The sequence below is a fragment of the Rhinoderma darwinii genome, chromosome 2 (assembly GCF_050947455.1).
Source record: "Rhinoderma darwinii isolate aRhiDar2 chromosome 2, aRhiDar2.hap1, whole genome shotgun sequence".
NCBI classification, from domain to species: domain Eukaryota; kingdom Metazoa; phylum Chordata; class Amphibia; order Anura; family Rhinodermatidae; genus Rhinoderma; species Rhinoderma darwinii.
In genome coordinates, this window is record NC_134688.1 from 125,509,333 (window position 1) to 125,581,421 (window position 72,089).

Below are 72,089 nucleotides of genomic sequence, written 5' to 3' on the forward strand. Positions count from 1 at the left end.
CATCACTTACAGGGCTCTTTGTTCTTCTTTACGCTAAAGATAGACAGCTCTTAATGACATTGACTGTATGTTTGGGGTCGTTGTACTGCTGCAGAATAAATTTGGAGCCAATCAGATGCCTCCCTGATAGTATTGCATGATGAATAAGTATCGGCCTTTATTTCCCAGCATTGAGGACACCATTAATATTGATTTGATTTCAATTTCTCTTCATTTCATTCACTTTGTATTTTGTTAATTGATAAAAACAACCTATTAACACTTTTTGAAAGCATCCTCACTTTGTAGCATTAAACTTTTGCACAGTACTGTATATCACCTAAATAATTATTTATATTGTAAAAACTCTGTGAAGCGTGTTGATTTTATATTATTATCCATGTATTCTTTGTGTACAATCTTGCAAAAGAATGCTTTGTCTTCCATTACATACTGCATTGTAGTCATTCTAGCCCAGCCCCTTCTGCACACAATTTAATTTATTGCATTTGCTGATCTAAATAAAAAAGTCTTAATATTGCCTGCCTGACTCATTTCCCCTTGCTCTGCTTGGCAGTGTGAGCAAGTCTAGCCTGAGCATTGCTGTTTCCCTCCTATGTGAGGGCTGTAGTCTGGATTCCAGATGATGTATGAACAGTCATGTTTGGTATGCAGCTGTTCTAGTCACTTGTCCTGAAGTGAATTCTTGCAGGATTCTTGTAATATTTTTGACATGTCTTAATGGAACCAGCTTTGGCCTAATTTATTGTGAAGGATGAATGAGTTTGCTTTTCCTGTGCTTTACGTCTTATCTTTCTGCAGAGCGTATGAAAATTGATCCTGTACATCACTTTGGGTTCAGTAGAGTCTAAGATTTATTTCTTAACATTTTTTGAATCTTAGTCAGAAGTAAAGTCTTTGTATAAACTGCTGACTGAATTTTACAGAACATTGATGACCTTTCTTGACTTGTGCTTAGTAAACCTGAAACTATTTGGGCATTGAAATAGGCCTAGAGATAAACACGCCCTGGCTTTATTTCCTGACTCTTAGGTCGGATTTACACAAGTGTGTTCTGTCCGTGATATACGGTCCGTATTTCGGCCGCATTTCCCGGACCGAACACGCTGCAGGGAGCCGGGCTTCTTGCATCATAGTTATTTATGACACTATGTGTCCCTGCCTCCCCACGGAACTACTGTCCGGTACTGAAAACATGATTACAGTACAGGATAGTTTTCCCGCAGCGAGGCAGTGACACCTAGCGTCATAGATAACTATGATGCAAGAAGCCCGGCTCCCTGCAGCGTGTTCGGTCCGGGAAATGCGGTCGACATACGGACCGTATATCACGGACCGAACACGCTCGTGTGAATCTGGCCTTATTGTGTTTAGTTTTGATTTTACCTTAAGGTATTTTCTCTAAACTGCACTAGCCATGATGTAGTAAAATTCTGCAAGCAATGGCAAATCAATCGTCGTTATTAAAAGACCCATTTTTTAGATCCATATACTTAATATTGAGATTATATGAATGTTATTGAAACATGATATATAACTTTTTTCAAAATGGAAACATTCTTTAACAGTCACATTAAAATTGAAAAAACCAACCCGAAAGTGTCACTTTTTTTATTGTAGACATTTAATTTATGTCTCATGTAAATAACGTTTCTGCTTAATTTGGGCCCCATTAATGCATATTATATTAACCCCTTAATGATGTTGCTGATTTTGGCCTTGAATACCAGTAACATTTCTGCCCCTCTGGATTTGGTTGGGCATAACATTGTAAATTTTTCCTCAATGGCGCTGTATGAGGATTTGTTTTTTGCAGGTCATGTTGTAGATTTTTTTTTTTTTTTTTAGCAAACATTCAATGTATTTTGTGAGGATAATGTGCATTAAAAAATAATGTAGTCCTGTGTTAGCCAGAAACAATTATGCAATGTTAAATACTTTTGTGTCAAAAAAGACAAAAGTATTGTAAGTATGATCATTTTTCTGGTTAGCCAATAAAGGTATGTATGCAATCTTTCAGATTTAGAGGTCCTAATACTGAAGGGTCAGAAAGAAAAATTTGGGCGTTCAAGCTGATCATAACATTCCAGTCATTTAAACAAGGCCTCAATCTAACACCTGGTTTTATGAGCCATTACATGGACACACGTCACTTCTCCCATCAGACTGACTCCAGATCTCTTAAGGGCGCATTCAGACGAGCGTGTTCCTCGTCCATGTGCTGTGCGTTGAAATAACTCACAGCACACAGACCCATTCATTTCAATGAGGCTACTCACACATGTGTGAGTTTTCACGCAGCGAGTGTCCATTGCATGTTGCGTGTAACTCACTGCATGTTCTATATTGGTGCGTTTTTGCGCACCTAGTCGTCCATTAAAGTGTATGGGTGCGTGAAAACCACGGACAGCACACGGACGACATTTGTGTCCTGTCCATGCTTCACGCATCAGTTACAAATAAATGCAGAGAAATATTAAATAAAAAAATAAAAATAAGTACTTTCACGGATGTGAAAAACGCATACCACACGCAAAGCACACTGATGGCCAATAGACAACGCACACTTATGGCAAACGGACATGAAATGTATGGAAAAACGCTGCGTTTTTTACGCCCTAAAATCAGACACGCTCGTCTGAATGTAGCCTTACACCTAAGTCATCCCCCCTATAACCTCAGTTGTATTGCCCCGGCTTATCTTAATGATGTATCACGTCATGTAATAATTGTCTTTGCATAACATCTTAGGGTATGTTCACACGCAGTGAGCAAAAACGACTCATAATACGGAGCTGTTTTCAAGAGAAAACAGCTCCTGATTTTCAGACGTTTTTTGTGCCACTCGCGATTTTCGCTGCGTTCTTTGCTGCGTTTTTACGGCCGTTTTTGGTGCTTTTTTCTATAGAGTCTATGGAAAACGGCTCCAAAAACGTCCCAAGAAGTGTCCTGCAGTTCTATTTCGCGGCCGTTTTTTTACGCGTAAAAAAACGCAGTGAAAAAACGCTCCGTCGGAACAGAACGCCGTTTTCCCATTGAAATGGGCAGATGTTTGGAGGCGTTCTGCTTCCGCTTTTTCGGCCGTTTTTCAGGCCGGGATCTTATTGCTCGTCATTTCTGGTGGCCCACGCTACCCAAGGACATTATGGACTTTGTTTCCTCCTGTTCTGTATGTGCAGCCAACAAGGCCGCTCACTCCAGACCTGCTGGTCTGCCTCAGCCATTGCCTTCGCCCAATGCTCCCTGGCAGCATATAGCTATGGACTTTATTACGGACCTGCCTCTCTCTGCCGGATGCTGGCCAAGCTGTTCATCCAACACATCTTCCGCCTGCACGGCTTGCCGCAGGATATTGTGTCTGATCGAGGGGTTCAGTTTACCTCGAAGTTCTGGAGAGCCCTCTGCGGACTCCTCGGTGTGAAGTTGGACTTTTCCTCAGCCTACCATCCTTAGTCCAATGGTCAGGTCGAGAGGATCAATCAGATCTTGGAGAACTACCTACGCCACTTCATCTCCAAGCAGCATGATGACTGGGTGCAGTTGCTCCCATGGGCTGAATTTTCCTACAATAATCACACCAGCAAGTCTACAAGGAATACACCATTCTTCATTGTCTACGGCCAGCACCCACAAACTCCTATCCTGATGCCCGATACTTCAAAGGAGCTAGCGGCTGACTCCGCTTTTAGAGACTTCCTGCAGATCTGGCAGCAGACTCGATCCTCCACCCTAATGGCAGTTGACCGCATGAAATGAAAGGCAGACACAAGGAGAAGAGAACCTCCTCAGTTTCTTCCTGGCACGAGGGTCTGGCTGTCTTCCAGGAAAATCCCACTAAGGGTGTGATCATGCAAACTTGCTCCCAGGTTCCTCTGACCCTTGGAGATCCTACAGCAGATCAACCCTGTCGCCTACAAACTTTGGCTGCCTCCTACCCTCAAGATCCCAAACTCCTTCCACGTCTCCCTCCTGAAGCTGGTGGTTCTGAACAGCTATACCCAAACGCCTAGCCCTGTGGTTGCCTCCAGCGGTCCTTCAGACACCTTTGGGGTTAAGGAGATCTTGGACACCAAAAAAGTGAGAGGAAAGACTTTTTATTTGGTGGATTGGAGAGGTTTGGTCCTGAAGAGAGATCTTGGGAGCCAGAGGAGAACCTCAATGCTCCTACTCTACTGAAGAAGTTTCTCTTTCGCTCTGGTCCCAAGAAGAGGGGGCGTAAGATGGGGGATACTGTAATGTCCGTGGCTGTGGGCCATCAGCTTCAATCCCCCCTGACAGCCGCAGCCACGAGTCGGCAAGTGCTGGCCCCAGCCTCCTCCTCAGGAGACACCAGCTCTCTCGTCCACTCACCTCAGCTGGATCCCGTAGGGTGCGCGCGCTCGTGCCCGCTCTTAAAGGGGCAGCACGCGCACCGGACTTTTGATGAACTTTGAACCAATGAGTACCCTGGACTATGAGAGGGGTCCAGCCCCCTTCTTCTATGCCTGAGCGTTGTTGATGTTTCCCAAGTTTGTCTATGTGATGGCCTCCTAGTGTGTTCCTTGCATTCCATACTATCCTGGTCGTGTTCTGTGCTGTGCCAAAGTCGTGTCGTGCTGTATCCCACGTCTGACCTGCTTCACCTTACCTGACGGCTACCTGCTGCGTAGTCTCAGCCGAGCCTGCCTTACTGCTGTCCGAGCTGCCACAGGTACCCATATGAACTATAGACATTGACCTGCTCCCTGTTGGCCAGCTGCCTTGCCGCCAAGGCGGTACGGCCCAGTGGGTCCACAGACCCTTTGTGACACCCCTTCACCTCTCCACATCTGTGGACTTATTACATATATATAACTGGCGTTACAACAAACCTATCCAAGTTCTATTTCCCCTTGACCTCCTTACCCTGCACCAGACTGGGGAGCAGTATTTGAAGTGGCCACCTTGGAGGGGTAGTTACACCTGCCAGCCCATTACTGTGACAAGTGTCAGCTGATCCTCACTCCTACTTACTGCAGGTATATATATATATATCTATATATATATATATATATATATATCCAAATCCACAAGAAGAGGCAGCCCTCCGGTAGTATAGAAAAATACAAAATGTATTCACCCAACATACAGGCAACGTTTCACCTTCCCCATGAAGGCATTTTCAGGCTTGAAATTATTTGGCAAAAACATTAAAACTAACTTCTACTGCACTGGGAGAAGCTGTTCCTACTCCGGGTATGTTCGCACGCTTAGCAAAGTACGTCTGAAAATCCGGAGCTGTTTTCAAGCGAAAACAGCTAATGATTTTCAGAAGTTTTTGTAACAACTTGCGTTTTTCGCGGCGTATTTTACGCCCGTTATTGGAGCTGTTTTTCAATGGAGTCAATGAAAAACGCCTCCAAAAACGTCCCAAGAAGTGGCCTGCACTTCTTTTTCGAGGGCTTCTTTTTACGCGCCGTATTTTGACAGCGACGCGTAAAATTAAACCTCGTGGGAACAGAACACCGTAAATCCCATTGCAAGGAATGGGCAGATGTTTGGAGGCGTAATGGAGCCGTTTTTTCAGGCGTAATTCGAGGCGTATACGGCCCGAATTACATCTGAAACCACTGCGTGTGAACATACCCTCACAAGCACATGTCATGAATTTGGCATTGGCAAATCCGGTGTGGAGTTTTCAGAAAATCCGGTACAGAAATTCGCAGCCAACACTCAGATTTCTGCCATGCTCCTCAGTGCAGAATCTGCATCAATCAGAAACATGCTGCAGATTTTAAAATTCCCAGCATGTTAATTATTGCATCCATATATTTTCCTGAGTTTGTGAATGGAGTATAAAATACCCTATTCACATGCATTGTCGGGGGATTGTGAACGGAATCTGCACCTAAATCCTGGTAAATTCCTGAACGTGTGAACATGGCCTCGCCAACAGTATTGTACATTTCCTCCAGCTCACACAGCTCGGGATAATCAGTAGGAGGGTTAATAGTTGCAAATTATATATTCTGTAGCTTGAGGCAAACACTAAAATACATCCAAATAACACAGAGAGATTGTCATTCTTTAACTATTGCACCAACCCCAGTCTAGCTACGACGCCTGATCCACCAGTACAGTATACTGCAGCCGAAAGAAAATTTAAATGGATACCTTTAGGGTATGTTCACACGAGGGCGTCCGTAACGGATGAAATTACGGGGATGTTTCATCCTGAAAACATCCCCGTAATTTCAGCCGTAACGGCATGTGCAGGCGCTTGAACGCCGCGTCCATTACGGACGTATTTGGCGCTGCTATTCATTGGAGTCAATGAATAACGGCTCCAATTACGGCCAAAGAAGTGACAGGTCACTTCTTTGACGCGGGCGTCTATTTACGCGCCGTCATTTGACAGCGGCGCGTAAATTACGTCTCGTGTGAACAGACAAACGTCTGCCCATTGCTTTCAATGGGCAGATGTTTGTCAGCGCTATTGAGGCGCTATTTTCGGACGTAATTCGGGGCAAAAACGCCCGAATTACGTCCATAATTAGTGCGTGTGAACATAAGGGCACCGTGGACGTGCACATCATTTATAGGAGCCCCAAAAAGGATTTCAGGCATCCAAAATGACAGAATTATCTAAATAAGGTGAACAAATAAATGCACCCAAAAAGCATAGTCCTCACGTGCTGACTGGTTGGGTAGTAAGGGAGCATGCACTACCTGTAAATGGCATGTCTGAAGTGCCGATCTGATTATACAGTATGTTTGTTCTTTGCTATTCAATATTATTCAAGGCAAATAATGCTTCTTCCCGTGAGGCCTTTCTGAACAGATGGGCTGAGACGGCTAATAGGTAGGTGGTATGCATTATTGGCATACTCAGTCAGCACTTTGAGGGGCTAATCACTTGTATAGTGGCATTTGTTGATTTAATCTGGTCTAAACCATCCAGAAATGTCTTCAGCATGTTTACATTACATACCAACTTAGATATTACAGATCACAGACACTCAGAGGTCACTATGAGATCAGGGCATGTTATGAAATAGTTAAATGTTTCCATTATCTGTACATGGTAGTCTTGCCTCATACAAACCTCTGTAGTCTAGAATGTAACACTGTGTAATGTAACTGGTGAAATAAAATATGATGTGAGAAATCAGGGCTGCATAATTTCTGACTAACTACAGGGTAGTCTTGGCAACCAGATGGAATAAGAACTTAACCCTCTCCTAGTGCTATAGCCACAAAGGGCCAGAATTAAAGTGTACCTCCACTTCTGATGTCCCGCCTGACCTGACATTGGGCGTGGAGATATGCTCCTGCACGCAGGGCTATACAATTGCTGTGGCAACCGCACGACGCCCTTTGAGTATAGTGCACAGGTCCAATTCTAATTAATAGGACCCATCAATGGGCGTTTTGGGCAACCGCGACAAAACGGCATTGTGTATGTTTTGTAAAGGACCTGGAGACATAAAGATCACATGAATTTATGTCTGCAGTTCTTGTTACTGATTAGTGATCTGCTGGTTACATGACCGCAGCACCTAGAACAGCAGCAAGAGAGAAGACCGTGAGGTGAGGTGAGCTGCGAGGTAAGTATAAGGGGATCATGGATTTGTTTAAGACGTCTGGTGTCTGTGTTTAGGGGGTCTGCATTTAGGTGGTCTGGTCTGGGGTCTGTATTTAGGTGGTGGGGTCTGTATTTAGGGGGTCTGGTGTCTGTATTAATTTAAGGGGTCTGGGAGTCTGTATTTAGGGGTCAGGTCTGGGGTCTGTAATTAGGGGGCCTGGTCTGGGGTCTATATTTAGGGGGTCTGTATTAGTTTAGTGGGTCTGGTCTGGCGTCTGTATTCAGGGGATCTGATCTGGGGTCTGTATTTAGGCGGTCTGGGGTCTGTATTTAGGGTGTCTGTATTAGTTTAAGGGGTCTGGGGTTTGTATGTTTAGGGGGTCTGGGGTCTGTATGTTTAGGGGGTATGGTGTCTGTATTTAGGGGGGGTCTGGGGTCTGTATATTTAGGGGGTCTGGTCTGGGGTCTGTTTATTTAGGGGGGTCTGGGGTCTGTATATTTAGGGGGTCTGGTCTGGGGTCTGTATTAGTTTATGGGGTCTGTATTTAGGGGGTTTGGGTTCTGCATTAGTTTAGAGAGTCAAGTATGTGGTCTGTATTAGTTCTGTAAACCTAGCTGGCTGCTGCATTCAAGACAGATTTCAGAGGATTCAGTTTGGTTAAAAGAGATTTATTAAGAGAGAGGGAACAGAGAGAGAGAAGAAAGATTAAGATTATGGCATGAATTCATGTTTTAGCTGTGTTATAGTAAGGCAAGATTGAATGCGATTTATAGTTTTCAAATCAAACCGGCATGACTTAGTGAGTGATATAATATAGGGGTTAAATGATAGATTTGAGTCTAATGGTGGCAATTAACATTCAAAAAATACATCATCCAAACAGAAGAGATATGAGCAGCACAGTAGAACAAAACCTCCAGGGTAACCAGGTGGAGGCCTCCAGGGATCCGACTTGTAAATCCCCAAATGTAGGCAAAAAACAGGAAAAGAGGCAGCACTCCAAGAGTCGTATCAAAAAGGATAAATTTATTCACCCATCAGTGCAAAAGGATGCAACGTTTCAGCTGCTCAATGCTTTTTGATATGACTTGCTGCCTCTCCTTGTTTTTTGCCAAAAAAGACATCAGGTGTAGTATTAGCAGAAGAGAGGGACAAGGAATGCAATTTTGGAAAGGACATGTTTCAGGTAAAGGGTACCATAGATATAACAGGTTAGACAGTTGACAGATACTCATAAGTGTTAATATTAGGGTATGTTCACACGTAAACACCCTGAAATACGCCTGGACAAATGGAAGCTGAACGCCTACAAACATCTGCCTATTGAAATCAATGGGAAAAACAGCATTTGGTTCATACGGGGCATCTTTTTACGCTGCTATTTTAAAACACAGCACCTAAAAGACGCTCCGTAAAAAGAAGTAGCATGTCACTTCTTGAGGTGTTTTTTGGAGCTGATTTTCCATTCAACACTATGAAAAATGCCTCAAAAAATGCCTCAAAAGAAGCTTCAAAAGAAGCTTCAGGCCCGATTCACACAAGCATGTTCGGTCCGTGATATACGAACCGTATGTCGGCAGTATTTCCCGGACCGAACACACTTCAGGGAGCTGGGCTCCTAGCATCATAGTTATCTATGATGCTAGGAGCCCCTGCCTCGCTGCTGGAAAACTGTCCGGCACTGAAAACATGATTACAATACGGGACAGTTTTCCCGCAGCGAGGGAGGGACTCCTAGATAACTATGATGCTGGGAACCTGGCTCCCTGAGGTGTGTTCAGTGCTCATGTGAATCCGGCCTCAAATTAAAAGAAGCTTAATTTTTAGCTTCAAAAACAGCTGAAAATCAGAGGGTGTTTTCCCTTGAAAACAGCTCGGTATTTTACAGCCGTTTTTCACTTTGTGTGTAAACATATCCTTAGGCTATGTTCACATGCTAAAGAAAAAATGGCTGTAAAATACCGAGCTGTTTTCAAGGGAAAATACCCTCTGATTTTCAGCCGTTTTTAAGGCATCAAACATTTTTTTATGCGTTTTATGGAGCCATTTTTGGAGCTGTTTTCTATTGACGCAATGAAAAACGACTCCAAAAACATCTCAAGAAATTACATGCACTTCTTTTTACTGGGCTTTTTTTACTCGCCGTTTTTTCAAACAGCCGCATAAAAAAACGTCCCATCTGAACGAAACGCTGTTTTTCCCATTGAAATCAATGAGCAGATGTTTAGAGGCGTTCAGCTTCCGTTTTTTTCATGCATTTTTTGGGGCGTTTACACCCGAAAAATGCCTGAAAACACTGCGTGTGAACATACCCTCAGTGTAAATCTGGAGATTGAGAGTGATTTAGCTGGATGTGGTGTGCTATTAGGTATCACAGGGCCGCACCTGCCATGAGGCGAGGTGAGGCAGCGGCGCCACCGAGCTAAAAACGGGGGGCGGCATAATGTGGCAAGGCCAAGGGGGATGCGTGGGGAGGGCAGGGGAGAGTACTTTACCTAGCAGATGTGCATTACAATAGGCGCACGTCTGCTAGTACACTCTCCCTATCTGACGCTGCACGCGCCGCGAGAGAGGTGCATAGAGAAACTGGAGGTCTGCGAGAGGAGCGGCCGAACGCTCTCTCCTGAAGAAAAGAAGAGCAGCTGGTAAGTAATGAGGTGAGGACAGGAGGCTGAGTCGTTGTTAAAGACTAGAGCGGCAGAGTGCCGATTACTGCGCTCAACCTCCTGCCTCACTAATTTAAAAGTGATGGGCCGCTACCATACTGAAAAGGGGGGGGCATCTGACTGACTGCATTGTGCAGCCTTAGAGGTGTGCGACATGGTGCTGCAGCCTCCCACCATGTAGGGGGCGCAACTGTGCAGGCCGTACTTTGGACTCTATATTCTCTGCTCCTTGTTACACACACACAGAGGATGCAAGTGCAGAGCCGAGGCGGAAGCTACGCCCACAGCCCGACCTGCAAGAAACCTGTGCAGCTGGAGAGATGGTAAGTTTGTGTGTGTGTGTGTGTGTGTGTGTGTGTGTGTATATATATACATATATATATATATATATATATATATGGGTCTGTATATGTATACATGCCTTGTGTCTGTCTGTGTATGTGTGTGTGTATATATGTGTCTGTATATGCATACATGTTTTGTGTGTGTGTATATATGTGTCTATATGTATACACTACCGTTCAAAAGTTTGGGGTCACCCAGACAATTTCGTGTTTTCCATGAAAACTCACACTTATATTTATCAAATGAGTTGCAAAATGACTAGAAAATCTAGTCAAGACATTGGCAAGGTTAGAAATAATGATTTTTATTTCAAATAATAATTTTCTCCTTCAAACTTTGCTTTCGTCAAAGAATGCTCCATTGCAGCATTGCAGACATTTGGCATTCTAGCTGTTAATTTGCTGAGGTAATCGGGAGAAATTTCACCCCGTGCTTCCAGAAGCCCCTCCCACAAGTTGGATTGGCTTGATGGGCACTTCTTGCGTACCATACGGTCAAGCTGCTCCACATCAGCTCTATGGGGTTGAGATCTGGTGACTGCGCTGGCCACTCCATTACAGATAGAATACCAGCTGCCTGCTTCTTCCCTAAATAGTTCTTGCATAATTTGGAGGTGTGCTTTGGGTCATTGTCCTGTTGTAGGATGAAATTGGCTCCAATCAAGCGCTGTCCACAGGGTATGGCATGGCGTTGCAAAATGGAGTGATAGCCTTCCTTATTCAAAATCCCTTTTACCTTGTACAAATCTCCCACTTTACCAGCACCAAAGCAACCCCAGACCATCACATTACCTCCACCATGCTTGACAGATGGCGTCAGGCACTCTTCCAGCATCTTTTCAGTTGTTCTGCGTCTCACAAATGTTCTTCTGTGTGATCCAAACACCTCAAACTTCAATTCGTCTGTCCATAACACTTTTTTCCAATCTTCCTCTGTCCAATGTCTGTGTGCTTTTGCGCATATTAATCTTTTCCTTTTATTAGCCAGTCTGAGATATGGCATTTTCTTTGCCACTCTGCCCTGAAGGCCAGCATCCCGGAGTCGCCTCTTCACTGTAGACATTGACACTGGCGTTTTGCGGGTACTATTCAATGAAGCTGCCAGTTGAGCACCTGTGAGGCGTCTATTTCTCAAACTAGAGACTCTAATGTACTTGTCTTGTTGCTCAGTTGTGCAGCGGGGCCTCCCACTTCTCTTTCTACTCTGGTTAGAGCCTGTGTGTGCTGTCCACTGAAGGGAGTAGTACACACCGTTGTAGGAAATCTTGAGTTTCTTGGCCATTTCTCGCATGGAATAGCCTTCATTTCTAAGAACAAGAATAGACTGTCGAGTTTCACATGAAAGCTCTCTTTTTCTAGTCATTTTGAGAGTTTAATCGAACCCACAAATGTAATGCTCCAGATTCTCAACTAGCTCAAAGGAAGGTCAGTTTTATAGCTCCTCTAAACAGCAAAACTGTTTACAGCGGTGCTAACATAATTGCACAAGGGTTTTCAAGTGTTTTCTAATCATCCATTAGCCTTCTAACACAGTTAGCAAACACAATGTACCATTAGAACACTGGAGTGATGGTTGCTGGAAATGGGCCTCTATACACCTATGTAGATATTGTATTAAAAACCAGACATTTGCAGCTAGAATAGTCATTTAGCACATTAACAATGTATACAGTGTATTTCTGATTAATTTAATGTCTGTATATGTATACATGCTTTGTGTCTGTCTGTGTGTGTGTATGTATATGTGTCTGTATATGTATGCATGCCGTGTGTGTGTGTGTGTGTGTGTGTGTGTGTATATGTATACATGCTTTGTATGTGTGTGTATATGTGTGCAATAGATCCAGAGATAGGAGCAGCACTTGTGTCGATAGCCAGAAACGGTTGGTGCTAGCTTCAAATATCAAGGAGTGACGTGCTCGTCATACATATATCCAAGAAAAGAGACTGGAAGCAGCACTCAGCAAAAAATGTGAATTTATTCACCCAACACAGCAATGTGTCTGCATATGTATACATGCTTTGTGTGTGTATATGTGTGTCTGTATATGTATACATGCTTTGTGTATGTGTGTGTGTGTGTGTATATATGTGTCCGTATACGTATACATGCTTTGTGTCTGTATGTGTGTGTGTATATATGTGTCTGTATATGTATACATGCTTTATGTTTGTGTGTGTGTGTATTTATGTGTCTGTATACTGTATGTATACATGCTTTATGTTTGTGTGTATGTGTGTGTGTCTTCACATGGCCGTTTTCAGAGCAATGATATTCTATGGGTGCATTCACACGGCCGTTTTTTTAACGGCCCGTGAATAATGGCCGTCAAGAAATAGGACTTGTCCTATTTTTGGGCCATTTTAACGGCCTGACGGCCCCCATAGAAGTCAATGGATTCGTTTTTAACGGCTGTCAATACATGTAACAACCGTTAAAAACTGATCTGTTACATGGGGATTGGCAAGGGAACTACTAGTTTGAAGACGCCTCGATGACGTCATCGCCCCGTCGCGCTGCCTTGCCAGATCCCGTGCAGATGAGTGACCACTCCTGAAGAAGACAAGAGACGGCGCTGCACCCGTGAGTATGTGGCATCATGTACAGGGAGGCTGCTGTGGCATCTATAAGGAGGCTGGTGTGGCACCTACAGGGAGGCTGGTGTGGCATCTACAGGGAGGCTTGTGTGGCATCTACAGGGAGGCTGGTGTGGCATCTACAAGGAGGCAGGTGTGGCATGATCTGCAGGGAGGCAGGTGTGGCATGATCTGCAGGGAGGCTGGTGTGGCATCTACAGGGAGGCTGGTGTGGCATCTACAGGGAGGCTGGTGTGGCATCTACAGGGAGGCTGGTGTGGCACGATCTACAGGGAGGCTGGTGTGGCATGATCTACAGGGAGGCTGGTGTGGCACGATCTAGAGGGAGGCTGGTGTTGCACGATCTACAGGGAGGCAGGTGTGGCATGATCTGCAGGGAGGCTGGTGTGGCATGATCTGCAGGGAGGCGTGTGGCATCATCTACAGGGAGGCGTGTGGCATCATCTACAGGGAGGCGTGTGTCATCATCTACAGGGAGGCGTGTGGCATCATATACAGGGAGGTGTGTGTGGCATCATCTACAGGGAGGCAGGTGTGGCATCATATACAGGGAGGCAGGTGTGGCATCATATACAGGGAGGCTGTGTGGCATCATCTACAGGGAGGCGTGTGGCATCATATACAGGGAGGTATGTGGCATCATATACAGGGAGGTGTGTGGCATCATCTACAAGGAGGCTGTAAATAGTGTCTAGGTGAACATGTGACCTTCCTTTGGGTGTTTTCAGGGGGCTGGGACAAAAAAAGCCTGACCAATGAAATTCATCAGTTTTTTTAATGCCCATGAAAAACTGATGCAAAATGGATGTCAAACGGCCATTAAAAACGGACAGATGGACTGGAAATGGATGAAAATTTAGAGACACAATGATGCAAAATGGGCATGAAAAACTGACAGTTGATCAGTTTTTAATGGACATTTTTTTTCACTGTCGTGTGAATAAGGCCTTACACTTTAAAAGAAAGGTGTTATCATTTTTATTAGAGGCGTCCCTGCGTTAGCTTTTTCTGGTGCACAGGACCTCCCAGATGGGCCAGAATTATCTATTAATATTTTTGGCGCATCTCTAGGTCCTGTGCGCCACAATAGAAATTACAGTACATTGACGTCTAGTTTCTATTGCGGCACAGGAGAGAAGACTCCTGTGGGTGAGTATAAGTTTTTTTATTTTTCTTATTGCAAATTTATGTTTTGCAGGGTCTGCTGGACCATTTTGATTACATCGATGATTTACACTTCATTTTTTTTTTTTTTAAATAAAATGGTCAAAGAGGTTTGTGTGGGGGCGTTTTTATTTCAATAAAAAAAAAATTATTTTGTGTCTGTTTTTTTAATACTTTATTACTACCTTAGTAATGGCAGTTGTCTGATTGTTGACATCCACTACTTAGTGTTTGCCAGTAAAAAGGCCCGCACTAACCACCCATTATTACATTAGGAACCACCGCCACCAGGGGTGACGGGAAGAGCCGGGTGCAATCCAGTACCTTACCATCTGTAGTGATGAATGGGCACTGGGGCGGCTGCAGGCTGGTATTATTAGGCTGGGAAGGGACAGAAACCTTGGCCCTTCCAATCCTGGTAATGCTAGGCTGCTGCTGTTATGTTGTATCTGGCTGGTTATGAAATATTAGGGGGAACCCACATAGGGTTTTTTTCAACTATTTTTTTTATTTATTTTTTAAACTACGTGGGGTCCCCCCATGTTTCATAACCAGCGAGATACAACATAGCAGCAGCATTACCAGGGTGGGAAAACAAAAAAACTTGGTCCTTTTAGGTTTTTGTCCCTCCCAGCCTTATAATACCAGCCTGCAGTCGCTCCAGCACCCGACCATCACTACAGATGGTCGGGTACTGGGTGGTACCCGGCTCTTCCCGGCACACCTGGTAGCGGTGGGTAACGGGGTAATAATGGGGGGTTACTGGCTAACGCTAAGCCCTGCCTTACTATGGACGCCGTCAAGCAGACAGCGGCCATTACAAAGGCAGTAATATAATTTAAAAAAAACAAAGACATAAGAAAAAATTTTTTTATTGAAATAAAAACTCCCCCACACAACCCTCTTTCACCATTTTATTTTAACTGGTTTCCGATCGCTAGCTGTGTTTTTACGGCCAGCAATCAGGGTCCTTAACCCCTTAAGGACGCAGCCTAGTTTTGGCCTTAAAGAGGCTCTGTCACCAGATTTTGCAACCCCTATCTGCTATTGCAGCAGATAGGCGCTGCAATGTAGATTACAGTAACGTTTTTATTTTTAAAAAACGAGCATTTTTGGCCAAGTTATGACCATTTATGTAGTTATGCAAATGAGGCTTGCAAAAGTCCAAGTGGGTGTGTTTAAAAGTAAAAGTCCAAGTGGGCGTGTATCATGTGCGTACATCGGGGCATTTTTAATACTTTTACTAGCTGGGCGTTCTGATGAGAAGTATCATCCACTTCTCTTCAGAACGCCCAGCTTCTGGCAGTGCAGACACAGTGTGTTCTCGAGAGATCACGCTGTGACGTCACTCACAGGTCCTGCATCGTGTCAGACGAGCGAGGACACCGGCACCAGAGGCTACAGTTGATTCTGCAGCAGCATCAGCGTTTGCAGGTAAGTCGATGTAGCTACTTACCTGCAAACGCTGATGCTGCTGCAGAATCAACTGTAGCCTCTGGTGCCGGTGTCCTCGCTCGTCTGACACGATGCAGGACCTGTGAGTGACGTCACAGCGTGATCTCTCGAGAACACACTGTGTCTGCGCTGCCAGAAGCTGGGCGTTCTGAAGAGAAGTGGATGATACTTCTCATCAGAACGCCCAGCTAGTAAAAGTATTAAAAACACCCCGATGTACGCACATAATACACGCCCACTTGGACTTTTACTTTTAAACACACCCACTTGGACTTTTGCAAGCCTCATTTGCATAACTACAAAAATGGTCATAACTTGGCCAAAAATGCTCGTTTTTTAAAAATAAAAACGTTACTGTAATCTACATTGCAGCGCCTATCTGCTGCAATAGCAGATAGGGGTTGCAAAATCTGGTGACAGAGCCTCTTTAAGGCTCAGAGCCCATTTTTCAAATCTGACATATTTCCCTTTATGTGGTAATAAGTCGGAATGCTTAAACCTATCCAAGCGATTCTGAGATTGTTTTCTCGTGACACATTGGGCTTCATGTTCGTGGTAAAATTTGGTCGATATATTCAGTGTTTATTGGTGAAAAATTGCAAAATTTCGAGAAAATTTTGAAAAAATTGCATTTTTCAGAATTGAAATGCATCTGCTTGTAAAACAGACGGTTATACCACCCAAAATAGTTACTAGTTCACATTTCCCATATGTCTACTTTAGATTGGCATCATTTTTTGAACATTCTTTTATTTTTCTTGGACGTTACAAGGCTTAGAACATAAACGGCAATTTCTCATATTTTTAAGAAAATTTCAAAAGCCTTTTTTTTAAGGTACCTCTTCAGTTCTGAAATGGCTTTGAGGGGCCTATGTATTAGAAACCCTGATAAAACACCCCATTTTAAAAACTAGACCCCTCAAAGTATTCAAAACAGCATTTAGAAAGTTTTTTAACCCTTCAGGCATTTCACAGGAATTAAAGCAAAGTGGAGGTGACATTTGCAAATTTCATTTTTCTTGCTGAATTTCAATTTTATTCAATTTTTTTTCTGTAACACAGAAGGTTTTACCAGAGAAACACTACTAAATATGTATTGTCCAGATTCTGTAGTTTTTAGAAATGTCCCACATGTGGCTCTACTGCGCTCGTGGAATAAAACACAAGCCCTAGAAGCAAGGAAGCACCTAGTGCATTTTGAGGCCTCTTTTTTTATTAGAATATATTTTAGGCAGCATGCCAGGTTTGAAAAGGTGTTGAGGTGCAAAACAGTAGGAATCCCCCAATAGTGACCCCATTTTGGAAACTACACCCCTCAAGGAATTCATTTATGGTTGTTGTTACCTTTTTGACCGCACAGTTTTTTCACAGCACGTATTTGAATTGGGCTGTGAAATTAAAAAAATGAAATTTTTTCCAATAAAATGTCATTTGTGATCAAAATTTCTTATTTTCACAGGGAACAAAATACCCTATTTTGTTGCCCAATTTGTCCTTAGTGCGGCAATACCCCATTTGTGGTGATAAACTGCCGTTTGGGCCCATGGGAGGGCTCAGAAGGAAAGGAGCGCTATGTGTTTGTTGGAGTCCAGATTAGCTGGATTGGTTTTCGGGTGCCATGTCGCATTTGCAGAGCCCCAGAGGTATCAAAGCAATGGAAACCCACCATAAGTGACCCTATTTTGGAAACTACACCCCTCAAGGAATTCAAATATGGTTGTTGTTACAATTTTGACCGCACAGTTTTTTCACAGCACTTATTTGAATAAGGCCTCATTTACACGAGCGTGTGCGGGTTTGCGCGCGCAAAAAACACAGCGTTTTGCGTGCGCAAAAGGCACTTGACAGCTCCGTGTGTCATCCGTGTATGATGCGCGGCTGCATGATTTTCGCGCAGCCGCCATCATACAGATGAGGCTAGTCGACGTCAGTCACTGTCAATGGTGCTGAAAGAGTTAACTGATCGGCAGTAACTCTTTCAGCACCCCCGACAGTGAATTCCGATCACCATATCGAGTAACCTATTTAAAAAAAAAGAGGTTCGTACTTACCGAGAACTTCCCGGCCGTTGCCTTGGTGACGCGTCCTTGGTGACGCGTCCTTGGTGACGCGCCTCTCTTGACATCTGGCCCCACCTCCCTGGATGACGCAGCAGTCCATGTGACCGCTGCAGCCTGTGCTTGGCTTGTGATTGGCTGCAGCTGTCACTTGGACTGAATTGTCATCCCGGGAGGTCAGACTGGAGGAAGAAGCCGGGAGTTATCGGTAAGTCAGAACTTTTTTTTTTTTTAACACGTTCACGTATATTGTAATCGGAAGTCACTGTCCATGGTGCTGAACCAGTTTAACTCTTTCAGCACCCTGCACAGTGACTGTCTCCTGCCGGGTTCGGTCAAAACGAGTTCGGCCGAACCCGGTAAAGTTCGGTTCGCTCATGTCTAAGACACTCCGTTCGGATATTTATAAACAGAAAAGCACGTGGTGCTTTTCTGTTTACATTCAGTTTGACAGCTCTTGCGCGAATCACGCAGTTCGCACGGAAGTGCTTCCGTGCGACCTTCGTGGTTTTCAAGCACCATTTGACTTCAATGGGTGTGTGATGCGCGAAAAACGCACGATTATAGAACATGTCGTGAGTTTTACGCAACGCACTCGCGCTGCGCAAAATTCACGCATCGTCTGCACTGCCCCATAGAGTAATATAGGTGTGTACGACACGCGTGAAAAGCACGCGCGTCGCACGCGCGTATATTACGCTCATGTAAATGAGGCCTTAGGCTGTGAAATGAAAAAAATTTAATTTTTTCCAATAAGATGTCATTTTTTATCAAAATTTTCACAGGGAACAAAATACCCCATTTTGTTGCCCAATTTCTCCTGAGTGCAGCAATACTCCATTTGTGGCGATAAACTGCCGTTTTGGCCCATGGGAGGCCTCAGAAGGGAAGGAGCACTGTGTGTTCTTTGGAGTGCAGATTTTGCTGGTTTGGTTTTCGGGTGCCATGTTGCATTTGCAGAGCCCCAGAGGTATCAAAGCAATGGAAACCCACCAGAAGTGACCCCATTTTGGAAACTACACCCCATCAAGGAATTCATTTATGGGTAATGTGACCATTTAGACCCCATAGTTTCTTCACAGAACTTATTAGAATTGGGCTGGGATGTAATGGCAGGAAGGAGGTGAAGGGAAAGTGAGCCCTAATCTACCCACCGCCCTGTCCCTGCCTACTTGCAACGACCCGCCCTAGGCGACGAGGTACAACTGGGCGGCGGTCCCTACGCTGGCTAAGTGCACAGGAAGACAAACAGGGAACACGCAAGGGAAGGGGCAGTAGCCACGGAACGCCACGAGGAAACGGGGCGGCGAACGAACAGTCAGGACCAGGACGAAGTGAGTACACCCGAGCAGGCACGGAGACAGAAGCAAGCCAGGGCAAGCAAGCAGGTCAAGCAGAACTGCAGCAAGGCAGAAGCACGGCAGAAGCAGGCTGGAGCAAGCAGCAGTGGGGCCAGGAATCCAAAAGAATTACAAGCACTGAGGGAGAGCACAGGGCAGGTAATAAAGGGCAGGGGGCGGAGCTAACTCCGAGAGACCAGGCCGCGATAGGCTCTCCCACTCCTGAGCCTGCCACCCTGGTTGGTGGGAGATGGTGTCAGTCGAGCAGGTCTGGCCTCAGGTGTGGATTGATTAATCCCAGGAGTATAGCTAGATGAAGTACCTGGCAGATCCCTAACAGTACTCCCCCTTTTATGAGGGGCCACCGGACCCTTACTAAGGGGACCCGGTTTAGTGGGGAAGAGGAGGTGGAACCTCCTGATCAATACCCCAGCGTGAACATCACGGGCAGGTACCCAAGTCCTCTCCTCCGGCCCGTATCCTCTCCAATGGACCAGGTACTGGAGGGAGCCCTGGACCATCCTACTGTCCATAATCTTGGCCACCTCGAATTCCACCCCCTCAGGGGTGAGAACGGGAACAGGAGGTATCCTCGAGGGGGACCAGGACGGGGAGCAGCGTTTAAGGAGGGAGGCATGGAAGACGTCATGTATGCGAAAGGATGGGGGGAGCTCCAGACGGAAGGATACAGGGTTGAGGACTTCAATGATCTTATAAGGTCCAATAAATCGGGGAGCAAACTTCCTGGACGGGACCTTAAGGCGCAAGTTCCTGGACGACAACCAGACCAAATCCCCGACGACAAACCGGGGGTTAGCAGAACGTCTACTATCCGCCTGAATCTTTTGTGCGCTCTGGGACGCCTCTAGGTTCTTCTGAACCTGGGCCCAGACAGTGCACAGTTCCCGATGAACCTCCTCTACCTCAGGATTATTGGAACAACCAGGGGAGACGGAGGAGAACCTTGGGTTAAACCCGAAATTACAGAAAAACGGGGAGACCCCTGACGAGTTACTGACCCGGTTATTCAGGGAAAATTCAGCAAGGGGAAGGAATGAGACCCAATCGAATTGACAGTCAGAGATGAAACACCTTAAATATTGTTCCAGGGATTGGTTGGTCCTTTCCGTTTGGCCATTAGTTTCGGGATGGAAGGCGGAGGAGAAGGACAGATCAATCTCCAACTTTTTACAAAAAGCTCTCCAAAATAAGGAAACAAATTGTACCCCTCTGTCAGAAACGATATTGACTGGGGCCCCATGGAGACGCAGGATGTGTTTCACAAACAAAGAAGCTAACGTCTTGGCGTTAGGTAGCTTCTTAAGGGGCACAAAGTGGCACATCTTGCTGAAGCGGTCGACTACCACCCACACCACCGACTTGCCCTGAGATGGAGGCAAATCGGTGATAAAATCCATGGAGATATGGGTCCAAGGTCTCTGGGGAATGGGCAAGGAACGTAGTAGGCCCGCAGGTCGGGACCTAGGGGTTTTGGACCTAGCGCAAACCTCACAAGCGGCGACGTAAGCCCTAACATCTTTAGGCAACCCAGGCCACCAATAGTTTCTGGTAATGAGGTGTTTGGTGCCCAAGATGCCAGGATGACCAGATAGAGCGGAGTCATGGTTTTCCCTGAGTACCCTCAGCCGGTATTGCAGGGGAACAAACAGTTTGTCCCCAGGGACGTTCCCGGGAGCTGCACCCTGATCAGCCGCGATATCAGAAGCTAAATCAGAATCCGTGGCAGAGACGATTATACCAGGGGGTAAAATACAAGCGGGATCCTTCTCGGAAGGAGGATTGGCCATGAAACTACGTGACAGAGCGTCAGCCTTAATATTCTTGGACCCAGCCCTATAGGTAACCAAGAAATTAAATCTGGTAAAGAATAGTGCCCACCGAGCTTGTCTAGGATTAAGCCTCCGGGCCGATTCTAGGAAAACCAGATTCTTGTGATCCGTAAGGACCGTTACCTGGTGTCTGGCCCCCTCCAGGAAGTGCCGCCACTCCTCAAAAGCCCATTTAATGGCTAGAAGTTCGCGGTTACCAATATCATAGTTACTCTCCGTGGGCGAAAACTTCCTAGAGAAGTAAGCACAGGGGCGGAGATGGGTGAGGGAGCTGGTACCCTGGGACAAGACGGCCCCCACTCCCACCTCGGAAGCGTCAACCTCCACAATAAATGGCTCCTCTTGGTTGGGCTGAATCAGCACGGGGGCCGAGATAAAGCACTTCTTGAGAGTCTCAAAGGCCTGGACGGCCTCAGGGGGCCAATGGAGGACATCGGCACCCTTGCGGGTAAGGTCCGTAAGAGGCTTAGCGACGACCGAGAAGTTGGCAATAAATCTCCTGTAATAGTTGGCGAACCCTAAAAAACACTGTAACGCCTTAAGGGAGGCAGGTTGGACCCATTCCGCCACAGCTTGAACCTTGGCAGGGTCCATGCGGAATTCATGAGGAGTGAGGATTTGCCCTAAAAATGGTATCTCCTGTACCCCAAAGACACATTTTTCAGTCTTAGCAAACAGATTATTCTCCCGAAGGACCTGGAGCACCTTCCTGACATGCTCCACGTGGGAGGACCAGTCCTTGGAAAACACCAGTATGTCATCAAGGTACACAACAAGAAAATTACCCAGGTACTCTCTCAGGATTTCATTAATAAAATTCTGGAAGACAGCAGGGGCATTACACAACCCAAAGGGCATGACCAGGTATTCGAAATGACCCTCGGGTGTGTTGAACGCAGTTTTCCACTCATCCCCCTCTTTGATGCGGATAAGGTTATATGCCCCCCGTAGATCGAACTTAGAAAACCATTGGGCTCCCTGAACCTGATTAAAAAGATCCGGAATCAAAGGAAGTGGGTACTGGTTCCTTACGGTGACCTTATTCAGGTTACGATAATCAATGCACGGCCTAAGACCACCATCCTTCTTCCCCACGAAGAAGAAGCCAGCACCTACAGGAGAAGTCGAGGGGCGAATGAAACCCTTGGCCAGGCATTCTTGGATATACACCCTCATCGCTTCACGTTCAGGACATGAAAGATTAAATATCCTACCCTTAGGAAGCTTGGCACCAGGCACCAAATCGATAGCGCAATCGTAATCTCTATGGGGGGGCAACACCTCGGAGGCCTCCTTAGAAAACACATCGGCGAAGTCCTGAACAAACTCAGGAAGCGTGTTTACCTCCTCCCGGGGAGAAATAGAGTTAACAGAAAGACATGACATAAGACATTCATTACCCCATTTGGTGAGATCCCCAGTATTCCAATCAAATGTGGGATTATGCAACTGCAACCAGGGAAGACCTAATACCAGATCAGACGATAATCCCTGCATCACCAGTACAGAGCACTGCTCCAAATGCATGGAGCCAACCAGGAGTTCAAAAACAGGAGTATGCTGAGTAAAATAACCATTAGCAAGGGGGGTTGAGTCGATTCCTACTACAGGGATGGGATAAGGTAAATCAATACAAGGCATCTTTAGAGACATAGCAAAATCCACAGACATGATATTAGCAGATGAGCCAGAATCCACGAAAGCACTGCCCGTGGCAGACCGGCCAGCAAACGAGACCTGAAAGGGAAGCAAAATTTTATTGCGTTTCACATTAACGGGAAATACCTGTGCGCCCAAGTGACCTCCCCGATGATCACTTAGGCGCGGAAGTTTTCCGGCTTCTTATTCTTGCGCCTGGGGCAGGTGTTCAGTAGATGCTTGTCGTCCCCACAGTAGAAGCAGAGACCATTCATTCTGCGAAACTCTCTACGTTGTCGAGGGGACATGGAGGCCCCGAGTTGCATAGGTACCTCCGAGTCCTCCGTGGAGGGGCGAGGAGACGGGACCTCGGGGGGAATCGCAGAAAAGTCAGAGGGGAGCACACTGAAGCGTTCTAGCTGACGTTCCCTGAGACGTCGGTCAAGTCGTACTGCTAGGGCCATAACCTGGTCAAGGGAGTCAGGCGAGGGGTAGCTAACCAGCAGATCCTTCAGGGCGTCAGATAATCCTAACCTAAACTGGCACCTTAGGGCCGGATCGTTCCACTGAGAAGCTACGCACCACTTCCTAAAATCAGAACAGTATTCCTCAACCGGTCTCCTACCCTGACGTAAGGTCACCAGCTGACTCTCGGCTAAAGCAGTCCTGTCAGTCTCGTCGTAAATGAGTCCGAGGGCAGAGAAAAAACGATCAACAGAGGAAAGTTCAGGGGCGTTAGGAGCCAAGGAGAAGGCCCACTCTTGGGGCCCTTCCTGGAGTCGGGATATGATGATACCCACCCGCTGGTTCTCGGAACCTGAGGAGTGGGGCTTTAGGCGGAAATACAGTCTGCAACTCTCCCGGAAGGAGAGAAACGTCTTACGGTCCCCTGAAAACCGGTCAGGTAACTTGAGGTCGGGTTCTAGAGGTGAGGTGAGGGGTACTACTAAAGCAGCGTCACCCTGATTGACCCTTTGGGCCAGGGCCTGGACCTGTAGGGAGAGGCCCTGCATCTGCTGGGTCAGGGTCTCAAGGGGGTCCATGATAGCGTCAGCGTAGGAGAAATGGTAGACTAGGTAAGGGCTTGTAATTATGTAATGGCAGGAAGGAGGTGAAGGGAAAGTGAGCCCTAATCTACCCACCGCCCTGTCCCTGCCTACTTGCAACGACCCGCCCTAGGCGACGAGGTACAACTGGGCGGCGGTCCCTACGCTGGCTAAGTGCACAGGAAGACAAACAGGGAACACGCAAGGGAAGGGGCAGTAGCCACGGAACGCCACGAGGAAACGGGGCGGCGAACGAACAGTCAGGACCAGGACGAAGTGAGTACACCCGAGCAGGCACGGAGACAGAAGCAAGCCAGGGCAAGCAAGCAGGTCAAGCAGAACTGCAGCAAGGCAGAAGCACGGCAGAAGCAGGCTGGAGCAAGCAGCAGTGGGGCCAGGAATCCAAAAGAATTACAAGCACTGAGGGAGAGCACAGGGCAGGTAATAAAGGGCAGGGGGCGGAGCTAACTCCGAGAGACCAGGCCGCGATAGGCTCTCCCACTCCTGAGCCTGCCACCCTGGTTGGTGGGAGATGGTGTCAGTCGAGCAGGTCTGGCCTCAGGTGTGGATTGATTAATCCCAGGAGTATAGCTAGATGAAGTACCTGGCAGATCCCTAACATGGGAATTTAAAAAAAAATATATTTTTTCCAATAATATGTTGTTTTAGCTCAAAAATTCTTATTTTCACAAGAAATAAAATACTCCATTTTGTTGCCCAATTTGTCCTGAGTGCGGCAATACCCAATTTGTGGTGGTAAACTGCCGTTTGGGCCCATGGGAGGGCTCAGAAGGAAAGGAGTGCTATTTGTTCTTTGGAGTCCAGAATTTTCTGGATTGGTTTTCGGGTGCCATGTCGCATTTGCAGAGCCTCAGAGGTATCAAAGCAATGGAAACCAACCAAAAATGACCCCATTTTGGAAACTACACCCCTCAAGGAATTCATTTATGGGTGTTGTGACCATTTTGACCCCATAGTTTTTTCACAGAACTTATTTGAATTGGGCTGGGAATTAAAACAAAATTAATTTTTTCCAATAATTTGTAGTTTTGGCTGAAAATGTCTTATTTTCACAAGAAACAAAATACCCCATTCTGTTGCGCAATTTGTTCTGAGTGCCGCAATACCCCAATTGTGGTGATAAACTGCCGTTTGGGCCCATGGGAGGGCTCAGAAGGAAAGCACCACCATTTGGCCTACTGGAGATTTTCTGGTGCGAAGTCATGTATGCAGAAGCCCCTGAGGTACCAGTACAGTTGAAACCTGCAAGAAGTGACCCCGTTTTAAAAACTGCACCCTTAAGGCATTCATCTAGAGGTGTAGTGAGCATTTTGACCGGAGACATACACCTCATAAACTGTAATGTGGGTACTCCTGGGTACGGCAAAACCCTACATGTGGCTGTTATCAGCTGCCTGGGCACACAGCAGGACCCAGAGGGGAAAGACGAGGAGGGATAAGCTGTGTGGAGTGCATCAGGGTAAATTATAAACCAAGGGATGTATGATAAATTTTAAAATACTCTTTCATACAGAGCTCTGGTTTTTCGGGACACGTGTCACATTGATGTATTGTGTCCTTCCTTATCCCCCTCTTATAGCAGACTTTTCACCTCTTTTGATTTTTTCCCTTCTTGCCAGTTTGGGGAACTTCTCCTGGAAAGTGTTGCCCTGGTACGATGCGTCTGGCCTTGCTTGCAGAAGTACTGGGTGCCCCCCCCTTCTTGGTCCCTAAAGATTAGGTTCTTGATAATCACCTCTTGAAATTCCAGGAAAGTTCCCCTCTGGCCTGCACATCAACGTAACACGTACACATTCTACAAAGCCATCGGTATGATGTGCACGGCCAGCTTCTTATACCACACCGCATGGCGCTGTAGGGCTTCAGGACTTGATCTGAAAGTCCACCCCTCCCATGTACCTATTGTAGTCCAGGATGCAGTCTGGTTTGGGGGTCTCTGTACTGGTACCTTGTACTGGTACATGGGTACTGGTGTGGCCATGTATTGTTGTCAATACAAGGACATCTCTCTTGTCCTTGTACTTGACACACAATATGTTGCTGCTAGATTGTGCCCTGCTCTCACCCCTTCTTGTTTGCCCAAGCAGAGTCTTAGGGAGGCCTCTCAGATTTCTTCTAGAGGTGCCGCATGCCGCAGTACTTCTGGAAGCGAGGCAGTTGAAGAGTGGGACGCTGGTATAAAAATTATCCAGGTAGAGGTGGTAACCCTGGTCCAGCAGTGGGTGCACCAAATCCCACACAATTTTTGCATTAACTCCCAGTAAGGGGGGGGGGCATACTGGGGGCTGAATACTGGTGTCCTTCCCTTCATATATCCTAAATCTGTAGGTATACCCTGATGCACTCTCACACAGCTTATACATCTTCACGCCATACCTTGCCCTCTTACCCGGCAGGTACCGGCGGAATTGAACCCTCCCTTTAAAATGTACCAGGGACTCCTCAATAGAGATACACTTCTCAGGGGTGAATGCTTGTGAAAACCGGTCACTGAAACGGTCTAATAGGGGTCTCCGTTTATACAAACGGTCAAAACTGGGGTCATCTCGGGGTGGGCACGGCTCATTATCAGTATAATGTAAGAAGCGAAGTATTGCCTAATTTATTTATTTTTTTAGGTTACAGTTCAATTCTGAAGTTGCTTTGAGGGGCCCATATATTAGCAACCCCTATCAAACACCCCATTTTAGAAACTAGACCCTTCAAAGAATTCACAACAGCATTTAGAAAGTTTATGAACCCTTTAGGGTATGTGCACACGAGAACTGTCTTTTATGTCTGAAAAGACAGACTGTTTTCAGGAGAAAACAGCTGCGTCGTTTCAGACGTAAAAGCTCCTCCTCGCATTTTGCGAGGCGTCTTTGACGCCCGTAATCTTGAGCTGTTCTTGATTGACTTCAATGAAGAACGGCTCAAATTACGTTTCAAAGAAGTGTCCTGCACTTCTTTGACGAGGCAGTCATTTTACGCGTCATCGTTTGACAGCTGTCAAACGACGACGCGTAAATGACAGGTCGTCGGCACAGTATGTCGGCCGACGTATTGGAGCCCTATTTAATAAGCCTTTAATAAGCCTAGTTTACGTCTGAAAATAGGTCGTGTGAACCCAGCCCTAGGTGTTTCACAGAAATTTAGAGCATAGTAGAGGTGAAATCTACATATTTTTTTTTGTCCGAAAATCCTCTTTATACCATTTTTTTATAACACAAAAAGTTTTATCAGAGAAACGCAACTCAATACTTATTGCCCAGATTCTGCAGTTTTGAGAAATATCCCACATGTGGCCCTCGGGCGGTAATGGACTGAAGCACCGGCCTCCGAAGCAAAGGCGCACCTAGAGGATTTTGAGGCCTCTTTTTTATTAGGCACCATGTCCGGTTTCAAGAGGTCTTGTGGTGCCAAAACAGTGGAAACCCCCCAAAAGTGACCCCATTTTGGAAACTAGACCCCTTGAGGAATTCATTGTAGTTTTCTTGGGGTGCATGCGGCTTTTTGATCAGTTTTTATTCTATTTTTAGGTGGCGTGGTGACTAAAAAACAGCAATTCTACTATTGTTTTTTTATTCTATTTTTTTTTACAGCGTTCACCGTGCGCTATAAATAACATATTCACTTTATTCTGCGGGGCGATACGATTACGGCGATACCAGATGTTTATAGTTTTTTTTAATGTCTTATGGCGTTTGCACAATAAAATACGTTTTGTAAACAATCATTCACTTTTTGTGTTACCTTATTCTAAGAGCCAGAACTTTTTTATTTTTCCATCAATAAAGCCGAGCGAGGACTTATTTTTTATTCCATTTTTTGGGAGGTGAAGTGACCAAACAATTGTGATTGTGGTACGGTTTATTATTATTTTCTTTTAAGGCGTTCACCGTGCGGGATAAATAATGAAATAATTTTGTAGTTCAGGCCGTTACGGACACGGCGATACCAATTATGTATTGTTTATTTGTTTGCTTATATATTTTTATTAATAATAAAGGACTGATAAGGTAAAAAGGGGGATTTTTACTTTTAATACTTTTAAAACTTTTATTTTCTTATTTTTACACATCTTTTTTTAACTTTTTTTTAACTTTATTACTTTGTCCCATTAGGGGACTTGGGGGCAGGAGGCCCTGATCGCAATTCTAATACACTGCACTACATGCGTAGTGCAGTGTATTAGAACTGTCAGCTACTCACTGAGAGCAAGCATAGTGGGTCCTGACTTTGTCAGGACCCACTAGGCTTCCGTCGATGGCATAGCCGGACGACATTGTTTGGTGTCCGGTTGCCATAGTCACCATCGCAGGCCGCTATCGTGCAGCAGGCCGGCGATGGCAGCTTAACCCCTAAAAAGCCGCGATCTCTATTGAACGCGGCTTTTAAGGGGTTAATCAGCGGGGACACAGCGATCGGTCCCCGCTGTAGGAGCTGCGGCAGCTTCTGTACGAGACAGCAGCTGTCACAGCTCCTGTATGTGTCGGGAGGACAGCCGAAATGGCCGTTACTCCCGAGACGTACTATTAGGTCATGGAGCGCGAACGATACAGCTACCATGACCTAATAGTACGTCCAGGAGCGAGAAGGGGTTAAAACATGAGCCATAAACTTTTTACGGCTCGGGTTTTAACTTGCTGCCCGAGCGATCGGGCAGCTGAATGTCGGGTCTCCGGCTGTTTGTGACTGCTCAATGAACGCTGTGTATATGATCTCCGAGTGCCGTTAGTGGCAGACTGCTGCTGGGTCTTAATAGACCTAGCACAGCCCTATTAGTGACAATAGTCACTATGAGAGGGCTGATCTCCCCTGAAACAGTTACAGTTAGGGTATGTTCACACGCTAGCTGTCATTTACGGCTGAAATGACAGCCTGTTTTCAGAAGAAAACAGCTGCGTCGTTTCAGCCGTAAATGCTCCTCCTCGTAATATACGAGGCGTCTGTGACGCTCGTATATCTTGAGCTGCTCTTCATTGAGTTCAATGAAGAATGGCTCAAATTGCCGAGGCAGTCAATTTACGCGTCGTCGTTTGACAGCTGTCAAACGACGACGCGTAAGTTACATGTCGTCTGCACAATACGTCGGCAAACCCATTCAAATGAATGGGCAGATGTTTGCCGACGTATTGTAGCCCTATTTTCAGGCGTAAAACGAGGCATAATACGCCTCGTTTACACCTGAAAATAGGTCGTGTGAACCCAGCTTTAGAGTGGAAAAAGATGGTGTAAAGGAAAGAAAATATATATATAAATATCCCCAAAGGTCTTTTTTGACCTTTGAGGGACAGACCATAGTAATAAAAAAATAGTAAAGTAAAGTGCAAAAAAAAATTAATAATAAATACACATAAAATACCCACCCCAAAAAAATGTTCCCCCCCGCCAATCATTGTTGTAACGCTAGCCCGGACCCAATTACCCTAATATAGACATGTAATATATTAAAATTTACGGTAGACAATGACGATCACAAATAAAAGGTCTATTTTAGGTTAGAACTATGTTATTACCAAAAAAAAAATAGCTGAAACGTAAAAAAGCTTATTTTTTTTACTATTATTTTCAAACTTTAAGAATAAAAATTATAAAATAGCAAAAAGGATGTGTATAAAAATGATAAAAAAAAAGAAACCTGCATTGTCTACGGAAAAAACATTGCAAAAATCACGTTGTTAGGTATCATTTAGACGAGCGTAATATGCGCACGTGCGATGCGCGTGCTTTTCATGCGTGTCGTACGCACCTATATTAGGCTATGGGGCAGTGCAGACAGTCCGTGAGTTTTGCGCAGCGTGAGTCCGCTGCGTAAAACTCACGACATGTTCTATATTTCGCCGTTTTTTGCGCATCACGCACCCATTGAAGTCAATGGGTGCGTGAAAACCACGCAGGTCGCACGGAAGCACTTCCGTGCGAACTGCGTGGTTCGCGCAACAGCTGTCATTCTCTGAATGTAAACAGAAAAGCACCACGTGCTTTTCTGTTTACAAACATCCAAACGGAGTGTCAAAATGATGGCGGCTGCGAGAAAATCTCGCAGCCGCGCATCATACACTGATGACACACGCAGCTGTTAAGTGCCTTTTGCGCACGCAAAACGCCGCATTTTTTGCGTGCACAAAACGCACTTGCTCGTGTAAATCAGGCCTTAGCCCAACAAATAAAAAAGTTATAGCCATTTAACTAACGCGTGCTAAAAATGGCTAAGCGGTGTCTGGTCCTGAAAGCTCATAATAGCCCGGTCCTGAACTGGTTAAAAAACAACAAAAAAAACGTACATTATCGAAGTAGTCTAACTAATCTATGATTTCGTTTTAAATGGTCCAGCCGAACATAGCAAAAAAATAAAAGTTAGCAGTATTAAAAATATAAAACCTATACTTTAATTTCCCTTCATGTAACTCTGCTTCCTGTCAACTGAAAAGTCAACCGCCAGAGGGAAAAAATGTTTCCCCATTGTGGAGTACAAGAAAGTCTAATTCCCAGGTGAGGCTTCTTGTACTCATCGGGAAACATTTTTCCTTCTGACAGATGATTTTTCCGTTGACAGTTGGCAGAGTTCAATATGGGGTGGTGTTAGGGGGTGGAGGGGGGAAAATATGGTCTGTTCACAGTTTGTGTTATTTCCACCCCTGCCCTAGATTTTAACCCCTTCCCTCTTTAGCCACTTTTGACCTTCCTGACAGAGCCTCATTTTTCAAATCTGACGTGTCACTTTATGTGGTAGTAACTCCGGAATGCTTTCACCTATCCAAGCGATTCTGAGATTGTTTCTCGTGACACATTGGACTTTATATTACTAGCAAAATTTGCTCGATATGTTCAGTATTTAATTGTGAAAAACACCAAAAATTTGCGAAAAATTGCAAAAATTTGCATTTTTCGCAATTTAAATGTATCTGCTTGTAAGACAGGCAGTTATAACACACAAAATTGTTGCTAATTAACATCCCCCATATGTCTACTTTGGATTGGCATCGTTTTTTGAACATCCTTTTATTTTTCTATGACCTCACAAGGCTTAGAACTTTAGCAGCAATTTCTCACATTTTCAAGAAAATTTCAAAAGGCTATTTTTACAGGGGCCAGTTCAGTTGTGGAGTGGTTTTGAGGGCCTTATATATTAGAAACCCCCAAAAAGTCACCCCATTTTAAAAACTTCACCCCTCAAAGTATTCAAAACAGCATTTAGAAAATGTCTTAACCCTTTACACATGTCACAGGAATTAAAGCAATGTAGAGGTGAAATTTACAAATTTCATATTTTTTTGCAGAAATACATTTTTAATAAAAATTTTTTTATAACACAGAAGGTTTTACCAGAGAAATGCAACTCAATATTTGTTGCCCAGTTTCTGCAGTTTTAGGAAATATCCCACATGTGGCCGTAGCATGCTACTGGACTGAAGCACCGGCCTCAGAAGCAAAGGAACACCTAGGGGATTTTGGGGCCTTATTTTTGTTAGAATATATTTTAGGCACCATGTCAGGTTTGAAGGGCTCTTGCAGTGACAAAACAGTAAAAATCCCCCAAAAGTGACCCCATCTGGGAAACTAGACACCTCAAGGAAATTATCTAGGGGTGTAGTGAGCATTTTGACCGCACAGGTTTTTTACAGAAATTATTGGAAGTAGGCCGTGAAAATTAAAATCAACATTTCTTCAAAGAAAATGTAGGTTTAGCGATTTTTTTTCTCATTTCCACAAGGACTAAAGGAGAAAAAGCACCGCAAAATTTGTAAAGCAATTTCTCCCGAGTAAAACAATACCCCACATGTGGTAATAAATGGATATTTGGACATACGGCAGGGCTTAGAAGGGAAAGAGCGCCATTTGGCTTTTGGAGCTCAAATTTAGCAGGAATGGTTTGAGAGGCCATGTCACATTTACAAAGCCCCTGAGGGGACAAAACAGTGGAAACCCCCCACAAGTGACCACATTTCGGAAACTACACCCATTGAGGAAATTATCTAGGGGTATAGTGAGCGTTTTGACCCCACAGGTTTTTTGCATAAATTATTGGAAGTAGGCTGTGAAAATGATAATCTAAATTTTTTCAAAGAAAATGTAGGATTAGCTAATTTTTTCTCATGTCCACAAGGACTGAAGGAGAAAAAGCACCGTAAAATTTGTAAAGCAATTTCTTCCGAGTAAAACAATACCCCACATGTGGTAATAAACGGATATTTGGACACACGGCAGGGCTTAGAAGGGATGGAGTGCCATTTGGCTTTTGGAGTCCACATTTAGCAGGAATGGTTTGCGGAGGCCATGTCACATTTACGAAGCCCCTGAGGGGACAAAACAATGAAAACGCCCAAAAAGGGACTCCATTTAGGAAACTACACCGCTTGAGGAATTCATCTAGGGGTGTAGTGAGCATTTTGACCCCACAGATGTTTCATAGAATTTATTAGAATTAGGCAGTGAAAATAAAAACAGTCCTTTTTCTTCAATAAGACGTAGCTTTAGCGCAAATTTTTTAATTTTCTCAACAAATAAAGGAAAAAAAGAACCCAACATTTGTAAAGCAATTTCTCCCGAGTACGGCAATACCCCATATGTGGTCATAAACTGCTGTTTGGGCAAACGGCAGGGCTCAGAAGGGAAGGACCGCCATTTGGAGTGCAGATGTTGCTGGATTGGTTTCTGGGCGCCTGTGGGCCCAAAACAGTGGAAACCCCACAGAAGTGACCCCATTTTGGAAACTACACCCCTCAATGCATTTACCAAGGGGTGTAGTAAGCATTTTAACCCTGCAGGTGTTTTGTAGAAATTAGTGTTCACTCGATGTTGCAGAGTGAAAATGGGATTTTTTCCATAGATATGCCAATATGTGGTGCCCGGCTTGTGCCACCATAACAAGACAGCTCTCTAATTATTATGCGGTGTTTCCCGGTTTTAGAAACACCCTACATGTGGCCCTAATCTTTTGCCTGGACATATGACAGGGCTCAGGAGTGAAGAGTACCATGCGGAGTGGAGGCCTAATTTGGCGATTTACAAAGTATTGGTTCACAACTGTAGAGGCTCAGATGTGAAATAATAAAAAGAAACCCCTGAGAAGTGACCCCATTATGGAAACTGCACCCCTCAAGGCATTTATTAAGGGGTGTAGTGAGCATTTTCACCCCACAGGTCTTTTCCATAAATGAATGCGCTGCGGATGGTGTAAATTAAAAATTTATATTTTTCCCTTGATATGCCATTCAGTTGCAAATATGTCATGCCAAGCTTATGACGCTGGAGACACACACCCCAAAAATTGTTAAAAGGGTTCTCCTGGGTATGACGATGCCATATATGTTGAAGGAAACTGCTGTTTGGGCACACTGTAGGGTTCATAGCCGAGGGAGCACCATTTGGCTTTTGGAGAGCAGATTTTGCTTGGTACTATATTTGTTTGAGTATTGCTGGTGTTTCCATTTATAATGTGGGGGTACATGTAAGCGGGGCGGAGTATATAAGGGGCATAGTCAGGTGGTATAAAAAAAAAATAATAATCCATAGATGTGTGTTACGCTGTGAAGCCATCCTTTCCACACAGGCCAGTGTCGCACTGATAAATGGCGTCCTTTCTTATTCCCCTTTTGGTCCACACTCCGCGCCTTTGCAGTTTGGGGAATTTTGCTGGGAAAGTGTTGTCCTGGTATAATACGGGCACCGTCGCTTCCAGCGGATATGTTTGGGCCCTCCCCTTCCTGGTTCCCTAATTTTAGGTCCTTGATAAATCGCCTCTTGAAACAGAAGAAATGTTCCCCTCGGGCACAACTGCATTTTTTTTTATTTCCTGACTTATTGGAGCCATAACTAATTTTATTTTTCATAGACGTAGCGGTATGAGGGCTGGTTTGTTGCGGGATGAGCTGTAGTTATTATTGGTACCATTTTGGGGTACATGTGACTTTTTGATCACCTTTTATCCTATTTTTTGGGGATGCCAGGTAAACAAAAAAACGCAATTCTGGCACAGCTTTTTTAATTTTTTTTTATACAGCGTTCACCATGCGTTATAAACTACATGTTAACTTTATTCTGCGGGTCAGTACGATTCCGGCGATACCTAATTTATAGCACTTTTTTATGTTTTACAACTTTTTGCACAATAAAATTACTTTTGTAAAAAGAATGTATTTTTTCTGTTGACAAGTTGTGAGAACCATAACTTTTAAAAATTTTTGTCGACGGAGGTGTATGAGGGCTTGTTTTTTGCGGGACGAGCTATAGTTTTTATAGGTACCATTTTTGGATACGTGCGACTTTTTGATCACTTTTTATTGTAATATTTGTAGGGCAAAGTGACCAAAAAACAGAAACTCTGGTAAAGTTTTTTACGTTTTTTTTTTTACGCTGTTCACCGCGTGCAATAAATAATATAATATTTTGATACCTCAGGTCGTTACGGTCGTGGCGATACCAAATACATATGGTTTATTATTATTTTTCAATAATAAAGGAGTAAAAGGGTGATTGTGTTTTATTTGATTACTTGAAAGTTTTATTGTTTTCATACTTTTATTTTTTGCACTTTTTTTTACACTTTTTTATACTTTTTTTACACTTTTCTTCAAGTCCCACTAGGGGACTTGAAGGTCCAACGGTCAGATTTTTTTTTTTCTAATACATTGCACTACCTATGTATTGCAATGTATTAGATCTGTCAGTCATTCACTGACAGCAAGCCGATTAGGCTTCGCCTCCCGGCGGGGCCTAATCGGCTTCCGTAATGGCAGAGCAGGAGACCATTGTGTCTCCTGTTGCCATAACAGCAGTCGCCAGTCCCGATTGCCTGTCAGGGCTGGCGATCTGCTAGTAACCGCTACGATGCAGCAATCACTTTCGATTGCTGCATCGAAGGGGTTAATGGCAGGGATCGGAGCTAGCTCCAGTTCTTGCAGTTACAGGTGGATGTCAGCTGTACAGTACAGCTGACTTCCACCGCTGATGACGCCGGATCAGCTCCTGACCCGGCGCCATCTTGCCAGCAGCTACGGAAGCCGATCAGGCTCCGCCGCCGGGCGGATCTTGACCGGCTTCGGTGCTAGGCAGACCGGGAGGCCAGTATTAGGCCTCCGGTTGCCATTGCAGCCACCCGAACCCCGGCAATTTCATTGCTGGGGCTCCGATGAGCTGCAAACACCTTAAGTGCAGCGATCACGTTTGAGCGCTGCACTTAAGGGGTTAATGGCGGGGATCGAAGCTCATTTCGGTCCCCGCCATTACAGTCGGATGTCAGCTGTAAGATACAGCTGAGATCCGACGATGATGGCACCGACTCAGCTTCTAAGCCGGTGCCAAACATTTGCCGTAAATGTACGGCATTTTGCGGGAAGTCAATGCTTTCCATGACGTACATTTACGGCAAATGTCGGGAAGGGGTTAATCCTATATCCGCCCCTCTGTGCAGAATATTACAAGTTCACAACAGAGCTTGCAGCGGAGAAGCGCACGCCCCTTCGGACCACGATACAGAGAGCGCGTCTAACCAGTGAGTATGGCAACTCTGCATCTCTCCTCAGCCTCCACATGTTATTAGATGAGAGGAGGAGGAGAAGGGCGGACTGTGGCTAATAACATTCACTGCTGGTATATATTTATATGTGCGGTATATTCACTGCTGCTATATATGGATCTGTGCGGTATATACACTGCTGCTATATATGGATCTGTGCGGTATATACACTGCTGGTACATATTTATTTATAGGTTGTGCGCAGTTTATTTTTTGCTTTGCTACTGTTCCATATGCCTTTTTTTTTCTAAATATAAATTTTTGCCCTTGCAGTTAAAGGGGTTGTTCCAAGATTAAATGTTACCCCCTGTCTAGAGGATAGGACATAACATGCTGATCTGTGGGGGTCCGGCCACTGGGACCCCCACTGATAACTAGAACGGTGGTCCCTTGTACCCCTGAGTAACTGGAGTGGCAGGGTGTGTGCTTGGCCTGCAGCGTCATTAACTCAGGGGTACGAGGGACCCCCACTAATCAGCATGTTATCTCCTATCCTGTAGAGAGGGGATAACATTTAATTTTTGGATAACCCCTTTAAGGCATGAACGTGCAGTGAATAGTTTTCAGATTATATTACTGGCTCGATGATTACATTCATTCCTAGTCCGGTCTGTGTAGTTTCGGTTTACAAATATTACGGATTGGTTGTACAGATGCCACAGACGTGGACAGAAAAAGTGCAGCATGCGTTACTATACTGACTGTAAAGTGCAGCGTGCGTTACTATACTGACTGTAAAGTGCAGCGTGCGTTACTATACTGACTGTAAAGTGCAGCATGCGTTACTATACTGACTGTAAAGTGCAGCATGCGTTACTATACTGACTGTAAAGTGCAGCGTGCGTTACTATACTGACTGTAAAGTGCAGCGTGCGTTACTATACTGACTGTAAAGTGCAGCGTGCGTTACTATACTGACTGTAAAGTGCAGCATGCGTTACTATTCTGACTGTAAAGTGCAGCATGCGTTACTATACTGACTGTAAAGTGCAGCATGCATTACTATACTGACTGTAAAGTGCAGCATACATTACTAAACGGACTGTAAAGTGCAGCATGCGTTACTATACTGACTGTAAAGTGCAGCATACATTACTAAACGGACTGTAAAGTGCAGCATGCGTTACTATACTGACTGTAAAGTGCAGCATGCGTTACTATACTGACTGTAAAGTGCAGCATGCATTACTATACTGACTGTAAAGTGCAGCATACATTACTAAACGGACTGTAAAGTGCAGCATGCGTTACTATACTGACTGTAAAGTGCAGCATACATTACTAAACGGACTGTAAAGTGCAGCATGCGTTACTATACTGACTGTAAAGTGCAGCATGCGTTACTATACTGACTGTAAAGTGCAGCATGCATTACTATACTGACTGTAAAGTGCAGCATACATTATTACTAAACGGACTGTAAAGTGCAGCATGCGTTACTATACTGACTGTAAAGTGCAGCATGCGTTACTAAACTGACTGTAAAGTGCAGCATGCGTTACTATACTGACTGTAAAGTGCAGCGTGCGTTACTATACTGACTGTAAAGTGCAGCATGCATTACTATACTGACTGTAAAGTGCAGCGTGCGTTACTATACTGACTGTAAAGTGCAGCATGCATTACTAAACTGACTGTAAAGTGCAGCATGCGTTACTATACTGACTGTAAAGTGCAGCGTGCGTTACTATACTGACTGTAAAGTGCAGCATGCATTACTATACTGACTGTAAAGTGCAGCGTGCGTTACTATACTGACTGTAAAGTGCAGCATGCATTACTAAACTGACTGTAAAGTGCAGCATGCGTTACTATACTGACTGTAAAGTGCAGCGTGCGTTACTATACTGACTAAAGTGCAGCATGCATTACTATACTGACTGTAAAGTGCAGCATGCGTTACTATACTGACTGTAAAGTGCAGCGTGCGTTACTATACTGACTGTAAAGTGCAGCATGCATTACTATACTGACTGTAAAGTGCAGCATGCATTACCAAACTGACTGTAAAGTGCAGCATGCATTACCAAACTGACTGTAAAGTGCAGCATGCGTTACTATACTGACTGTAAAGTGCAGCATGCATTACCAAACTGACTGTAAAGTGCAGCATGCATTACTATACTGACTGTAAAGTGCAGCATGCATTACCAAACTGACTGTAAAGTGCAGCGTGCGTTACTATACTGACTGTAAAGTGCAGCATGCGTTACTATACTGACTGTAAAGTGCAGCATGCGTTACTATACTGACTGTAAAGTGCAGTATGCGTTACTATACTGACTGTAAAGTGCAGTATGCATTACTATACTGACTGCAAAGTGCAGCATGCATTACCAAACTGACAGTAAAGTGCAGCATGCATTACTATACTGACTGTAAAGTGCAGCATGCATTACCAAACTGACTGTAAAGTGCAGCGTGCGTTACTATACTGACTGTAAAGTGCAGCATGCGTTACTATACTGACTGTAAAGTGCAGCATGCGTTACTATACTGACTGTAAAGTGCAGTATGCGTTACTATACTGACTGTAAAGTGCAGCGTGCGTTACTATACTGACTGTAAAGTGCAGCATGCGTTACTATACTGACTGTAAAGTGCAGTATGCGTTACTATACTAACTGTAAAGTGCAGTATGCGTTACTATACTGACTGTAAAGTGCAGTATGCGTTACTATACTGACTGTAAAGTGCAGCATGCATTACCAAACTGACAGTAAAGTGCAGCATGCGTTACTATACTGACTGTAAAGTGCAGCATGAGTTACTATACTGACTGTAAAGTGCAGCATGAGTTACTATACTGACTGTAAAGTGCAGCATGCGTTACTATACTGACTGTAAAGTGCAGCATGTGTTACTATACTGACTGTAAAGTGCAGCATGCGTTACTATACTGACTGTAAAGTGCAGTATGCGTTACTATACTGACTGTAAAGTGCAGCATGCATTACCAAACTGACAGTAAAGTGCAGCATGCGTTACTATACTGACTGTAAAGTGCAGCATGCATTACCAAACTGACAGTAAAGTGCAGCATGTGTTACTATACTGACTGTAAAGTGCAGCATGCGTTACTATACTGACTGTAAAGTGCCGCATGTGTTACTATACTGACTGTAAAGTGCAGCATGCGTTACTATACTGACTGTAAAGAGCCATTAAAGGAGCCCTGACACAAGTTTGAACACTGACATTGTTGTTTCATTTTTGTGTTTGCATTTTAGATACATGTTGCACTGGTTATTTTACTAGTACTTATAGCTGGGGCAATATAGGGATATTTACTACACAATTGCTTGTAGCATTATGAGACCTTGAAGCTTATAACAACGATGTTCAATAATGTATTTTTTTGTTCACACAGTTTTAATTTTTTTTTTCGTTTCGTTTTACAAGTTGTTTCTTACTTACGATTTTTTTTTTTTGTGTGGATGGTGGGTGGGCGCTATTTCCATTTTTGTCTCAGGCAGCAGAAAAGCTAGAATCGGCCCTGGGTATCAGCATAGAGAATGCACTGAAAACCAAATCTGCTTATAGTTTTCAAACTAGGACAGCACTGAGCCCTTACAAATCCTAACAAAGAAAGAAAATTAAGCCAGGGAAAGAGACTGAAGGACTGGTCAGAGTGCTGGGGAGAAAACAAAGATAAAAATCCTTCAGGCCAAAAGAGTGAAGGATGATAATTAGTAAGGGATGATCTTCTGTTTCCCAATCAGCAGAAAGGTCCAGGAGGATTAGCAGTGAATTGGGTCCCTTAAGGCCCTTTTAGGGCATGCCCCCACGTGGCGGAATTCCTCCGCAACTGTCCGCATCAATGCCGCACCTAATCCGGGTTGCGGATTACGGCTGCGGATCTGCCCAAATGTGCAGTAAATTGATGCGGACTAGCTGCTGCGGACTGCGGGAAAAGTGCTTCCCTTCTCTCTATCAGTGCAGGATAGAGAGAAGGGACAGCACTTTCCCTAGTGAAAGTAAACGAATTTCATACTTACCGGCCGTTGTCTTGGTGACGCGTCCCTCTTTCGGCATCCAGCCCTATCTCCCTGGATGACGCGGCAGTCCATGTGACCACTGCAGCCTGTGATTGGCTGCAGCCGTCACTAAGACTGAAACGTCATCCTGGGAAGCCGGACTGGAGACAGAAGCAGGGAGTTCTCGGTAAGTATGAACTTCTATTTTTTTTACAGGTTGCTGTATATTGAGATCGTAGTCACTGTCCAGGGTGCAGAAACAGTTACTGCCGATCGCTTAACTCTTTCAGCACCCTGGACAGTGACTATTTACTGACGTCTCCTAGCAACGCTCCCGTAATTACGGGAGCCCCATTGACTTCCTCAGTCTGGCTGTAGACCTAGAAATACATGGGTCCAGCCAGAATGAAGAAATGTCATGGCAAAAAAGCAAGACGCATCCGCAACACACATAACATGTGCATGACAGCTGCGGACTTCATTGCGGAATTTAGAATCTCCATTGAAGTCAATGGAGAAATTCCGCCATGAGTCCGCAACCAGTCCGCCACTGCTCCGCAACAGACAGAGCATACTGCGGACACCAAATTCCGCTCCGCAGCCTATGCTCCGCAGCGGAATTTTACGCCTCGTCTAAACGAACACTTCTAAATAGAAGTGGAAGGCAATGGAGAAACGGCTCCGCTGCGGATTAACTCTGCGGAGTGTCCGCAGCGGAATTTAAGTGAAATTCCGCCACGTGTGAACCCAGCCTTACAAGGGCCAATGATTGGCTGAATGAGTGCTCGTACAAATGCTCGTTCCCGAACATTGCCCTGTTTAAACAGGGCGGCGATCTGCCGATGAACGAAGAAACAAACATCCATTAGTTGATCGCATGTTTTATGCAAAGCAAAAAAAGGTCGCTTGTCGGTAGCACATTTCCCTGTGTAAACAGGGAGATGTGCTGCCGACGTGATGCAAATTCATGGGGACGAACGATCGTCCATCCCCATACCTTTTCTGGTGATTGCTCCTTGTAGATACAGCTAAAGAGCGCCGATTGACGTGCTGTATCCGGCACTCATTTTCATGGCAAGCTTCAGGCTGTCTAAAAGGACCTTTAGACATAAGGAGAGCAATGGAGTGGGATGAAACCGTAGCGGAGTGCGGCTTGACTGGGGGAGAAGTAACAGGATCATTAATGGGGATTAGTGGGATTTTAGTGGAGGCCTGCAATATTTAATTTTGGCCACTAGATGGGGGTATGGGTATGGCCTGGGATGGGATATATAAAGGAGGTGGTAAGGGGAGGGTACCTCAGTTGGTACCAGTGTAAAGCAGTTCCCGCCCACCCGCCCAGTTTTAGTAGTGTTACTCTCGTCATAGCAGTTGGTTAGTAGCGGGGGAGAAGGGGTACTTGGAGGCATAAATTTTATGGTCAGTTGCACAAAAATGGGCCGTGCATCTGAAGGTGTAATACAACGAATGGAGTCATTTTCCATTTTTTCCTCCCTATTGTGATGCCAAAATGGTCTCTATTGTGATGACACAATGTTTGCTATTGTGATGGCCCTGTGGTCCCTATTGTGATGTCACAATTGTCACTATTGTAATGTCACAGTGACTGCTATTGTAATGTCACAATGGACACTATTGTGATGTCAGAATGGTCGCTATTGTGATGTCACAATGTGCACTATTGTGATGTCACAATGGGCACTATTGTGATGTTACAGTCGTTGCTATTTTGATGTCACAATGGTCGCAATAGTAATGTGATAATTTTTGATATTGTGATTTCACAATGGTCGCTATTGTAAAGTCACAATAGTTGCTATTGTTATGTAATAATAGGCACTATTGTGATGTCAAAATGATCGCTCTTGTAATGGCACAATAGTAGCTATTGTAATGTCACAATAGTCACTATTGTAAAGTCACAATGGTCGCTATTGTTATGTAACAATGGTCGCTATCGTGATGTGCCATTGGTCGCAATTGTAAAGTCACAATGTTTGCTATTGTGATGTCACACTGGTCACTATTTTGATGTAACAATGTTTGCTATTGTGATGTTGCTGTTTAGGATGTCATATTGGCCGCTATTGTGATGTCACAATGGCCACTATTGTTATGTAACAATGGTCGCTATTTTGATGTCACAATGGTCGCCACTGTGATGTCACAATGAACATTATTGTGATGTCATAACTAACTATTCAAAAGATACTAGCAACACCATATGTTGTCCATAATGTTGTTTATTTTATTTATTTTCAATAAACTGTATCGCTAAATGAAACCATTTTTAAATACTATTGTCATAAGTAGAGATGAGCGAATTTATGAAAAGTTCGGTTCGGCTAGTTCGCCGAATTTCACGAAAAAGTTTGATTCGGACCGAACTAGTTCTGACCGAACCTGTAATTTCCGTGCGCCGAGCATGGTACTGTCCAGGGTGCTGAAAGCGTTAATGGGCTGCACTAACTCTTTCAGCAACCTTGACAGTACATGCTCGGCGCGCGGAAAATACAATTTTAATGTAATAAAAAAAATAAAAAAATACGTTCATACTTACATTCCTCCCGTCCGGCCTCCAGTGATGACGTTTCATCCATGTCGCCGCTGCAGCCAATCACAGGCTGTAGTGGTGGTCACGCACATCACGTGACCGCCTCTGCAGCCAATCACAGGCTGCAGCGGCCTCTGCAGCCAATCACAGGCTGCCGCGGCCTCTGCAGCCAATCACAGCTGCCGTGGCCTCTCAGCGTCATACACTCCTCAAAATCTGCACGCTCCTCTCCTGAAATATTCTGTGCTGCTGTGAACTCTGCTCTTACCATTACGTAGCTCTCAGTCTGTTACCTCTCCTCCACTCCTGTCCTCAATAACACCTTCACATGATTGGCAAGTCACCACGTAATGGTAAGAGCAGAGTTCACAGCAGCACAGAGTATTTCAGGAGATGAGCGTGCGGATCTTGTGCGGGGTGGTGACTTGCCAATCATGTGAAGGTGTTATTGATGACAGGAGTGGAGGAGAGGTAACAGACTGAGAGCTACGTAATGGTAAGAGCAGAGTTCACAGCAGCACAGAATATTTCAGGAGAGGAGCGTGCAGATTCTGTGCTGCTGTGAACTCTGCTCTTACCATTACGTAACTCTCAGTCTGTTACCTCTCCTCCACTCCTGTCCTCAATAACACCTTCACATGATTGGCAAGTCACCACGTAATGGTAAGAGCAGAGTTCACAGCAGCACAGAGTATTTCAGGAGATGAGCGTGCGGATCTTGTGCGGGGTGGTGACTTGCCAATCATGTGAAGGTGTTATTGAGGACAGGAGTGGAGGAGAGGTAACAGACTGAGAGCTACGTAATGGTAAGAGCAGAGTTCACAGCAGCACAGAATATTTCAGGAGAGGAGCGTGCAGATTCTGTGCTGCTGTGAACTCTGCTCTTACCATTACGTAACTCTCAGTCTGTTACCTCTCCTCCACTCCTGTCCTCAATAACACCTTCACATGATTGGCAAGTCACCACCCCGCACAAGATCCGCACGCTCATCTCCTGAAATACTCTGTGCTGCCTTAAACTCTGTGGACAGGTCAGGATCCTGTTTCTTTTAAATGCTGCTGGGGAACCCGCTCGATCCACTATATAAGGCTGCGCCTCCATCCTCTTCTGCCCCAGTCACTTATTCCCAAGCACTGTAGCGCAGCCTTATATACTGGATCGAGCGGGTTCCCCAGCAGCATTTAAAAGAAACAGGATCCTGACCTGTCCACAGAGTTTAAGGCAGCACAGAGTATTTCAGGAGATGAGCACGGCCGGGCACGGGCAGCCGGTCGTTTTTCCGAGCCGTGCTCCCATTATAAAGTATAGGAGCACGGCCCGTAAAATAAAAAAAATAGAACATGTTCTATCTTTTTAACGGCACTGGCACCTTCCCGTGAGAAAGCGGGAAGGTATCCGTGGCTAACAGAAGTCTATGGGCCCGCTATTCCGGGTCGTAATTACGACCCGTAATAACGGGTGTTTTTACGGTCGTGTGCATGAGGCCCCGTAATGACGGGTGGCTACATGTGTGCACCCGTCATTACGGCAGCGTTGCTAGGCGACGTCATTAAATAGTCACTGTCCAGAGTGCTGAAAGAGTTAACTGATCGGCAGTAACTGTTTCAGCACCCTGGACAGTGAATTCCGATCAGAATATAGAGTAACCTGTAAAAAAAAAAGTTGTTCATACTTACCGAGAACTTTCTGCTTCCTCCAGTCCGGTCTCCCGGCCGTTGCCTTGGTGACGCGTCCCTCTCGACATCCGGCCCGACATTCCTGGATGACGTTACAGTCCATGTGACCGCTGCAGCCAATCACAGGCTGCCGCGGCCTCTGCAGCCAATCACAGGCTGCAGCGGCCTCTGCAGCCGATCACAGGCTGCCGCGTCAGGAAAGAAGGTCGGACTGGAGGAAGAAGAGGGACTCGTCACCAAGACAACGACCGGGTACATATGAAATGCTTTTTATTTTATTTTTAATCAGCAGCCTCTTTTCTCTATCAGTGATTGATAGAGACAAGTGGCTGCCGATTTGTATAATATTTTTGACCGGGTTCGGTCAAAACGTGTTCGGCCGAACCCGGTGAAGTTTGGATTCGCTGGGAACCGAACTTTTCCCGATGTTCGGACCGAAACCGGGTTCGGTTGTCCCGATTCGCTCATCTCCAGTCATAAGTATAGGTCATTGTACGCTTCTTGATCAGTTGGGTCAAAACGAAGCAACGTCCCCACATCCTCAAATATGTGTGAAATGTGTGTGAAGCATGTGTGAAGTGTCTACAAAAGATAAGAAATAAAATAATCATCAGAAACATAATTAGTGAATGTTAATTACCCATTAAAAAACGGAGAATAAATGCAGTAAGAATTGAATCGCTTGGCTCTAAATACAAGTGCATACTCCAAATTGAGATCCTTAGGCTGCAAACTGTCTAGCTAGAATATCCATTTTAATTATTTTTTCTTTAAAAGTCCTTGTCTGTCTCCTCCTCTACGCAAAATCGGTACGTGATCTATCACTCTAAATCTCAATTGATTGACCGAGTTTTTAGATTCTATAAAGTGCTTATTCACTGGCAGGTCTACTTGTTTTCTCCGTATGGTGCTTTTGTGTTTATTTATGCGATCCCTAACCTCATTGGTTGTTTCTCCCACATAAACAATGCTGCATGAACAAGTGATCAAATAGACCACACAGCTAGTGGCACAAGTAAACCTCGATGGTATACAACATTTTCTACCTGTATATGGATGGGAGAAAAAATAACCTTTAAAGGGAATGTGTCGCTGGAAAAAACATTTTTTTTGTTTTTAGTTAAACATTTAGTGTGTAGGTGATTAAACATTGTTCTAATTTTTTTATTTTTTTCACGAGTCAGGAAATATTATAAATTAGATTCTAATTTATAATATTTCCCAGCACTGGTCACTAGATGGAGCAATTCCCAAAATTGCAGCATTGCATGTGGTAAAGCAACCACATTGCTTTATGCTGCAAAATTTGAGAAAACTCACTCGCTCTCAGAATCCCCCCCCCCTCCTTTATCCTGGCTAGTGCCGGGAGAAACGAGGGGATTGAACGGTCAAACCTCCTACACTGTGTGTCGCCATTTTTTGAGCTAACACACAGTGTAGTAAGTTAACATACAGTAGTAAACACACAGTAAAACACGTACATACACAGACCTAACTTACCTGCTCCTGCCGCCGCTGCTCTCTCTGGTCCGTCCACTCCGTCTGCTACATCCGCTCCAAGTGCACAAGTCCGGAAGCCGCGACCGGAAGTAGTAATCTTACTGTCCGGCCGCGACTTCCGGTCCACAAGAAAATGGCGCCGGAAAATGTAGGTTTAGCGATTTTTTTTCTCATTTCCACAAGGACTAAAGGAGAAAAAGCACCGCAAAATTTGTAAAGCAATTTCTCCCGAGTAAAACAATACCCCACATGTGGTAATAAATGGATATTTGGACATACGGCAGGGCTTAGAAGGGAAAGAGCGCCATTTGGCTTTTGGAGCTCAAATTTAGCAGGAATGGTTTGAGAGGCCATGTCACATTTACAAAGCCCCTGAGGGGACAAAACAGTGGAAACCCCCCACAAGTGACCACATTTCGGAAACTACACCCATTGAGGAAATTATCTAGGGGTATAGTGAGCGTTTTGACCCCACAGGTTTTTTGCATAAACTATTGGAAGTAGGCTGTGAAAATGATAATCTAAATTTTTTCAAAGAAAATGTAGGATTAGCTAATTTTTTCTCATGTCCACAAGGACTGAAGGAGAAAAAGCACCGTAAAATTTGTAAAGCAATTTCTTCCGAGTAAAACAATACCCCACATGTGGTAATAAACGGATATTTGGACACACGGCAGGGCTTAGAAGGGATGGAGTGCCATTTGGCTTTTGGAGTCCACATTTAGCAGGAATGGTTTGCGGAGGCCATGTCACATTTACGAAGCCCCTGAGGGGACAAAACAATGAAAACGCCCAAAAAGGGACTCCATTTAGGAAACTACACCGCTTGAGGAATTCATCTAGGGGTGTAGTGAGCATTTTGACCCCACAGATGTTTCATAGAATTTATTAGAATTAGGCAGTGAAAATAAAAACAGTCCTTTTTCTTCAATAAGACGTAGCTTTAGCGCAAATTTTTTAATTTTCTCAACAAATAAAGGAAAAAAAGAACCCAACATTTGTAAAGCAATTTCTCCCGAGTACGGCAATACCCCATATGTGGTCATAAACTGCTGTTTGGGCAAACCGCAGGGCTCAGAAGGGAAGGACCGCCATTTGGAGTGCAGATGTTGCTGGATTGGTTTCTGGGCGCCTGTGGGCCCAAAACAGTGGAAACCCCACAGAAGTGACCCCATTTTGGAAACTACACCCCTCAATGCATTTACCAAGGGGTGTAGTAAGCATTTTAACCCTGCAGGTGTTTTGTAGAAATTAGTGTTCACTCGATGTTGCAGAGTGAAAATGGGATTTTTTCCATAGATATGCCAATATGTGGTGCCCGGCTTGTGCCACCATAACAAGACAGCTCTCTAATTATTATGCGGTGTTTCCCGGTTTTAGAAACACCCTACATGTGGCCCTAATCTTTTGCCTGGACATATGACAGGGCTCAGGAGTGAAGAGTACCATGCGGAGTGGAGGCCTAATTTGGCGATTTACAAAGTATTGGTTCACAACTGTAGAGGCTCAGATGTGAAATAATAAAAAGAAACCCCTGAGAAGTGACCCCATTATGGAAACTGCACCCCTCAAGGCATTTATTAAGGGGTGTAGTGAGCATTTTCACCCCACAGGTCTTTTCCATAAATGAATGCGCTGCGGATGGTGTAAATTAAAAATTTATATTTTTCCCTTGATATGCCATTCAGTTGCAAATATGTCATGCCAAGCTTATGACGCTGGAGACACACACCCCAAAAATTGTTAAAAGGGTTCTCCTGGGTATGACGATGCCATATATGTTGAAGGAAACTGCTGTTTGGGCACACTGTAGGGTTCATAGCCGAGGGAGCACCATTTGGCTTTTGGAGAGCAGATTTTGCTTGGTACTATATTTGTTTGAGTATTGCTGGTGTTTCCATTTATAATGTGGGGGTACATGTAAGCGGGGCGGAGTATATAAGGGGCATAGTCAGGTGGTATAAAAAAAAAATAATAATCCATAGATGTGTGTTACGCTGTGAAGCCATCCTTTCCACACAGGCCAGTGTCGCACTGATAAATGGCGTCCTTTCTTATTCCCCTTTTGGTCCACACTCCGCGCCTTTGCAGTTTGGGGAATTTTGCTGGGAAAGTGTTGACCTGGTATAATACGGGCACCGTCGCTTCCAGCGGATATGTTTGGGCCCTCCCCTTCCTGGTTCCCTAATTTTAGGTCCTTGATAAATCGCCTCTTGAAACAGAAGAAATGTTCCCCTCGGGCACAACTGCATTTTTTTTTATTTCCTGACTTATTGGAGCCATAACTAATTTTATTTTTCATAGACGTAGCGGTATGAGGGCTGGTTTGTTGCGGGATGAGCTGTAGTTATTATTGGTACCATTTTGGGGTACATGTGACTTTTTGATCACCTTTTATCCTATTTTTTGGGGATGCCAGGTAAACAAAAAAACGCAATTCTGGCACAGCTTTTTTCATTTTTTTTTATACAGCGTTCACCATGCGTTATAAACTACATGTTAACTTTATTCTGCGGGTCAGTACGATTCCGGCGATACCTAATTTATAGCACTTTTTTATGTTTTACAACTTTTTGCACAATAAAATTACTTTTGTAAAAAGAATGTATTTTTTCTGTTGACAAGTTGTGAGAACCATAACTTTTAAAAATTTTTGTCGACGGAGGTGTATGAGGGCTTGTTTTTTGCGGGACGAGCTATAGTTTTTATAGGTACCATTTTTGGATACGTGCGACTTTTTGATCACTTTTTATTGTAATATTTGTAGGGCAAAGTGACCAAAAAACAGAAACTCTGGTAAAGTTTTTTACGTTTTTTTTTTTACGCTGTTCACCGCGTGCAATAAATAATATAATATTTTGATACCTCAGGTCGTTACGGTCGTGGCGATACCAAATACATATGGTTTATTATTATTTTTCAATAATAAAGGAGTAAAAGGGTGATTGTGTTTTATTTGATTACTTGAAAGTTTTATTGTTTTCATACTTTTATTTTTTGCACTTTTTTTTACACTTTTTTATACTTTTTTTACACTTTTCTTCAAGTCCCACTAGGGGACTTGAAGGTCCAACGGTCAGATTTTTTTTTTTCTAATACATTGCACTACCTATGTATTGCAATGTATTAGATCTGTCAGTCATTCACTGACAGCAAGCCGATTAGGCTTCGCCTCCCGGCGGGGCCTAATCGGCTTCCGTAATGGCAGAGCAGGAGACCATTGTGTCTCCTGTTGCCATAACAGCAGTCGCCAGTCCCGATTGCCTGTCAGGGCTGGCGATCTGCTAGTAACCGCTACGATGCAGCAATCACTTTCGATTGCTGCATCGAAGGGGTTAATGGCAGGGATCGGAGCTAGCTCCAGTTCTTGCAGTTACAGGTGGATGTCAGCTGTACAGTACAGCTGACTTCCACCGCTGATGACGCCGGATCAGCTCCTGACCCGGCGCCATCTTGCCAGCAGCTACGGAAGCCGATCAGGCTCCGCCGCCGGGCGGATCTTGACCGGCTTCGGTGCTAGGCAGACCGGGAGGCCAGTATTAGGCCTCCGGTTGCCATTGCAGCCACCCGAACCCCGGCAATTTCATTGCTGGGGCTCCGATGAGCTGCAAACACCTTAAGTGCAGCGATCACGTTTGAGCGCTGCACTTAAGGGGTTAATGGCGGGGATCGAAGCTCATTTCGGTCCCCGCCATTACAGTCGGATGTCAGCTGTAAGATACAGCTGAGATCCGACGATGATGGCACCGACTCAGCTTCTAAGCCGGTGCCAAACATTTGCCGTAAATGTACGGCATTTTGCGGGAAGTCAATGCTTTCCATGACGTACATTTACGGCAAATGTCGGGAAGGGGTTAATCCTATATCCGCCCCTCTGTGCAGAATATTACAAGTTCACAACAGAGCTTGCAGCGGAGAAGCGCACGCCCCTTCGGACCACGATACAGAGAGCGCGTCTAACCAGTGAGTATGGCAACTCTGCATCTCTCCTCAGCCTCCACATGTTATTAGATGAGAGGAGGAGGAGAAGGGCGGACTGTGGCTAATAACATTCACTGCTGGTATATATTTATATGTGCGGTATATTCACTGCTGCTATATATGGATCTGTGCGGTATATACACTGCTGCTATATATGGATCTGTGCGGTATATACACTGCTGGTACATATTTATTTATAGGTTGTGCGCAGTTTATTTTTTGCTTTGCTACTGTTCCATATGCCTTTTTTTTTCTAAATATAAATTTTTGCCCTTGCAGTTAAAGGGGTTGTTCCAAGATTAAATGTTACCCCCTGTCTAGAGGATAGGACATAACATGCTGATCTGTGGGGGTCCGGCCACTGGGACCCCCACTGATAACTAGAACGGTGGTCCCTTGTACCCCTGAGTAACTGGAGTGGCAGGGTGTGTGCTTGGCCTGCAGCGTCATTAACTCAGGGGTACGAGGGACCCCCACTAATCAGCATGTTATCTCCTATCCTGTAGAGAGGGGATAACATTTAATTTTTGGATAACCCCTTTAAGGCATGAACGTGCAGTGAATAGTTTTCAGATTATATTACTGGCTCGATGATTACATTCATTCCTAGTCCGGTCTGTGTAGTTTCGGTTTACAAATATTACGGATTGGTTGTACAGATGCCACAGACGTGGACAGAAAAAGTGCAGCATGCGTTACTATACTGACTGTAAAGTGCAGCGTGTGTTACTATACTGACTGTAAAGTGCAGCGTGCGTTACTATACTGACTGTAAAGTGCAGCATGCGTTACTATACTGACTGTAAAGTGCAGCATACATTACTAAACGGACTGTAAAGTGCAGCATGCGTTACTATACTGACTGTAAAGTGCAGCATACATTACTAAACGGACTGTAAAGTGCAGCATGCGTTACTATACTGACTGTAAAGTGCAGCATGCGTTACTATACTGACTGTAAAGTGCAGCATGCATTACTATACTGACTGTAAAGTGCAGCATACATTACTAAACGGACTGTAAAGTGCAGCATGCGTTACTATACTGACTGTAAAGTGCAGCATGCGTTACTAAACTGACTGTAAAGTGCAGCATGCGTTACTATACTGACTGTAAAGTGCAGCGTGCGTTACTATACTGACTGTAAAGTGCAGCATGCATTACTATACTGACTGTAAAGTGCAGCGTGCGTTACTATACTGACTGTAAAGTGCAGCATGCGTTACTATACTGACTGTAAAGTGCAGCGTGCGTTACTATACTGACTGTAAAGTGCAGCATGCATTACTATACTGACTGTAAAGTGCAGCGTGCGTTACTATACTGACTGTAAAGTGCAGCATGCATTACTAAACTGACTGTAAAGTGCAGCATGCGTTACTATACTGACTGTAAAGTGCAGCGTGCGTTACTATACTGACTAAAGTGCAGCATGCATTACTATACTGACTGTAAAGTGCAGCATGCGTTACTATACTGACTGTAAAGTGCAGCGTGCGTTACTATACTGACTGTAAAGTGCAGCATGCATTACTATACTGACTGTAAAGTGCAGCATGCATTACCAAACTGACTGTAAAGTGCAGCATGCATTACCAAACTGACTGTAAAGTGCAGCATGCGTTACTATACTGACTGTAAAGTGCAGCATGCATTACCAAACTGACTGTAAAGTGCAGCATGCATTACTATACTGACTGTAAAGTGCAGCATGCATTACCAAACTGACAGTAAAGTGCAGCGTGCGTTACTATACTGACTGTAAAGTGCAGCATGCGTTACTATACTGACTGTAAAGTGCAGCATGCGTTACTATACTGACTGTAAAGTGCAGTATGCGTTACTATACTGACTGTAAAGTGCAGTATGCATTACTATACTGACTGCAAAGTGCAGCATGCATTACCAAACTGACAGTAAAGTGCAGCATGCATTACTATGCTGACTGTAAAGTGCAGCATGCATTACCAAACTGACTGTAAAGTGCAGCGTGCGTTACTATACTGACTGTAAAGTGCAGCATGCGTTACTATACTGACTGTAAAGTGCAGCATGCGTTACTATACTGACTGTAAAGTGCAGTATGCGTTACTATACTGACTGTAAAGTGCAGCGTGCGTTACTATACTGACTGTAAAGTGCAGCATGCGTTACTATACTGACTGTAAAGTGCAGTATGCGTTACTATACTGACTGTAAAGTGCAGTATGCGTTACTATACTGACTGTAAAGTGCAGTATGCGTTACTATACTGACTGTAAAGTGCAGCATGCATTACCAAACTGACAGTAAAGTGCAGCATGCGTTACTATACTGACTGTAAAGTGCAGCATGAGTTACTATACTGACTGTAAAGTGCAGCATGAGTTACTATACTGACTGTAAAGTGCAGCATGCGTTACTATACTGACTGTAAAGTGCAGCATGTGTTACTATACTGACTGTAAAGTGCAGCATGCGTTACTATACTGACTGTAAAGTGCAGTATGCGTTACTATACTGACTGTAAAGTGCAGCATGCATTACCAAACTGACAGTAAAGTGCAGCATGCGTTACTATACTGACTGTAAAGTGCAGCATGCATTACCAAACTGACAGTAAAGTGCAGCATGTGTTACTATACTGACTGTAAAGTGCAGCATGCGTTACTATACTGACTGTAAAGTGCCGCATGTGTTACTATACTGACTGTAAAGTGCAGCATGCGTTACTATACTGACTGTAAAGAGCCATTAAAGGAGCCCTGACACAAGTTTGAACACTGACATTGTTGTTTCATTTTTGTGTTTGCATTTTAGATACATGTTGCACTGGTTATTTTACTAGTACTTATAGCTGGGGCAATATAGGGATATTTACTACACAATTGCTTGTAGCATTATGAGACCTTGAAGCTTATAACAACGATGTTCAATAATGTATTTTTTTGTTCACACAGTTTTAATTTTTTTTTTCGTTTCGTTTTACAAGTTGTTTCTTACTTACGATTTTTTTTTTTTGTGTGGATGGTGGGTGGGCGCTATTTCCATTTTTGTCTCAGGCAGCAGAAAAGCTAGAATCGGCCCTGGGTATCAGCATAGAGAATGCACTGAAAACCAAATCTGCTTATAGTTTTCAAACTAGGACAGCACTGAGCCCTTACAAATCCTAACAAAGAAAGAAAATTAAGCCAGGGAAAGAGACTGAAGGACTGGTCAGAGTGCTGGGGAGAAAACAAAGATAAAAATCCTTCAGGCCAAAAGAGTGAAGGATGATAATTAGTAAGGGATGATCTTCTGTTTCCCAATCAGCAGAAAGGTCCAGGAGGATTAGCAGTGAATTGGGTCCCTTAAGGCCCTTTTAGGGCATGCCCCCACGTGGCGGAATTCCTCCGCAACTGTCCGCATCAATGCCGCACCTAATCCGGGTTGCGGATTACGGCTGCGGATCTGCCCAAATGTGCAGTAAATTGATGCGGACTAGCTGCTGCGGACTGCGGGAAAAGTGCTTCCCTTCTCTCTATCAGTGCAGGATAGAGAGAAGGGACAGCACTTTCCCTAGTGAAAGTAAACGAATTTCATACTTACCGGCCGTTGTCTTGGTGACGCGTCCCTCTTTCGGCATCCAGCCCTATCTCCCTGGATGACGCGGCAGTCCATGTGACCACTGCAGCCTGTGATTGGCTGCAGCCGTCACTAAGACTGAAACGTCATCCTGGGAAGCCGGACTGGAGACAGAAGCAGGGAGTTCTCGGTAAGTATGAACTTCTATTTTTTTTACAGGTTGCTGTATATTGAGATCGTAGTCACTGTCCAGGGTGCAGAAACAGTTACTGCCGATCGCTTAACTCTTTCAGCACCCTGGACAGTGACTATTTACTGACGTCTCCTAGCAACGCTCCCGTAATTACGGGAGCCCCATTGACTTCCTCAGTCTGGCTGTAGACCTAGAAATACATGGGTCCAGCCAGAATGAAGAAATGTCATGGCAAAAAAGCAAGACGCATCCGCAGCACACATAACATGTGCATGACAGCTGCGGACTTCATTGCGGAATTTAGAATCTCCATTGAAGTCAATGGAGAAATTCCGCCATGAGTCCGCAACCAGTCCGCCACTGCTCCGCAACAGACAGAGCATACTGCGGACACCAAATTCCGCTCCGCAGCCTATGCTCCGCAGCGGAATTTTACGCCTCGTCTAAACGAACACTTCTAAATAGAAGTGGAAGGCAATGGAGAAACGGCTCCGCTGCGGATTAACTCTGCGGAGTGTCCGCAGCGGAATTTAAGTGAAATTCCGCCACGTGTGAACCCAGCCTTACAAGGGCCAATGATTGGCTGAATGAGTGCTCGTACAAATGCTCGTTCCCGAACATTGCCCTGTTTAAACAGGGCGGCGATCTGCCGATGAACGAAGAAACAAACATCCATTAGTTGATCGCATGTTTTATGCAAAGCAAAAAAAGGTCGCTTGTCGGTAGCACATTTCCCTGTGTAAACAGGGAGATGTGCTGCCGACGTGATGCAAATTCATGGGGACGAACGATCGTCCATCCCCATACCTTTTCTGGTGATTGCTCCTTGTAGATACAGCTAAAGAGCGCCGATTGACGTGCTGTATCCGGCACTCATTTTCATGGCAAGCTTCAGGCTGTCTAAAAGGACCTTTAGACATAAGGAGAGCAATGGAGTGGGATGAAACCGTAGCGGAGTGCGGCTTGACTGGGGGAGAAGTAACAGGATCATTAATGGGGATTAGTGGGATTTTAGTGGAGGCCTGCAATATTTAATTTTGGCCACTAGATGGGGGTATGGGTATGGCCTGGGATGGGATATATAAAGGAGGTGGTAAGGGGAGGGTACCTCAGTTGGTACCAGTGTAAAGCAGTTCCCGCCCACCCGCCCAGTTTTAGTAGTGTTACTCTCGTCATAGCAGTTGGTTAGTAGCGGGGGAGAAGGGGTACTTGGAGGCATAAATTTTATGGTCAGTTGCACAAAAATGGGCCGTGCATCTGAAGGTGTAATACAACGAATGGAGTCATTTTCCATTTTTTCCTCCCTATTGTGATGCCAAAATGGTCTCTATTGTGATGACACAATGTTTGCTATTGTGATGGCCCTGTGGTCCCTATTGTGATGTCACAATTGTCACTATTGTAATGTCACAGTGACTGCTATTGTAATGTCACAATGGACACTATTGTGATGTCAGAATGGTCGCTATTGTGATGTCACAATGTGCACTATTGTGATGTCACAATGGGCACTATTGTGATGTTACAGTCGTTGCTATTTTGATGTCACAATGGTCGCAATAGTAATGTGATAATTTTTGATATTGTGATTTCACAATGGTCGCTATTGTAAAGTCACAATAGTTGCTATTGTTATGTAATAATAGGCACTATTGTGATGTCAAAATGATCGCTCTTGTAATGGCACAATAGTAGCTATTGTAATGTCACAATAGTCACTATTGTAAAGTCACAATGGTCGCTATTGTTATGTAACAATGGTCGCTATCGTGATGTGCCATTGGTCGCAATTGTAAAGTCACAATGTTTGCTATTGTGATGTCACACTGGTCACTATTTTGATGTAACAATGTTTGCTATTGTGATGTTGCTGTTTAGGATGTCATATTGGCCGCTATTGTGATGTCACAATGGCCACTATTGTTATGTAACAATGGTCGCTATTTTGATGTCACAATGGTCGCCACTGTGATGTCACAATGAACATTATTGTGATGTCATAACTAACTATTCAAAAGATACTAGCAACACCATATGTTGTCCATAATGTTGTTTATTTTATTTATTTTCAATAAACTGTATCGCTAAATGAAACCATTTTTAAATACTATTGTCATAAGTAGAGATGAGCGAATTTATGAAAAGTTCGGTTCGGCTAGTTCGCCGAATTTCACGAAAAAGTTTGATTCGGACCGAACTAGTTCTGACCGAACCTGTAATTTCCGTGCGCCGAGCATGGTACTGTCCAGGGTGCTGAAAGCGTTAATGGGCTGCACTAACTCTTTCAGCAACCTTGACAGTACATGCTCGGCGCGCGGAAAATACAATTTTAATGTAATAAAAAAAATAAAAAAATACGTTCATACTTACATTCCTCCCGTCCGGCCTCCAGTGATGACGTTTCATCCATGTCGCCGCTGCAGCCAATCACAGGCTGTAGTGGTGGTCACGCACATCACGTGACCGCCTCTGCAGCCAATCACAGGCTGCAGCGGCCTCTGCAGCCAATCACAGGCTGCCGCGGCCTCTGCAGCCAATCACAGCTGCCGTGGCCTCTCAGCGTCATACACTCCTCAAAATCTGCACGCTCCTCTCCTGAAATATTCTGTGCTGCTGTGAACTCTGCTCTTACCATTACGTAGCTCTCAGTCTGTTACCTCTCCTCCACTCCTGTCCTCAATAACACCTTCACATGATTGGCAAGTCACCACGTAATGGTAAGAGCAGAGTTCACAGCAGCACAGAGTATTTCAGGAGATGAGCGTGCGGATCTTGTGCGGGGTGGTGACTTGCCAATCATGTGAAGGTGTTATTGATGACAGGAGTGGAGGAGAGGTAACAGACTGAGAGCTACGTAATGGTAAGAGCAGAGTTCACAGCAGCACAGAATATTTCAGGAGAGGAGCGTGCAGATTCTGTGCTGCTGTGAACTCTGCTCTTACCATTACGTAACTCTCAGTCTGTTACCTCTCCTCCACTCCTGTCCTCAATAACACCTTCACATGATTGGCAAGTCACCACGTAATGGTAAGAGCAGAGTTCACAGCAGCACAGAGTATTTCAGGAGATGAGCGTGCGGATCTTGTGCGGGGTGGTGACTTGCCAATCATGTGAAGGTGTTATTGAGGACAGGAGTGGAGGAGAGGTAACAGACTGAGAGCTACGTAATGGTAAGAGCAGAGTTCACAGCAGCACAGAATATTTCAGGAGAGGAGCGTGCAGATTCTGTGCTGCTGTGAACTCTGCTCTTACCATTACGTAACTCTCAGTCTGTTACCTCTCCTCCACTCCTGTCCTCAATAACACCTTCACATGATTGGCAAGTCACCACCCCGCACAAGATCCGCACGCTCATCTCCTGAAATACTCTGTGCTGCCTTAAACTCTGTGGACAGGTCAGGATCCTGTTTCTTTTAAATGCTGCTGGGGAACCCGCTCGATCCACTATATAAGGCTGCGCCTCCATCCTCTTCTGCCCCAGTCACTTATTCCCAAGCACTGTAGCGCAGCCTTATATACTGGATCGAGCGGGTTCCCCAGCAGCATTTAAAAGAAACAGGATCCTGACCTGTCCACAGAGTTTAAGGCAGCACAGAGTATTTCAGGAGATGAGCACGGCCGGGCACGGGCAGCCGGTCGTTTTTCCGAGCCGTGCTCCCATTATAAAGTATAGGAGCACGGCCCGTAAAATAAAAAAAATAGAACATGTTCTATCTTTTTAACGGCACTGGCACCTTCCCGTGAGAAAGCGGGAAGGTATCCGTGGCTAACAGAAGTCTATGGGCCCGCTATTCCGGGTCGTAATTACGACCCGTAATAACGGGTGTTTTTACGGTCGTGTGCATGAGGCCCCGTAATGACGGGTGGCTACATGTGTGCACCCGTCATTACGGCAGCGTTGCTAGGCGACGTCATTAAATAGTCACTGTCCAGAGTGCTGAAAGAGTTAACTGATCGGCAGTAACTGTTTCAGCACCCTGGACAGTGAATTCCGATCAGAATATAGAGTAACCTGTAAAAAAAAAAGTTGTTCATACTTACCGAGAACTTTCTGCTTCCTCCAGTCCGGTCTCCCGGCCGTTGCCTTGGTGACGCGTCCCTCTCGACATCCGGCCCGACATTCCTGGATGACGTTACAGTCCATGTGACCGCTGCAGCCAATCACAGGCTGCCGCGGCCTCTGCAGCCAATCACAGGCTGCAGCGGCCTCTGCAGCCGATCACAGGCTGCCGCGTCAGGAAAGAAGGTCGGACTGGAGGAAGAAGAGGGACTCGTCACCAAGACAACGACCGGGTACATATGAAATGCTTTTTATTTTATTTTTAATCAGCAGCCTCTTTTCTCTATCAGTGATTGATAGAGACAAGTGGCTGCCGATTTGTATAATATTTTTGACCGGGTTCGGTCAAAACGTGTTCGGCCGAACCCGGTGAAGTTTGGATTCGCTGGGAACCGAACTTTTCCCGATGTTCGGACCGAAACCGGGTTCGGTTGTCCCGATTCGCTCATCTCCAGTCATAAGTATAGGTCATTGTACGCTTCTTGATCAGTTGGGTCAAAACGAAGCAACGTCCCCACATCCTCAAATATGTGTGAAATGTGTGTGAAGCATGTGTGAAGTGTCTACAAAAGATAAGAAATAAAATAATCATCAGAAACATAATTAGTGAATGTTAATTACCCATTAAAAAACGGAGAATAAATGCAGTAAGAATTGAATCGCTTGGCTATAAATACAAGTGCATACTCCAAATTGAGATCCTTAGGCTGCAAACTGTCTAGCTAGAATATCCATTTTAATTATTTTTTCTTTAAAAGTCCTTGTCTGTCTCCTCCTCTACGCAAAATCGGTACGTGATCTATCACTCTAAATCTCAATTGATTGACCGAGTTTTTAGATTCTATAAAGTGCTTATTCACTGGCAGGTCTACTTGTTTTCTCCGTATGGTGCTTTTGTGTTTATTTATGCGATCCCTAACCTCATTGGTTGTTTCTCCCACATAAACAATGCTGCATGAACAAGTGATCAAATAGACCACACAGCTAGTGGCACAAGTAAACCTCGATGGTATACAACATTTTCTACCTGTATATGGATGGGAGAAAAAATAACCTTTAAAGGGAATGTGTCGCTGGAAAAAACATTTTTTTTGTTTTTAGTTAAACATTTAGTGTGTAGGTGATTAAACATTGTTCTAATTTTTTTATTTTTTTCACGAGTCAGGAAATATTATAAATTAGATTCTAATTTATAATATTTCCCAGCACTGGTCACTAGATGGAGCAATTCCCAAAATTGCAGCATTGCATGTGGTAAAGCAACCACATTGCTTTATGCTGCAAAATTTGAGAAAACTCACTCGCTCTCAGAATCCCCCCCCCCTCCTTTATCCTGGCTAGTGCCGGGAGAAACGAGGGGATTGAACGGTCAAACCTCCTACACTGTGTGTCGCCATTTTTTGAGCTAACACACAGTGTAGTAAGTTAACATACAGTAGTAAACACACAGTAAAACACGTACATACACAGACCTAACTTACCTGCTCCTGCCGCCGCTGCTCTCTCTGGTCCGTCCGCTCCGTCTGCTACATCCGCTCCAAGTGCACAAGTCCGGAAGCCGCGACCGGAAGTAGTAATCTTACTGTCCGGCCGCGACTTCCGGTCCACAAGAAAATGGCGCCGGACGTCGCACAGTTCTATTTGGACTGTGTGGGAGCGGCGCATGCGCCGTTCTCACACAGATGGCGTACAGCATAGTGGATGGAACGGGCCCCGTTCGCATTCACTATGGGACTGTATGTGCCGTATTCCATGTCTGTATGTGTCGTTAATCGACACATACAGAGATGGAAAAAAATGGCAGCCCCCATGGACAAGAAAAAGTGAAAAAATAAAAAAAAGTAAAACACAAACACACAAATAAATAAAAAAATGTTTAATAAAACACTAAAAGCAAATTGGTATAAAAAAAATTTTTTTCCGTGACACTGGTCCTTTAAGAAGATTCCCACAGCAAGAGCACCCTAAGCAAGGGAAATTACCTTTTTGGGGGGTATTTAAATATGTCTGTATAGGACCCTTTGATCCCCCTAAATCTGAACACACCAGGGAGTCACTCAAATTTCTACTTCGACGATAAGACATTATTGGGGGTTCATCAACAGACTCTATTTTAGGGCAACCTCTCCTGATCAATGACCAATTCTTTCTGATGGCTTGTGCAAATTGTCCACTCATGGGACCATATGTAGAGACAAATGGTATTCTGTCTGTACTTGTCCCCTTATCCTTTCTAGTAAGGTGTGTGTCCTTATTCATGTTCCCAATCGTGTGCCTATGTTTGGAGATCAATCTAGTGGGATATCCCCTTTCTAGAAACTTCCTGCATATCGCATCTAATCTTGCATCCAAATTTTCCTCGCTATCCACTATCCGCTTCACTCAGAGTAGTTGACTCCGTGGTACAGAGTCCACCATTCGTCTTGGATGACTGCTTTGATGCAGCATACTATTTTTGTCTGTTGCCTTCACATAGAGATCTGATCTCAGTCTATCCCCTTCCTTATTTATAGTTTTATCCAGGAATTGGATGTTACTATCAGACCAACACAGTGTAAATTGTAGTTCAATATATCTGCTTTTTAATTCCTGATGGAATAAATTCAACTCATCCAATGTTCCTTGCCACACTAGGAACACATCGTCTATGTACCTTAGCCAGCATTGGACATGTCTCCAGTATTTGGAGGCGTACACAAACCTGTCCCCAAAGGCAACAAAATAGATGTTTGCATATGTGGGTGCCATGACTGTGCCGCAGAGCTGTAAATAGAGGTCGTTCCCAAAAACAAAATAATTCTTCCTGAGGATGAACTCCAACATCTCCAGGATCAGGTGTGTACGCCCCGGAGACATGCTCGAGCAGGTCCAAAACCTGAGTGACCGCCGATAAACCCGTGTCATGTTCTATCGATGTGTATAGGGAGACTATATCTAGAGAAGCTAATATGATCTACCACTGCCTTCTATAGTCTTAAGCTTATTTAAGGAATCGGTAGTGTCTTGGACAAAAGATCTGGTGTCTATAGCAAATTTCCTCAATACGCGATCTAGAACAATAGCTACGTGGTTGAAGAGGGATTCCCGGCCTGATACAATCGGACGGCCCGATGGATCTATCAAGCTTTTATGCACCTTAGGTAAGGTATACAAAATTGGTGTAAAGGGGGATGGCAAAACTGGATGATCTGCCAAAACTTCATCCACAATGCCTTCCAACCTAGCTTCCTCTATCAACAACCTAAGTTCACAATTCAATCTAGAGGTGGGGTCTATTGATAATTTCTCATATACATGCCTGTCCATTAGCTGTCTGTGTACCTCCCTAACATATGTGTCTGTGTCCATCATTTCCAGGGCTCCCCCCTTGTCTGCCCTTTTAATGGTGATGGACTTTTTAGTTGATAATGTAGAAAGTATTTGGCGATCTGCAGTTACATTGGGTCTCACTGAATACAACATTTCAGAGCCTCTCAATTATTTAAATTCCTGTTGTGTGAATTTAATATACGTCTATACAATCTTTATTAGAAATAGGACAGAATGACAACTCTTTAGACAAAATATTTGTTTGTACCGGGGATAGAGAGAGAGAAGAAATAATGATCACAAGATCTAATTCGGGAGTTTCTTGCCCATTTATCTCGTCTGGCAGATTTTTCATTTTCTTGTGTAATCTGTCGATATTTCAGGCCGCCCCTTCTGGTCTTGTATTTGATTTGATGGGGGCAGAACTCCCCTTTGTCTTGAAAAGGTTGTCTGTTGGTGTTGATGCTTGAATCGGCCGTAGATTCTGATTCAACTGTGGTAAATCCAAAGTTACCTTGGGGTCTGGGTCTAGATCTTCCTCTAGGTTGCGCTCTTCTCCCTCCCCGTCCAGTAGAATGAATAGTGTCCTGCTGGGAAACTAAGTGTCCTTGCCAATTGAACTGTCCCATTGTTATAGTCTTCTGTATCTCTGAACCATTTGATCCTTTTTGTGTGCTCTATATCTTTGCGGAATTTATCCAGGAGCTGACCTGCTTTCTCTTTATATACAATCCAATCTTGATTGGTAAGGCTATTGATCAGCTGATGCTCCAGATCTTTAATTATTAGATCACAGTTCCTTTTTTCTTTACTGAGGAACTCAATATTTAGCAACATTATGTCGAAAGAGTATTTATTAGAAATACTTTCAAACCTGCTACAGAATTGCATATTATTTGGGAGCAGATTTGGCCTTAAGTGCAGTCGCAGCCCTCTGGGAATCCTTCTCACTTTATAATACTCTGTGAGAGTAGAAATATGCAAATCAAGGGAGGTAAAGTGTTTTCTCTCACCTTCCCATTTCCTTTTGAGCATCCCTAGAGAAGGGATTTTCAGGAAAGTTCAATCATTATCAGTGCCAGACAAAATTCTTACTGCATCCTCTTCCGTACAGGAAAATATATTGGGATTATCCAGGGCTGCCAATCCTGTATCTTGATTAGTTGTAGTTAGTTCAAGATCTGGTGGTGCACGTAGGTTGGGATTCATATTCAATAGTAAACAGGTATTCCACAGCACTCACTTGATCGGAATATCTCCACTTCAACTTTAAAGAGATAAAAATTCCATGTCCAGAAATCCCTTCCGTACGAACTACTGATAAAAAACTTGAGGACAGCATCCATATGGCAAAAAGTGTAATTGTGTTTATTAACACATCCCAAATATAAAAGAGCTACGTTTCGACTCGCATATGTGGGGGCATATGTGGCCCCCACATATGCGAACATCTATATGGCTGCCTTTAAGGACAGGTTTGTGTACGCCTCTAAATACTGGAGACATGTCCGATGCTGGCTAAGGTACATAGATACATCGTTCCTAGTGTGGCAAGGCACATTGGGTGAGTTAAATTTATTCCATCAGGAATTAAACAGCAGATACATTGAACTACAATTTACACTGTGTTGGTCTGATAGTAACATCCAATTCCTGGATACAACGATATATAAGGAAGACAGAGATCAGATCTCTATGTGAAGGCAACACACAAAAATAGTATGCTGCATCAAAGCAGTCATCCAAGACGAATGGTGGACTCTACCACGGAGTCAACTACTCTGAGTGAAGCGGATAGTGGATAGCGAGGAAATTTTGGATGCAAGATTAGATGCGATATTCAGGAAGTTTCTAGAAAGGGGATATCCCACTAGATTGATCTCCAAACATAGGCGCACGATTGGGAACATGAATCGGGATACACTCCTTACTAGAAAGGATAAGGGGACAAGTACAGACAGAATACAGTTTGTCTCTACATATGGTCCCATGAGTGGACAATTTGCACAAGCAAGAAAGAATTGGTCATTGATCAGGAGAGGTTGTCCTAACATACCGTCTTGTGATCAACCGCCAATAATGTCTTATCATCGAATTTCCCTTGCTTAGGGTGCTCTTGCTGTGGGAATCTTCTTAAAGGTTCTTTTTTCTCCCATCCATATACAGGTAGAAAATTTTGTATGCCATCGAGGTTCACTTGTGCCACTAGCTTTGTGGTCTATTTGATCAGTTATCCATGCGGTATTGTTTATGTGGGAGAAACAACCAATGAGGTTAGGGATCATATAAATAAACACAAAAGCACCATACGGAGAAAACAAGTAGACCTGCCAGCAGTGGCGGATTAAGTAGACCATAGGCCCTGGGCTGTTTCACAAACTTGGGCCCCCCTTCCCCACCGCTGCTCTGCCGTGTCTATAGTGAACACCACCTTTTTGTGTGAGCATTGACAAATGGTTGTTATGATTCCCCTTGTCAAAGGGCTGTGTCCCTACATACTGACAGTCTCCAACCATCGCTGACAGTAAAACACTGTGTAGGTATGTAGAATACAAGGATTACCTGCAACAGACATGTCAGGAGAGGTGACAGATCCCCTATAGATCCGGTGACTCACAAGTGACATCTACTCTGATGGGAGCCGTTTTCTTTTCTTCTCCATCTGACGCCATGATGGCCACTGCTCCTGATGAGACATCTTTGCCCATCACTTCTGCGGCCATTTCCAGCCTCTATAGAAACACACAAATTTAGACACCAAGGCCCAGGACCATACATTAAAGGGGTTGTCCGGGCACGGACCGGTTTTTATACTGATGACCTATCGATGTGCCCGGGCAACCCCTTTTACTCAGACTAATACATTTGGACCCCAGACTAGATAATAGAATACATTCAGACCTTCTAAACTATTACAGTCCCCGGACCAGACCCCCCCTAAACAAATACAGACCCTAGAACAAGCACCCTGAATAAATACAGACCACAGACCGGACCCCTAAATACAGACCCCAAACCTGACCCCCTACACTAATAATGACCCTAGACCTGACTCCCTTAATACAGACCTCAGACCAGACCCCCTAAACTAATACAGACCACTAAATAAAGACCCCTAAACTAATACAGACCCCTAAATACAGACCCCATCAACTAATACCCCAGACTCCTAAATACAGACCCCAGACCAGACGCCCTAAACACAGACCCCAGACCAGACCCCCTAAATACAGACACCAGACCTCAAACTAATACAGATCCCCTAAATACAGACCCCAGACCTGACCCCTACACTAATAATGACAAAAATACCTGACTCCCTTAAGTAATACAGACACCAGACCAGACCCCCTATTCTAATACAGACCCCAGACAAGACCCCTAAATACAGACCCCTAAATAAAGACCCCTAAATTAATACAGACCCTAGAACAGGCATCCTAAATAGACCCTATAAACAAATACAGACCCCAGACCAGACCCCCTAAATACAGACCCCAGACCTCAAACTAATACAGACCCCCTAAATACCGACCCCCAGACCCCTTAAACTAACACAGACCCCTAAATATGCAGACCCTAAACCCCTTAAACTGATATAGACCACAGACAAGACCCCTTAAACACAGACCCCTTAAACTAATACAGACACCAAAGCTCCTAAATACAGTCCTCAAACCAGGCCCCCTAAATACAGACCCCACACTAGACCCCATAAATACAGACCCCTTAAGCAAATCAATCCACTTATACTTACATAGCAGCTCTCCTCAGTCTTCTCTGTGGAGTTTTGCTGCTGCTCAGGGTCCTGTGGTCATGTGACCAGCAGGTCTCTAAGCAGTAGTAAGAACTTCAGAGATAAGGTCATGTGACCTTATGTCTAAAGGTCCTTTTGCAGGACGTACACAATGCAGTTTCGTCACGGTTTTTGCCGCGATTCGCGGCAAAATCGCGGCAAAAACGCAACAAAACTACAATGTACTTTGGGCGGCCATGGGCCCCCCAGGAGCCTCTTGCCCCGGTCGGCCGCCCAAAACGCTCTATGATAATCCGCCATTGCCTGCCAGTGGCTAGGCACTTTATAGAATCTAAACACTCGGTCAATCAATTGAGATTTAAAGTGATAGATCACGTACCGATTTTGCGTAGAAGAGTAGAAAGACAAGGACTTTTAAAGAAAAAATAATTAAAATGGATATTCTAGCTGGACAGTTTGCAGCCTAAGGATCTCATTTTGGAGTATGCCATAGGCACTTGTATTTAGAGCCAAGCGATTCAATTCTTACTGCATTTATTCTTTGTTTTTTAATGGGAAATTAACATTCACTAACTATGTTTCTGATGATTATTTTATTTCTTATCTTTTGTAGACACTTCACACATGCTTGAGGATGTCGGGATGCTACTTCGTTTTGACCCAACTGATCAAGAAGTTTACAATGACCTATACTTACGACAATAGTATTTCAAAATTGTTTCATTTAGCGATACAGTGTATTGAAAATAAATAACATTATGGACAACATATGTTGTTGCTAGTATCTTTTGAATAGTTAGCTAGATTTGAATCTTGTTTTTCCAAATAAAACAGAATGTAATAGAGCACTATGTTCCTTTGAGAATTTGGAATATTGTCATTTCTCAATAGATGTTTCTAACAATGAACATAGGATAATGAGGGATACATTGGCAAGCTCATGTGAGATTTTTATAAAAAATAATCTTTGTGTTGATACCCAGATGGTTTTGTGTAGATTCCACTCGATGGTGATCTATGATCGCCACCCAGTAGTTAGAAGTGCGCTACGGTAGGTTGCATTCACCACAGTAGTTCATATGTAATGACCTCCACATATATCTACTTCCTCCTACATTAGTCTCATTGAGCGTTTTTTTTGTGATAAATAGTGATCTTTATAATAAAAATACCTGATGTATTTACCTAGTCTGCCAATGGTGTCTGTTTTCTATTGATAGCCATCGAAGGGTAATTAGAAATCACATAGTGATAACACAGCGACGGCAGCTGTCATTGACAGCTAACCGTCTCTGTTACCGGCATGGGGACCAATCAGCAGGCCCCCATCACGGCGATTGCTGTGATTGGTCAGTCTTCAGAGACTGACCAATCACAGCCATCTGTGACGTCGTCTACAGGAGAAAGCTCCTGTAACTTTCTCTGATCTCCTCATTTCTGTGAGATCCGTGAGGAGATCAGAGAAAGACATGTAAAAAAAAAAACCCACAATTTTTATTAACCCCTTCCCGTAAATGGGCGTATAGTAACGCCCTGAGGATGAAGCGCGCACAGGAGCTGTGCGCGCTCCATCTTCATCGGGTGTCGGCTGTAATATACAGCCGACATCTCACTGTTATCTCCGATCGCCGTCGTTTAACCACTTAAATGCTGCTGTCAATAGCGACAGCGGCATTTAAAGGGATTGATACAGAGGGAGGGGGCTCCCTCTGCACCCCGTTGCCCCCCCCCCCACAAAAAATTGCGGGGTTCTGATGTTTGCAATGGCAACCAGGAAGCAAACGGCTTCCTGGTTGCCAGGTACGGGAGCCTATTAGGTCCTGCCAAAGGCAGGATGTAATAGGCTCAACTGTCAGTTGTAAAATGACAGTTACAATACACTGCACTACATCAGTACATACAGAAGTAGTGCAGTGTATTGTACAGGGGATCAGAAGATCAGATCTTCGAGTCTCCTAGTATGTGTAAAAAAAAAAAAAGTTTTAGATAAATAATTAAATAAAAGTTTTACGTAATAAAAACAATAATCGCCCTGTTTCCCTGATCAAGCCCTTTATAATTAGAAAAAAAACGAAAAAAAAAAAAAAACTAGACATAATAGGTATCGCCACGTTCGTATCGGCCTGACCTAAAAAAAATAGCATATTATTTATCCCGCACGGTAAACACCGTAAAAAAATACAATAAAAAACAATGGCAGAATTTCCTTTTTTGGTCACGTTGTTTCCAAAAAATGGAATAAAAAGTGATCAAAAAGTCGCACGTACCCAAACATGGTACCAGTAAAAACTACAGTGTGTCACGCAAAGAACAAGTCCTCACACAGCTCCGTTGACAAAAAAAAAAAAGTTATGGCTCTCAGGATATGGTGACACTAAAACATTATTTTATTTAGAAAAAAGTGTTTTTATTTTGTAACAGTAGTAAAACATATAAAAACAATATAAATTTGGTATTGCCATAATTGTATCGAACCACAGAATAAAGCAAACATGTTGTTTATACTGCACAGAGAACGCAGTTAAAAATTTATTTAAAAAAACAGAGAGAGAATTTCTGTTTTTTGGTCTCCTCACCTCACAAAAAATTGAATAAAAACTGATCAAATTATCACATGTACCCCAAAATGATACTAATAAAAACGACAGCTCGTCCCATGAAAATCAAGAACTCACACAGCTCGTCCACGGAAAAATAAAAAGTTATGACTCTTGGAACGCAATAATGCAAAACAACGACCCAGACTAATTTATATGTGCAACAGTTCTTCACCTAAAACCCCACGTCATCATTTGCTAGCCCCCACTGAAAACTATGACATTTTGGGGTCTGTTCTACATATGGGGCTAATGAAGAAGTCAAAGATTAGGCAATGCTGGAGTGCGGATATTTTGTACAATACCACGGACACCCTTTAGAAGTACGACTCCTACACCCAAAAATCCGGCCTGTGCATAATGGATTGGTTCAAAGCGTACGTCACCATCCATGGATAATTAATTTTATTATTCATTCCCCCCATTATTACATGATCCTATTATGACCTGTTGCACTCCGCCTAGCTTACATATACCCTGATGTACTCCACACGGTTTACATATACCCTGATGTACTCCGCCCAGCTTACATATACCCTGATGTACTCCGCCCAACTTACATATACCCTGATGTACTCCGCCCAGCCTACATATACCCTGATGTACTCCGCCCAGCCTACATATACCCTGATGTACTCCACACATCTTACATATACCCTGATGTACTCCGCACAGCCTACATATACCCTGATGTACTCCGCCCAGCTTACATATACCATGATGTACTCCGCCCAGCTTACATATACCCTGATGTACTCCGCCCAGCTTACATATACCCTGATGTACTCCGCACAGCTTACATATACCCTGATACACTCCGCCCAGCTTACATATGCCCCCCACATTATAAACTTAAACACCAGTAAAACACTAAACAAAACTACTACCAAGCAAAATCTGCGCTCCAAAAGACAAATAGCGCTCCTTCTGGGCCTGGCAGTGTGCCCAGACAGCAGTTTATGACCACATATGGGGTATTGATGTACTCTGGAGAACTGCTTAACAATTTATGGGGTGTGTGTCTCCAGTGGTAAAAGCTGGGCACAACACATTGGGCACTGAAATAGCGCATATCTGTGGAAAATGGCAATTTTCAATCTGCAACATCCACTGTGCACTAATTTCTGCAAAACCTTTGGGGTCAAAATGCTCACTACACTTCTAGATGAATTCCTTGAGGGGTGTAGTTTCCTAAATGGGGTCACTTCTCAGGAGTTTTCACTGTATTGGTACCTCAGCGCAATTCAACATGGCGTCAAAAATTTTGTAAAATCTCCACTCCAAAAACCAAATTGTGTTTTTCCCGTTTAGACCCTTGCCGTATGTCCAAATAGCAGTTTACAACCACATATGGGGTATTTCCCTACTCAGGAGAAATTGTGTAACACATTTTGGGGTGTCTTTTCTCCTGTATTCCTTGTGGAAATGAAAAATTATGAGCTAAATCTACAGGTTATTGGAAAAAAAACATTTTTCATTTTCACGGCCCAATTCTAATAAAATCTATAAAACACCTGAGGGCTCAAAATGCTCACTACACCTCTAATTTAATTCTTTCAGGGGTATAGTCTCCAAATTGGGATCACACCTGAGGAATTTCTACTGTACTGGTACTTCAGGGACTCTGCAAATGCGACATGGCCCCCAGAAACCAATTCAGCAAAATCTGCGCTGCAAAATCCAAATCGTGCTCCGTCCCTTCTGAGCCCTGCCGTGGGTCCAAACAGCAGTTTATTACCACATATCGGGTATTGCCTTAATCAGGAGAAATTGCTTTACAAATGTTAAGGTGCTTTTTCTCCTTTATTCCTTATAAAAATTAGAAAATTCAGTTTTTTTTCAGAAAAAAAGTCTCTTTTCATCTTCACAGACTAATTCCAATAAATTCAGCAAAAAACCTGTGGGGTCAAAATGCTAACTATACCACTAGAAAAATTCCTTGAGTGGTATAGTTTCCAAAATGGGGTCACTTTTGGGGGATTTCCACTGTTTAGGTCCCTCCAGGGCGTTGCAAACGTGACACGGCACCGAAAACCATTCCAGTAAAATCAGCGCTCCAAAATCCAAATGGCGCTCCTTCCCTTCTGAGCCCTGCTGTGGGTCCAAACAGCAATTTATTACCACATATGGGGTATTCCCGTAATCGTGAGAAATTGCTTTACAAATGTTGGGGTGCTTTTTCTCCTTTATTCCTTGCAAAAATGCAAAATTTCTATGTTTTTCCAGAAAAAAAGTAGATTTTCAGTTTCACAGACTAACTCCAATAAATATAGCAAAATACCTGTGGGATCAAAATGCTAACTATACCCCTAGATAAATTCCCTGAAGGGTGTAGTTTAAAAAAATGGGGTCACTTTTGGGGTGTTTCCACTGTTTTGGCACCACAAGACCTCTTCAAACCTGACAGGGTGCCTAAAATATATGCTAAAAAAAGGAGGCCCCAAAATCCTCTAGGTGCACCTTTGCTTCGGAGGCCTGTGTTTCAGTCCATTACCACACTAGGGCCACATGTGGGATATATCTAAAAACTGCAGAATCTGGACAATAAATATTGAGATGCGTTTCTCAGGTAAAACCTTCTGTGTTACAGAAGAAAATGTATTATAAATGAATTTTGTAAAAAAAAAAAATATTTGAACATTTCAGCGCTACTTTCCTTCAATTCCTGTAAAACGCCTAAAGGTCCAAATAGGAGAGAGTAGTGAGGGGACTGATCAGGTACAATTTTACAATTTTGTTTTGTTCTGTGTTTTATTTTGTTTTGAATTAATGAATTTGGTTCTAGGTCTACAAAATGTGTATGAGACCCCAATGAGTAATCCAGATTAAATGTGTATGACAGTAACCAACATTTTGAGGTTTTTCTGTATAGATGGTTCCAGATCCTTCCAGAATGGTAAAAATGGCACTGGGTATGCTCTGCTGTAGACCATCCCCGTCCAGCAAATTTACCCAGGAGGCGCGCTGACGTCACTCACAGATGAGCCTTTACAGATTTAGATGGGGGAGAAGGAAAAACAAAAAAAATTGTCTGACCATTGTTCATTTTATGCCAGATTTCAGTAAAATAATTTGTTTGTTTTTGTATTAATCAGTTATTTACAGGACCTGGTGGGGGTGGTATTTACAAGTGTTCTGGATCATCAGATGAATGTGGAAAAATAAAACTCCATCCTTTTGAAATGTTCTATCTATATGTGACATGGGTTTTTAATGTCAATTTGTAATGTAAAGATACTTCACAATATACAGTATGTACAAGACAGGATACGATGCACAGGGTAAATCATCCAGAAACCACTCTCACTTTCTTGTTCATCTCAGGAAGCGGAGCTGGAGGTGCTCGCTGAGACTTGTAACCTGGCAAAAGGTAAGACGGCCAACATTTACACTGACTCTAGGTACGCTTTTGGCATCGCCCATAATTATGGACCCATTGGTAGTAGGAACTTTATTGGATCATCGGGTAAGCCAATTGAGAGCGTAAGAGACAGACCTGACAACAAGAGTATGTGCAGCCACGTATCAGTAAATTGGCTTGTCCCTGGATACAATAACGCCACCACTAAGTTTGTAGCAGCCTGCATGATGTGTGCACGGCATGACAGAGTTAAAACAGTAAAGGTACCTGTGAAAAGTGCACCCCTGCCAGATTACCCGTCCCAGCGACTGCAGAACATACAACTACCCGAGGTAGGTGTGTATGAAAAGGTGCTCGTATGTGTAGACCTGTTCTCAGGGTGGCCTGAAGCCCGGTCTGTATCTTCAGGGGAATAGTTTTTATCCCAAGTATTGAACTGGTGTTTGTACAATAAGATGTCAGCAGTTCTCAAGATGTTATCCCAAAATTAGTTTGTTCAACCCCTTAACGCTCAGCGGCGTAATATTCCGTCGCGCTGACCACCCCGTTCGCGCTCAGCGATGAAATATTACGTTGCGGGAGTAACGGCCATTTCGGACATCTTCCCGACACATGCAGGAGCTGTGACAGCTGCTGTCTTGTACAGCGGTTGCCGCAGCTCCTATAGCGGGGACCGATCGCTGTGTCCCCGCTGATTAACCCCTTTAAAGCCGCAGTCAATAGGGATCGCGGCTTTTTAACGGTTAAGCTACCATCGCCGGCCTGCTACACGATAGCGGCCGGCGATGGTGACTATGGCAACTGGACACCTAACAATGGCGTCTGGCTATGCCATCGACGGAAGCCTAGTGGGTCCTAACAAAGTCAGGACCCACTATGCTTGCTGTCAGTGAGTAACTGACAGCTCTAATACACTGCACTACGCATGTAGTGCAGTGTATTAGAATTGCGATCAGGGCCTCCTGCCCTCAAGTCCCCTAGTGGGACAAAGTAATAAAGTAAAAAAAAAAGTAAAAAAAAGATGTGTAAAAATAAGAAAATAAAAGTTTTAAAAGTAATAAAAGAAAAATTCCCCCTTTTTCCCTTATGAGTCCTTTATTATTAATAAAAATATATAAACAAACAAATAAACTCTACATAATTGGTATCGCCGTAACGGCCTAAACTACAAAATGATTTCGTTATTTATCCCGCGCGGTGTATTTAGGGTGTCTGGGTTCTGTATTAGTTTAGTGGGTCTGGTATGGGGTCTGCATTAGTTTATGGGGTCTGTATTTAGGGGCCCTGGTCTGGGGTCTGTATTAGTTTAGGGGTCTTTATATAGGGGTCTGTATTTAGGGGGTCTGGGTTCTGTATTAGTTTAGGGGGTCTGGTCTGGGTCTGTATTAGTTTAGGTCAGGTCTGGGGTCTGTATTTAGGGCTCTGGTCCCAGGTCTGTATTTAGGGTGCTCGTTCTGGGGTCTGTATTTATTTAGTGTGCTTGTTCTGGGGTCTGCATTTATTTAGGGTGCTTGTTCTGGGTCTGTATTTGTTTCGGGGGGTCTGGTCTGGGGACTGCAATAGTTTAAAATGTCTGGGGTCTGTAGGTATTCTAATTTGTTATTCTGAGTAAAAGGGTTTGTCCGGGCACATCAATAGGTCATCAGTATGAAAAACCGATCCGTGCCCAGACAACCCGTTTAATGTATGCGCCTGGGCCTTGGTGTCTGAATTTTTGTGTTTCTATATAGGCTGGAAATGGCTGCAGAAGCGAGGAGCAATGATGTCTCTTCAGGAGAAGTTGCCAAAACGGTCTGTGTCAGATGGAGAAGAAAAGAGAACGACTCCCATCAGAGAAGACCCAAGTTTGTGGAACAGCCCAAGGTCTATAGTCTACTTAATCCGCCACTGCTTATACTGGACTTATTACTACATACTATGTGTGTCCTATTAGCATGTCCATGCACAGTGGATTATTGTTGCTTTTTTTAACATGTCTTTATTAACTTTTTAAATGAACATATCAAACATGGAAAGGTAACATGAGGGGGAGGGAAAGGGAAGGGGTAGGAAATAAGAAGAAAGGGATGTAGGACATCACAATTTTAGTTCATAGATAGTTACAGGGCAACAAAATAAACTGTAGGACATATAATGGGCAGTGACGATGGTGAAGCAATAGTTATTGTCAAAGGAGTCCTCGAGAAATCCCAGGACTCAGTCAGGACATGTCCAGGACAACATTCAAGGCAGCCATTCCAAGTTGAGTGCAAAATGCAGAGAATGTCAGAATTACAAGGTGAATCGTTGCATAAACACAGTGGATTGTTGCTGCAGGTGAACTGTTTCGGCATTTATCAGATTACTTCAATAAAATT